Source organism: Vombatus ursinus, unplaced genomic scaffold, assembly GCF_900497805.2.
Source record: "Vombatus ursinus unplaced genomic scaffold, bare-nosed wombat genome assembly UNPS02014841.1, whole genome shotgun sequence".
NCBI lineage: Eukaryota > Metazoa > Chordata > Mammalia > Diprotodontia > Vombatidae > Vombatus > Vombatus ursinus.
The window spans coordinates 16,692,715-16,764,777 of record NW_020954619.1 but is presented as its reverse complement, the minus strand read 5'-3'; the positions used below and the strand labels follow the sequence as shown (position 1 = coordinate 16,764,777).

At 37.6% G+C, this 72,063-nt stretch overlaps 2 protein-coding genes and 1 pseudogene across 2 annotated transcripts in view; 2 read left to right on the top strand and 1 right to left on the bottom strand.

Moving 5' to 3' along the window:
* LAMP5 (lysosomal associated membrane protein family member 5) overlaps positions 1–4,585 on the top strand; it is a 23,357-nt gene extending 18,772 nt beyond the window's left edge. Inside the window, exon 7 of the mRNA XM_027840267.1 lies at positions 4,407–4,585. Within this exon, the coding sequence (XP_027696068.1) occupies positions 4,407–4,585 (179 nt within the window). The remainder of the gene's footprint in view (positions 1–4,406) is intronic.
* An 11,997-nt stretch (positions 4,586–16,582) lies between these two features.
* On the bottom strand, positions 16,583–42,743 carry LOC114026573 (serine/threonine-protein kinase PAK 5-like). The gene is given in 9 exon segments (XM_027840292.1): positions 16,583–17,863; positions 18,613–18,746; positions 22,478–22,601; positions 32,975–33,101; positions 37,512–37,584; positions 37,587–37,644; positions 39,541–39,555; positions 42,043–42,059; positions 42,218–42,743. Coding segments are annotated over 9 exon segments (1,227 nt in total). The 3' UTR covers positions 16,583–17,710.
* On the top strand, positions 20,868–21,818 carry LOC114026554 (annotated as a pseudogene).
* Positions 42,744–72,063: the final 29,320 nt, after the last annotated feature.

The following is a 72,063-nucleotide window of genomic DNA, read 5'->3' as shown; positions in this document are numbered from 1 at the left end:
GAGAGAGAGAGAGAGAGAGAGAGAGAGAGAATGAGAGAATGAGAGAATAATACATAATTGTATGGCTACAAGTATCCCAAGGGAGTTATCTATTGTTAAATTGTTTGGCTATTGCTAAGAGAGGCTTTGGGATGGCTTCTCAAGTGAGACCGCAAAGGACTTTTTATCAAGGGGCTTCTAGCTATCCCTTTAGATTCTAAATATGAACATTAGCTTAAATTCTAGAGAAAGCTGGGGAGAAAGATTTTTGTAAAGGAGAAAAAAATATCAAGGATCCTAATACTGAAGGAAAGTGAATTTAGGCATGCATTAATATATGAATGAATGTATACATTTTCTAGCAAGTAATGTCAATTAATTTACATTCACAAAGGAAGATTAGCATTAGTAGTTACAAAAATCCTATATAACAAACATTCCCTTATCTATAATAGGAGAAGAACCCCAGGAGCTGCAAACCAGGCCTTCTGTAATCAGTTGCAACAGAGATAGTTTAGCTGGCCCTGTCACAGTCCCCAACCCACCAGGATTTCTTCTACAGCACCAAATTCATGAAATGACTTGGTAGGCCACAAAAACAACTGTGAATTACGAATGATTTGAATCCAGCAGTCATTTTTTTAAGGTCTCCTCACCCTCACTGCTGCCAATTTTTTTCCATTAACTCCCTAGCACTCTATATATCCATAGATGACTGAGAAGAAATGAAAAGGAGATTTTTAAAAAGAAAAGCTATACCAGCATCTGGATTTAATGGTATATTACAAAAGCACATTTTACACCTTTTGTATCATTTGCCATATTTTTTTTAATATAGAAAATAGGTTGAATATCATGTGACCATGCCATTTTCTACTTAGCAAACTACACTTTTTGTACTGATGTCTAAAGACTTTTCAGACCTGAAAAATCCAATATGATAGGGAAGCTTTTTGCTTCTAGATTCCTACTTCAATAGGCAGCATCACTGGTCTAAGATCATATAATTGTCCTATATTCTATCTTACTTTGATAGTATCTGCTCTACCATTCTGGGACATTGAAGATTTTGTTTACAATTTTTCTAAGGTTTCTATCTGAATTTTAAAAAGAAAAACAAAACAAATATGATGGAAGTGACAGAAAATGTGATGTTTTCAAATTGTTTAATGTCAACAGACCTCTAAATTTTCAGTGACCAGCTCAAGTCTGACCTCCCGCAGGAAGACATTCCCCAACTTCCTTAATATCTCTCTGCCAGGATTGTTGTGAGGCAAAAATGGATTAATATTTCTAAGAGGCTTTGCAAACCTTAAAGCACTATATAAATGCTAGCTGTATGATTATTATTACCCCATATTGTTGCTTGTCTGTTTTCTAACTCTCGTAAAACTTAGAGTTGCCACCATATTTTGATTAATTTGGGCAAATCATCCTTTGTTGACCTTAGTCTCCACATCTGTAAAACAAAGGGACCATTTTGGGACAGCTAGGTGGAGCAGTGGATAGAGCACTGGCCCTGGAGTCAGGAGAACCTGAGTTCAAATCTGGTCTCAGACACTGGACACTTACTAGTTGTGTGACCCTGGGCATGTCACTTAACCCCATTGCCCAGCAAAAACAAAACAAATGACCAAAAAAAGGGGGGGGGGGTGGACTCTATGGTCAAAGGGTTCCTTCCAGTTCTAAATCTATGATCCTATGTTTTATTGCTGGTATTACTGTCTAGGGTTTGTTTTTCACGTAAATTTTGTCTTTCCAGGAAGATTGCTCATGTTCAGCCATCTTAGTGTGTGCACTACATAGAAGTGCACTCTCAGGTCCTATGATCTACAATTTGGAATGAAGCAATGTTCTGGTCAGGCTAGAGTGTACCAAGGAACAGAGCAAGAATTGAGGCTGCTTATAAATCTGAGGGGCAGCTAGCGGCTCAGTGGATCAAATGATGCTCCTGGAGATAGGAAGACTCCTCTTCATGAGTTCACTTACTAGCTGTGTGACCCTGGGCAAGTCATTTATACTTGTTTGTCTCATTCTGCTCATCTGTAAAATGAGCTGGAGAAGGAAATGGCAAACCCCTCCAGTATCCTTGCCAAGAAAACATCAATGGGGTCACGAATGGTCAGACATGACTGAAAACACAACAACAATAAGTCTGAGAGTCAAAAGTAGAGCCTGCCTGGGAATTTTTCATTCTAGTCAATAGATATTTTGAGCGCCTGCTATGTCCCAGGCACTGTGCTAAGCACTGGGGATATAAAAAAGAAAAAGATAGTCCTTGCCTTTAAAGGAGCTTACATTACAATCTAATGACAGATGACACATAAAAGGAATATGAAAAGCTGGAAGCTAGTAGGGCACACCAGGGAGCATGAGGCATGATTTTCCGAGGAATACAAACCAATGAGAGCAGTTGTTGGAAAAAAGGATAGTTAGTTACTTGAAAAGTTCAGATTCCTGCGCTTTATAAAGGGAGGCTTTGGGAAGAATTTAGTGCTCTCCCTTCCAGCCCTTTAATCAGTGGGGAGAGGAGGCTAAGCAAAGTGAAGTATTAAGTATCTAAAACAGCATGGTGTTGAGATTTTAGGTGATGGGGTAAGATGGGAAGTCTCAAGGCAAGCAGAGCAGTTGGTGGAAAATCAGGGCCTAGTAGGCACTTAATAAGTGCTTGTTGACTTGAACAGTTCTATTCTTTATGGTGGCCACAAAAGCTGTGATTAAATAATTAATCCTTTTAATTTCTCTGAAACCTGAACCAACAAGAGCAAAGAGGGGTCTATCTCAGCTATTATTATAACAAGAATCTTGGTCTTTCTGTAGGCTTTCATAATCTTTTGTAATCTGTTGGATCTCAGCTAGCAGGGCCAGGCCAGTTTGATTAAAAGGATCATAGATAGGTTCATGCTCTTAGTAGTAGAAGAGGCCTTAAAGGTGATCTAATCCGACTTTCTTGTTTCAGTGGTTTGTTTTGGCTTGTTTGTTTTATTGATACCTTTTGATTTTACATCCCATTCATTTCTAATTCAGTTTCCCTCTACCACTCTACCTAGGGAAGTTTTTCTTCTGCAAAGATTGAAAAAGAAAAAGAGAAAAAGCAGGTCAGCCAAACCAAACAACACACTTGAAAAATCTAGGCAGCATACATAGTTGCTAACTATAGCCAGCACTTAGCATAATGCCTGGCACGTAGTAGGTGCTCTTTTTGTATCCCCAGCTCATAACATAGTGCCTGACACATAGTAGGCATTTAATATTTTGAATTGAATTAATAAATGCTTATAGACGACTCAAATATATTCTGCAATAAGGAAGGTACACTTCCTCAACTTTTTGGTTTATTATTCCTTCTATTTACATTCTTATAATTATTGTGTATATTTTCTTCATTCTGCTTATTTTGGTGTGCATCAGTTCATCTGCATAAGTCTTCCCATGCTTCTGTGCATTCTCCATCTTCATCATTTCTTCTGGCATGATAACTTTCCATTATATTCATGTGCTTGTTTAGTCATTCCCTGCTCAGTAGGCTGCTGTTTGTATTTTACTTCTCTTTCTTTGCCACCAGCAAAGATTATGCAATGAATACTTCAATCTTTTGTTTTACAGATGAGTCAGTGGAGGCCCAGAGAGGTTCAGGGACTTCCTCAAGGTACAGGCAGCAAAAGGCAGAGCTGAGATTTAAACCTAGATATCTCTGGACTGCTAAATGTGGAGTCTAGAGATACTTAGGTTTAAATTACAGCCCTCTATTGGCCTCCATTGACTAATCAGTTTCTCTCCACAGAGGCACACATTCCAGGCAAAAGTGTATCCTAAAGGCAAATCCAAGTCCTTTTAAATCTTTTAACTCAGTTCCTCTCCTTGGCTCTCCCACTTGGGGCAGAGGTTTTCAGGGCAAGGATCTAGATACACAATGAGTGCTCATAAGTAAATATTGAGTTGATTTGGAAAATTGACCTTTTGTGGTGACTTATCTAACATCATTGCTTTCTAATATCCATTGACTCTTAGAATGAACTTGTCTGAGTTCACCTCCACCCACAATTCTGTGAATGAAAATATTATCAAGCAATTGAGAAGGAATAAGAAAACCTCAGGACAAGGTGGAGCCAAGATGGTGGAGTAAAAGCAGTGACTTGCTTGAGCTCTCCCCCAAACTCCTCCAAATACCTGTAAAAAATAGCTCTAAACAAATTCTAGAGCACATGTGTGACCTTGGTCAAGTCACTCTCCCCCAGCCCCTTTGCTGTTTCAGGCCTTGGTTTTTTCATTGGTAAAATGAAAAATTTGGATTTGATGACCTATAAAATCTCTTCCAGCTCTACATTGATGATCCTTTGGCTTGACTTGTGCTTTGGAATTGTCATGCATTTCAGTACAGGCATTTGAAGTATGTCACTGATATTCTGTTATCTTTTCCTTTTCAGAACATAAATGTCCTGTTGATGAGAGGGAGCAACTGGAAGAAACTTTGCCTCTGATTTTGGGGCTGATCTTGGGCCTGGGCATTGTGATAACACTCACAATTTACCACATACATCACAAACTGACGGCCAATCAGGTGCAGATTCCAAGGGACAGATCTCAGTACAAACACATGGGATAGGGGGAGACAGCTAGCCACACTCTAGCCACTGCAAACCTTTATCAGGTAGTGAAAGCTCAAACACCTACAATGCTCTCCTCCTTCATTCCCCCTAGGACACACCAATAGAACTGCCACATATCAGCCAACACAATTGGGAGGCTCAGCACATGTTCATGCTTAATCCCTGTGGGTGAAGATTCTTCTCTCAGATTCTAAGGGTGCGTATCAGCCCTTTCATCTGCCCTCTCCCCATGCAGGAAATTTCCTGGGGAAGTCAGCCAATGTTCATGTTTTTCTGGCATTGCTTTGATCTGCCTAGGCTAGCACAGGCGAGTCAAGGAACAACATATCAAACTGAGAGGAGAGTTTAGCCTTACAGAGTAAAGACAGGAACTTTTTTTTAACCCTTCACGAAAAGAAACCCTTTTTAAGCATGGTTAAATGAGAGAATTCTTATTCTTTTGGACGTTTTTGGATTACCCTGCAAAGTTGTTGATAGGCAAAATATATAGCACCCCATGCTACTGCAAGTTAACTTGAAAGTGATACATGCTTTTGGCTGGGCATTCTGCATGTACAATGATTGTCATTGAAGTGTTACATTGCTACTTGCAACTGATGATTTCACAGCAAAAGGAAATGTTAAATTTACTATGCAGACTATTTCAGGCATTAAAAAAACATAACAGGTATAAATATCAGAACTTCATATAAATTCATGTAAGTTTGTTTTTAAAATATGGATTAAAATACACAGTATATAGCATTTGACTTCATTTCTTGGAGAAAAAATAAACAAACCTAGTAAACCTCTATGGCATAATGACATAATCATAGAGATGGAAAGGAATTGTTGCTATTTGTTAAATTCTTCAGGAGAGTTGATGGGATGAGGGAAAGGGGAAATAGTTTTCATTTTGGTAATGCAGAGGCAGGAAGGTGGAAAGACTAGGAAGGTGGTTGAGGCTGCAGATATTAAAAACCTTGATTAATTTTGGTAAAAATAGTTAATTTTAGTCATTGAACTCATGAGCCCATAATATAGCATTCCTTCCATTAGTATACATTAACATACGTAAATGACTGTAGGTCATAGGTTCAGCATATTTAGATTAAAACAAATTTTAAGGGAACTGATTATACCTTTGAACTAGTCTGAAACCCCAGGTGTTTTCTAGGCTTTCATTTTCATTGGATCCTGGAGATCAAAGAAAGAAACAGAATCACAGAATCTGAGTTAGAAGATATTGGCTCAACCCAATCCTTAACAAGAATTCCTTCTAACATCTATTTGATGCATGGTCATCCAACCTTCCCTGGAGACCCTGAGTGAAGGTGAACCCTTCTGGAAGCAGGCTGCTTCACTCTTAGATAAGGCTAATCGTTAGGAAATAATTTCCTTATATTAAGCCTATATTTTTATCTTTGCAGCTCTCATCCTTTGATCCTACTTATGCCTTCTAGGGATGAGTAAAATACAACTAATCCTTCTTCCACGTGACTGCCCTCCACCACTTGAAGAAAACTACCATATCTTTCCCAAATTATTCCTTTTCCAAGTGAAAATCCCTGGTTGCTTTAATGGATCCTCTAGGGTTCCTCAACATTTTGGTTTCCTTCTTCCTTGGAGACTCTGTAGGGGATGAAAAATTCCTAGAAATTTAAGCTTATGTCTCCCATTATTTTTTTTGCTCTTAAGATACATGACAAAGTCCTAAATCTGGTTTCTGATTCACAATTCCCAAGAAATGTTAGGCTTTGATTACTGTCTCTAATGTAAGCCTTCTGTCCCTTCTCTAATCCTTTCTTCCTGTATCTCAGGGAAGAGTCTCCTGCTTTGCTTTTAATCTTTGTCTTCCCAGAGCCCCACCAGTAAGGTTTAGCTGTCTCCAATTCTACTGATGCTCTACAGACAGGGGAAGAATTCAGCTAGAGCATAATCTCCTCTCACCTTTTAACACCTAGAAACATGAACATTAAGAAAGTAGAAATCCAAACACTTTCTCCTGTACTTGTTCCTTCTACTGTCACCAGGCTGTGGGCCTCTACTCTATGCTCTCAGAATATAAGCAAAAGTAGGAAAGTGGGCAGTTTGGAGGAAATACTTGTTCTCCCCACTCCAATATTTATAGATGAAATAGGAAAATATGAAAATGACAAGCAATGGAAAGTAAATTAACACGCACGCCAGAGATGGAAGATCAGACTTTGGATAGCTTTTGAGGTTGTCCTTTTAATGGAATTCACCAATGATAGGAGTTCATCCCCAAATGTTCATTATCTGGTCTAGCCTTAAAGGCGAGAAGTTACAGCAATTTCAAATTTTCTATTAGCTGCCAGTGTATTGCATTACTGATTCCCAGAAGATTTTCCTACATCTGTTTTTACTTTATTATCTGCTTTGTGCCAATAAGAAAAAAACTTTCCTATTTCTCTTCTAAAAGAAACATTTTAAATTTTAAAAAAGCTACAGCCAGTGTTTGAGTCATGATTACTCACTCCTTGTCGGCTCTATTGGTCAAGACCACCGTTCTGGGTCTTATCATCCTATTCTTCTGTTGTTTTTTTTTTTTCTCTTCCAAGTTCTACTTCCCCCTCTTCCTATTCTCTTCAGCAGGAATTCTTAACCTGAGGTATATGAACTTGATTTTTAAAAAATTTGATAACTGTATTTTATTTTCAGCATTTAAAAAATCAGTTGCCAAGGGGCCCGTAAGCTTCACTGGACTTCTGAAAAGGAGGTCCACAAAAGAAAAAAACAAACTTAAGAACCTCTACCTAGAGACAGACAAACATCCATCTCCAAGTCTGATCACTTTATTGCTGAATTCCCTTTCAGTGACAACACCATTTGAATCCACCCATTAGTTATGAACTTTTATCTTCCAAAACCTCAATACTTCTTGTCAAATTCCCCGTTGGAACAGACCTCAGAACCATCTAGTTCAACTCCTATGTAAAGGAATATCTGGTATATCATACCTGACAAGTGGTTACCAGCCTGTGCTTGAAGACCTCCAAGGATGGGGAATCCACAACCACTTGATTGAATCCGTTCCCCTTTTTGATCCTACAAATTGTTAGGAAGGTTTCCCCAATATCAAGCCCAAATTGGCCTATATGCACTTCCAGCCATTGCTTCTAGTTCTGCCCTCTGGGGTCAAAAACAATAATCTAATTATTTCTTCTACATGAAGTCCTTCCAACACTGTGTTTAAATTTGTGTGGAATCTTAACCCTCTCAAACCTCAAAGTCCTCATTTAAAAGGCTAACTCATGGTCTAGAGCAGAGCCATAAGATTTTCAGATATGGGTGGATCCTTAGAGACATTTTTATCAATTTCTGTATTTTATATCAGGGAGGCATATTTATTTTCCCAAGGACACCAAGGCAAATAATGGCAATCTGTGATAACAAACCAAGTCTCTCAATTTTGATTATAGGATTCTTTTTCACTCCTCCACTAGTCATAAGATCACAGATTTAAGAGCCATGAGGTCCTCGAAGACAATGGCAAAATAGCAAAACAAAACAACAATAACAACGAAAAAAAAACCTTTTGCCAGGTCTTACGAAATCTCATAAAGATTTTTAGCATGGGCAAAACGACAAACTATCTCTGTCACATATGTTGATGAGTCTGGTTAAGTTGGAGAGGTTCAACTTCAGGTTGTGTTCGGTGTGACCCACAGAAACTACAGAAGACTATCTATTAAGGCAGAGGGGGGTTTCCATCAGTAAGAGGGAACGCCATGCCCATAACAGTCAAATCACATATCTCTGAAGCATTGAAGTAAGTGCAGCCTCAAAAATATTCTGATGTCTCTGACCCTTTGGGAAAGAATTCTGCAAGGGAACTTATCAATGTGGGTTTAAGTCTTATAGCTATATGAGCCCATTTCTCCAAGTTATCAAAATGGGGGCCTATAAAACCTTTAAAGCCTATTATATATTTTATTCTATTATATATTTTACCATTCATCATCCACTTTGCAAAAAATATTTCTTACATGTAACTTGATATCTTTTAGTTCTAACCTTATTCTGCTTAGCCTCCTGTACTTTGACTTTATGTACAATACAGTAAGTTAAAAGATGTAGGATGAGAGCCTTCAGCTAAGAATTTTATTGATGATAAAGGTTAGTTATTTGAGTGGGCATGTATGGGAATCTGGAATTGGACTTGCCAGAATCTTCAGAAATAATATAGTTTCTCACCTATCTGAGTTGGCTTAGGTATGGGCTCTAACTTTTACATTTAGTCCAAGGATTCTAAAGTCCAAATTTATTCTCTTTCATGAAAAAGATTTTCCTTTTGACATGAATATATATAAATTAAATAAAGAATGATGAAGAAGTGAGGGGTAGCTGATGCTGAGAACAAATATAAGAATTGTGGTATAGTCATTCAGTCATGTGCAGCTGGATTTGAATTCAAGTCTTCCAGACTCCAGGCCTTATACTATCTAATCTTCTGCACCACCTAGCGTCTCCTAAATATAAGAATACTATGTGTCATTAGATGAATCCTAATAGGACTGGAAATTTTGGTTAATTTGGTTTGGGATCAGATTAAAGCTACCCAGGTGTGGCTCTAGTCTCAATTATTTTTGCTTACTACCTTTTTAAAATGAATGTTTCTTTTCTTTTTTGGAACTGACATGTGATTTTATCAGTGTAGGAAATTCTTAATGAGGAACTCTATGATATCATTTCACACCTTCTCTGCAACTTAGTCTTAGAAAGTTGCCCAGAGCACAGAGAGATTGACTGCCTTTCCTAGGGTCACCCAGCTGGTATGTTTCAAAGGAGGGAATTGAACTCATTTTTCTCACCTGTTGCCTTTTCACTCACTTCCTACGTATACCACATCAGAATTCAAAATCTGAAATCTCAAATGCTGGATCGTATCTTTGCAGACATATTAATGTTGAGAAAGTCACCAGGACTGACCCTATCCCCGATTTTCTGTATGTTCACTGAAGATCAGGTTACTTCTTTGTAGACGGCTTTGAGCATCACAAGCAGAACATAAAGGAAGGATGAACTTCCTAACAAGTAGAGATGACTAATAGTGGAATGAACTACTTGGTAAAGTAGTAAGCTTCCTGTCACTGGATGTGTTCAGTCAAAGGAAGTTCTAAGGGCTGTTGTGGATGGCATCTATAGATGAAACAAGAATTGGGACTCAAGATTCCAAGGGGTGGTTCTCCTGCCTTTTGAACTGAGATTGTCTGAAAGCTTCTGTTGTCCAAAGGAATGCAAAGCTTTCTTCCAGAATTCTTTCTTCCAGCAATTCTTCCAGAATTGTTTCATAATCAGTGCTATCCATGCTGCTGTCATTTTTAGACCTGCAGAGACCATCCTTATTTACCTGACTCCTGCTCCCATCCATGTAATATGTTTTGTTTTGTTTTTAGCTAGGGGTTAAGTGACTTGCCTAGGGTCACACAGCTAGTGAGTGTTATGTGTCTGAGGACAGATTTGAACTCAGGTCCTCCTGACTCCAGGGCTGTTGCTTTATCCATTGTGCCACCTAGCTGCCCCCCACCCATGTAATATGGCACCATTTATATGGTACTTTAAGGTTTGTAAAAAACACTTTACATATAATTATCTCATGTAACTAGATCCTTGCAACAATGCTATGAGGTAGGTGTTATATGTTTTACAGATGAGGAAACTCAGGCAGGGGAAGGTTAAGTGACTTGTTCAGGGTCACAAAGCTGGTGTCATTTTTCAGATAAAGAAACTGAGGCAGAAGGAATTTAAGTGACTTGTCCAGGGTGACACAGGTATTAAGAATCTGAGGTGGGATTGAACTCAGGTCTTCCTGAATTCTTCTACATCATGTAGTTGCTTAGACTTCCTCTTTGCATTTTTCTCTGCTTTAGATTCTTATGACTTAAGAGTCTCATATTAGGAGGGATGACAAGATGCTTTGAGAAAGACTACAATTTCTTTTGTTTATTTTACTTCGTTTCTTTTGCCATTTTGCCATTGCTCCTCCAATTAGAAACAACCAGGAGCATCTGTCCAGATGTTTCCATTCTCTAATTCAGAGGGGAAAAAGAAAATGAACAGAGAAACTGCAGATGCTCAATTACTCTTTAACTGTCATTTTTATTCTTTACTATATCCCTGAACACCAGCGCCTGCAAGCATGAAAATATCCTTATTGCCTGCTCTACTTAATGCATGGAGAACCCCTGGCAGATGACATAAACCAGGTTTGAGGGACAAGTTTGTTTTTTGAATTCTGACTATGTTCTTATGCAGAAGTTATCCACAAGTAAGTAGTTGCAGGACAAAAGGGACTCAGGAGGTGAGGAAAACTCATTTCCTTTCACAGTGTATCCCATGGAGTTTCACTGCCTGAGAATACTGTACTCTCCATACCACAACCTTTTTCCTGCTGCCTCTTTTGATTTTTCTTTGACCTCATTTGAAGTTATTCCACAAACATTTATTAAGCATTCCTTAATTCCTTAAGGACCTGCTATGTGCAAGGCACAATGCTAGGTGCTAAAGATAAAAAGACAAAATGAAATGCCCTTGAAGTACAAACATTCTGTTGGGGAAGGGGATCAAATGTGCCCATAAGTATAAAACACAGTGTCAATACAAAATAACCATAGTGGGTGGGCCTGGGGAGAGTATTACCAACTGGAAGAATCAAAACAGGCCTTGTATAGGTTCTTAGACTAGGTCTTGAGGGAAGCTGAGTGTTCCAAGAGGCTGAGGGGAGGAAGGAAAACATGCTAGGCAAAGTGACTGACAAGTGATTGACTGGAGGGTGAGGAAGAGTGCAAAGTCATAGATGCAAGTCATCAAGATCAAACATCTATTAGGGATTTAACTCTGTGCCAGGCCCAGTGCTAAATACTGAAAATACAAAGAAAGACCTGTGAAAAGCAGACATTCTAATGGATGATGGCGTGCCATTGGCAAGTAGGTCAGTTTGGAAGGCATAGAAACCAGCCTCCGAGGTGACTGGCAAAGAAACTTACCTGATAGGAGAGAAATGTCATTGTAATATTTTATCCCAGCAAGACCTTTGGCAAGATTTCTTATGATAGATATGATGGAGTGATACGGGATGAGTGCTAAAACACATATTCTGAACTATTTGAAGGATAGACCCAAACAACATCTTTAATATCAATCTATATGTTAATCCAGAGAGAAAGCCCCAGTCAAGTTACACAGGATGTGGTCCTTGGCCTTACTCTTTTTGATATTTTTATCAATGAAGATGAAAGTGTGTTTTATCAAATTTATAGATGACATGAAGCTGGCATTGATAATAGATGGTAGAACTTGGATCCAAATGAGATCTCTCTTGGCCAAAACATTGTTCCAAATCTAGTAGGATAGAACTTAATAGGCATAAATACAAGGCTTTCACTCGAGATTAAAAAAAACAACAACAAAAAACACCTGAAAAAACACAGAATGAAGGATGTGTGCATAAAATGTCACACTTACTCAAAGATCTACCTGTCCACTCTTGCACTCAGGAAAGCCTATTATAGCACCACTTACCCCACTGGCAAGACCCTAGGGGCCTCATAACAGCAGTTTGCAAACCCACCCACATGCTGCAGCAGAGCCCTCTTCAGCTACCCTCCAGGTCCTGTCTAAGTGTTACTTCTCCCATTAGAATATAAGATCCTTGAGGGCAGACACTGTTGTGCTCATAGTTGTGGCTCCAGCACTTAGGACAGTGCCTGGCACATAGTAAGCACTTAAAAATTATCTATCTGTCTGTCTATCTATCTATCTATCTATCTCTCTATCTCTCTATCTATACATGTGAAAGGCATTCTATAAGCTGAAGCTAAAGCAAATGATTCTTCACTATTACTTTTTATTCTATGTCACAAAAACTGTTCTAGAACAAACAAAAGCAACCCAAAGTTTTCCATGAAAGCATTGGGTAAAATTATAGTACAGTGGGCCACAACGAAGATGATTTCTTTTCATATAGACTGACCCAACAAATGTGAATGGTTGGCATGTCAGCTCTTTGAGGATAAATCAAGGTATTTTACTTCTGCCATTTTATCCTTAGAACTTAGCATTATTTCTTGGCACGTAAGAAGCATTTTGCTTGATTATTTTGAGTGACTCCCATCAGTCAAAGTAGTCTGTCTGGGAAGACCCAGCCTGAATAGGAAGAACTGAACCCCAAGGAATTCTAGCTTTTCTAGTTTCTTCTCCCAATCACCACTGGCTCTAGGAAGCAGCACTTTACTCTGTCAAGGTGGGTTCTGTGAGAGGCTGAGATTTAGCACCATTTGAGATATCAGTCAAATGACCATCTCTAGTTAGCTTTTGTCACATCATTCCTCTGCATTAATCACTACTTGCCCACCATGTAAGGAAGACCTCTTAGGACCTTGACCCCACCCCCTTAAATCTATCACCTTTCACTGTCTTGTAGATTTTTTTTTCAATTCAACAAGTATTTGTTGAGTGGTTGTTATATGTAAGGCATTATTATTCCTCCTGCTAGGTATACAAAGACAAAAAATCCTCATAGGGCTTACATTCTACTGAAACGATATGACCTTATTATTTTTTTTTTTTTGCTTTTTTTGGTGAAGCAATCAGGATTAAGTGACTTGCCCAGGGTCACACAGCTAGTAAGTGTCAAGTGTCTGGGGCCGGATTTGAACTCAGGTTCTCCTGACTCCAAGGCAACAGCTCTATCCACTGTACCACCTCGCTACCCCTATGACCTTATTATATGTAGCACACATGCTTTCTGGCATCCAATATGGCTTCTGTTCTTTATTTCAACTTCTTTTTTTGGGAGGGATCACTGACTCAGAAATAATGTATTCAATTATCAAAATAGCAGTCTCTCATTCACTTTTAGATTTCCTTCCCTTTTTATGTTACATATTTAAGTCAATGATTTGTACCCAACATTATAAAGAGTTTTGAGTATCCCTTCTAGCCTCCCTAACTTCTAACAGAACTCCCCAAATCCATGTGGTTTATGATTATTTTAACTTCAAAATGAAGTAAAATTGATTCTATTCCAATTATGTTGTGATAGTATTTAAGATAAAGGAACACACCAAAGCAACAAGAATTGATATTCCTCTTAGGTTATTGAACATCCTTGTCCTACTTCCTGCTCCCATCATTTTCCATCAGTCATAGGCATGGACAGGGTGTGTGCCTAATGTGCTAGCACACCCTGGAGAGGCATTCCCTTTAGTTCTTCAGTGAAGGAAAGGAGATGGAGCAATAGGAATATTTCTCTAGGGAGAACTAGCTCACCTAATCCACATTTTATGGAGCCTGGAGTCATAACATATTCTGGTATTTATGGGAATTTAGCTTACATATCACTGGAATTAAGATAACTTATTAGTACATGGGCCATTATTCTAGGACCTTTGACCCATTTGAGAATTAATAACATGGAATCAAATCTTTTTTTTTTTTGACACCTACTGGATGAAAGGCACTGACCTGAGTGCTATTCTAGTTTGAAGACAAATTCAGAATCCTCAAAATGTTTTCTTCTTATTCACACACAATCATCAGGCTGTGTCTATAGGACACACTCAAATAAACACATTGCATCACACTTCCTTTGTGAAGAAAACATCCTAGTAAGCTTTCTGGGTACTCAAATTGATCAGTTAGATGAGGTTGAGCTAACTATCTGAACTAATTCAGTTGGAACATTTACTCAAGTTAACTTGGGAGTCCAATTCATCAGAGAAATGTTCACAGGTATTTTTGGCGTAGCTTAGTGGAAAGAAAATTTCAGTAAGGCGAAAAAGTTCTAGTCCTCACTTTCTAGCTCTGTACCTTTGTGAGTTTACCTCCTTCAAATTAAATTTTCTTGCCTGCAAAATGAAGATACCATAATAACATCAGTAATAGTTGACATGTGTATCTATATACATTGCTGAAGCTTGCACATTGTCTTATATACATTATCTTATTTGATTTTTTACAAAAAAAATCCATGAGGTATGTAATAACAACAATAATAATGCCAGCTAATGTTTATATATCATCTTAAGGTTTACAAAATGTTTTACATACATTATCTCATTTAGTCTTCATAACAAGTATGTCCTTGAGAACAGGAAGTGCTTGTTGTCTTTCTTTATATCTTCAGTGCTTGATACAGTGCCTGGCACACAGTAGGCACTTAATCAATATTTATGGACTGAAGGAGGTAGATGCTATTATTGTCCCAATTTTATCTATTAGGAAACTGAGGCAGAGAAGGCTAAGTGACTTGTCCAATGTTGCACATCTGATAATTTGAATTTAGGTTTTCCTGAGTCTAAGTCCAGGGCTTTAACCACCACACCAAGCTGTTTCTCATTATGGGCAGGTTTATGCCCATATTTCAGGAAACTTACAAAGATTAGGTGACTTGCCCATGGTCACAGTTAGTAAATATAAATGTTGGAATTCTATCCTAGGTCTCATCTACAAGTTTGGAATTCTTTTGGCTACATCATAATGCATACTTTACCTGTCAAAAGGGAAGGGGATGGGCCAGATGATCTCTAGACTTCAAACTTTAAGAACTGATTCTTAAGATACGGTCACAATGTAACATAGTTTTTTACCATATAAACCTTAAATATGGAGCAGCATAACACTATGTTCTATAACTTTAGAGAATGGTTTTGTGACTCTTGCCAGTGAGGTGTGTATGCGTGGGTTTGTATAAATACACCCCTACAGGTAAGAGGGGTTGGTACCTCTATCTTTGAACCAGGCTGTACAAAGTGCCTGTGTTTTGGTCCTCTTCCAGAATAATAAATCATTTTGTCTTTGAATCATGGGATCATAGATTTTGAGCTAGAAGGGATCTTAGAGCTCCTTCATTTTACAGAGGAGGAAACTGAGCCTCAGAGAGGTTAATTTACTTGTCCATGGTCAGACAGTGAGTAAATATGAGAGGCAACATTAAAACCCACATCTTCTTAAATCTCACACTTTAACACATATATATCATATATTTGATCCAAAAAAGAACCAACCCATAGTTTCTAGAGAGCTTTATCTTTTGTAATTGATTAGGTTTATAGAATTCTTTTCACAAAAGAAACATGACGAAGTAGATATGTAATAGCTCAAACCATTTAATTTACTTGTCTATGATGATTTTTCTAATGTGTTCCCTTGAGAAAATTCTCCTTACTCATGAGTCCATAGTAGTTTGAATAAGATAGAGACCATCTGAATCTCTGTTTTAGACCAAAATATCACACATTCCTTTTTCTAGCTGACGTGGTAGCTGGTGGTAACATGTATTCTTTCATTAGTTACACATTAATGTTCACTTCCCTTCTGCAAGATCGTGAAGGGATATTACCTCTCCATTCAAGAAATCCTCTAATTTAGGAAATTAGTGTAGGCTCCCAAAACCATAATGGGGAAAATGCAAACATTTATTTTTATTTGCAAATGCAGTTTTCTGCCAATAGTAGGTGCTCATAAAACCTCTTAAGCTTCAACAATGTTCTGTAAACTCAATGAATAGTTTTTTAAAAAATCTAGTGATAAGAAAATTACAGAAAAACTATTACACTGTTGAAAATGTTTTGAATTCAAAATTTACTATCTTATGCAAAGTTTATTAGCTGTTATTCTGGTTATTAAAAAGATTTTTTTAAACATCTATATATTCCTGTTTCAATTAAAATAATTTTTCACTTGAAACTCAAGGCCTGTAATTTTCTAGTATTTATGCTTTGGATTTTAAAATCTCACATACTTATTACATAAATATGTGTTTATGTGCATAAACTCATGCTTTTTGCTGATTTTTATAAAATGAGATTTTAATCCTATATACCACAGAGAACCTTCTTCTGCTTGCAAAAACAAAAATACCTCAGGGAAATCCAAACAAGAACAGGAAATCTTATACTTAATTCTTTTTTCTTTAAATCTAACTATATAATTATATAATATGAATATGAATATAATTAGAAATCTATTAATACAAAAACTCCTTAATGATACCTACAGAAACCAGAGATAGTTTGTTTTTGGTTTTTTTTGGAAATCTAAATTCATATTTGCAGTGGTACTTGAAGTAATTAAGAAAGCTTCTGGTTGTTCTATTTGGAAAAGAATGGCTTCTGTCTGATATATAATTCAAAGGAACTAATAATGATGATACAAAACTTCCAAAGTTTAAAGGCACACCCTACAAAGGCCTACAGTTAACACGCAATGTATCCAGCAGGCAACACAAAATTTACTGTAGCAGTCATTCAATTATCAACATTCAAGAAGATCTAGACAGCAACACAACTCTTCTATGTCAGAAACACATTATAACTTGAAAACAGGAAAAGTCAGATTGTAATTGGGAAAATGCCCCCTGTGGTAAGTTGACACTTAAGAGTCATTTTGGACTTCTATCATGTGAAGAATCATTTCAGACTTCCATCCATATAAACAACAGAGATATAGAGATTAATACTGTGGTACAAGGTCGACACAGACTGAACGGAGGGATCTGCCTTATTGCTGGGGCAGGGTGTGTAGAGGAGAGTCACTCCTCATATCCTGGAAGAATGAACATGATGTCCTCAAATAAAGGACTGGCTCCCAAGAAGTAGCTTTTACTGGGATGATAGGTTTCCATTTTTTCCCATTGGAAAAACATAAAATGTGTGCTATTATACTCACTTCCACCCACCTTTCTCTTTGACATACAACACTTACAAAAATAAGGATACTCTACTAAAGCAGAAGGTGATATTTTTCCCCTCAGAATTCTAAGATTCTAAAGAACTCTCTATTCTCTGAGAGGGATAAAAACATAGGAAAGACTGTGTTCAAACTCCTGCTAAGTTACACATAATACTTCACTTAATACAATGGCTACTTGACATCAAATCAATTATCCAAAATGTAATACAGACAATTATAAATTCATGGCAAAATATGTTACACTGCTGCAATTCAGAAAAAAACCAGTGTTTTTTATCTTTTTGTTCCAAAAATAGCAATGAAGGGTAGTCTTCCTCTTGGAGCAAACTCCTGTGGCTGTGTGTACTTCCGCATGGTTTTCATGCTCTCTCCCAAATCACTTGGGAGAAATCCTCCTTCGGATCTCTAACCATGGGGCCCAAAATTTAGCAGTGGGTATGGCTACTCTCATGAGTAGCACTGGCAGGTGCACCTGCCAGTTTCAAGAATGGATGTTCGATGGGTTTTTCTGCTGATGCTCTCTGGGAGGGTTCTCTTACCAACATCAAATGTAGGAAATCCTGAAGCACTGACAAAACCTGTAATGTCACACAGACATCATGAATAAAAAAAATGTAAATCATCACTCAACAACAACTCACTTTTACAAAATCCTTCTTAGTTAAAAACAAAAAATCCATTGCCTACTTTATCTAAAGTGATTCAGACAACTACCTTGTGAGGAAGGTAATCAATTGATTACTATCTCCATTTTATGAATAAAGACACTAAGGCTGAGAGGGGATAAGTCACCAGACTACATCACTAGTAATTTCCAGAGCCAGGATTCTAACCTAGTACTTTCTACTATCTCTAAGATTAGTTTTTCTTTCCCTTATACTATACTGGTTTTTCATTGATACTTATCAGAGTTCTGGGAATTGGTTTTTCAAATATGTCACCAGAAAGCTAACAACCTAAACAGTTAATTCTAAGAAATAACCCTAATGGGAACATGGAAGCCAAAAGGGCATTGCTTTCCATTACTAGAAATAATTTATCCGGGTACCATCAGTTTAGAAAAAAAAATAGAATATGTGATAATAGTAACACACACACAAAAAGGAATTTAAAGGAATATTCATACTTCAGGTAGAGACTGAACTACAAAATCTCTAAGGCCCCATATAAGATTCTAGGATACTCTACTAATCAATAGATTAATTACAAGTTAAAATAAGTAAAGTAGTTGCTAATTGCTTACATGCAATATGCCTGGGCTCAGAATACCAAGGTGGCATATTAATCATCAATTTTTTGATCTTTAATAAAACAGACAAACCCTCACCTTGTGTAGGTCCTTCACTCTCAGAGGTAAGTTATCAGGTATCCTGTGCATTGCCTGGCGTGGAGGTTCATTGAAATAAGAAAGTTCTCCATCTGTCATTTCTATGACCATAATTCCAAGTGACCAGATATCTACTTTTTTTATAGAATTCATAGGTCAACAGTGAGGGACAAATGGTCATTCTGAAGTACATATTTTGCCTAAGGAAATCAAGTAATTCACAAATGATTCATAAATGATTTTACTTAATAATAACCTAAGAGGGAGATTTTTGAAAGTATATATCCCTAGATAAAGGTTTCATTTAAGTTATCAGTTTATTGAAAAGAAAAAATCTAATTTTTCATGAGTGTTTCTGATTGGCCTTACAAGGAAGTAGAGCTCATCAATAATATTTTATAAAAACAATTATATATATTACCATTCTAAAGTCTGTTGCTTTCATTAGAACCTTTTTTACACCCTGCAGCTACCTGATTGGTCCAGGCAGTTAAGTCTTCAAAAAATAAAAAGAGAATTGTCAAAATGACAACATACTTAAAACTCTCTACTTAAAAAAAAAACTATTTAAAATATTTTATGTAAATATGAAATAATAGGATACTTATACTTCCATTAATGCTGAAAGTAAATTTAAAATAGTGTCACATTTAAAAGAAGACATTTCTGACATTTAATCATTTGTTTAGACATCAGGTTTAGATGGATAATGGTCAAAGGATATAAAAAGATAATTTTCAAAAGGGGACATATAAAAGTGTGAATTATTTCTTGGGAAATCTTAGTCTTACCATCAAAGAGACATACATTAAAAACAACTTTGAGGTATCACCTCATAATCACAAATCTAGCAAAAATAATTAAGAGCAACAAAACTCAATGCCAGGAGGGTTGTGGAGTACTAGGTGCACTCAATCATTATGGATGGAATTACAAAGTTGCAGAATCATTCTGGAGAGCAATACAGCAGTACACATTACCCATTTAAAAAGTAGGCATAGCCTTTGAACTCCTAATTCCATTGTTGGGAATAGAACCTGAAAATATCATCAAAAAACAAAATTAAGAAGACCTGTCCATTGGAGGATTTTCACATCAGCATTCTGTGTAATTATTAAGATTGAGGAACAACTAAAATGCTGAGCAACAGGGGAAATTGTAGCCCATTAATGTAATAGGAGAGGCAACATGGCATGTTATACTGGATAGAGAACTTCCTTCAGAGTAAGGAAATCCTGGGATCATCTCTTACATGCTAGCTTTGTGACTCTGGGCAATTCACTTAATGTCCCAGTACCTCAGAGAACTGTCCAAAAGTACACAGCACTAACAGATCTATATTAGGAGGGAGGGTTTCTTCTTTGGAAGTCTCCTATACCAATCAAACCAAAGGAATACACCATTCCCCCCGCTGCTCCCTGCCAAGTTATAAAGAAAATCTGCTTGGTCATATTGTTAAAAATTAAGTGTTCAAGACCACTCATTAATAATAAAAAAAGGAAGTTAAAAAAAAAAACAACAGAAGTCCAGCTGTTTTGGCAAAACTTTCTCTTTTGGGTTCTATGTTGTCTTTTTTATAAAGCAGATGGCTTTATAAACCCAGTGTCAGGGTACAGGGAGAAGAATAGGCAGATGACCCCCAATGATTTCTGGTTAAAGAACAGGAATTCTGAACAATGGGAATGAAATAACCACACGATCAGTTTCCAGTTACTGCCACATCTTATCTGCTGGATATATTCCTATCATCATAACCCATACAATGACCTGCATTTACTGTTTATCACTCAGGGCCAAGATTAAAAAAAAAACAAACAAACCGGAACTGAATAAAAATCACCCAAGGTTACATACACAAGCTAGGATGTGCACACACATTCTCGGGTTTCATTCCGTCAGTTTGCCCAGCTCGGTGATTCTTGCCACCACATCTACATTCAGTCTATCGCTGCACAATGAGGCTGATTGCCCCCTACTCCCCAACACACACAACGGTCGATAATTCATTCGGAGTAGACTCCTTGGGAAATTGGACTTCTCTTCAAACAAACCTTAATAACTGTGATAGAACATTTTTATCCTTTGAGAGTAGACTCGAGTTTTAAAAGAGAGCTGAACAAATGCGGTGGCGGGTGTTGGAGGCCCGGTGGCGCGTGGGAGCCCCGTGGCCGCCGGCGGCCACCATACTGGCCGACCCAACGCCGCTTCCGCCTCCGCTTCCACTTCCGCCTCCTCCGCAGAGAGAGCCGCGTGCCATGAAGCCAAGATTCAGCCCGCAAAGGGGGGGTCGGGGTGGGTTCGGAGGGCGTGGAAGAGGTGGCGACCGAGGGGGCCGAGGAGGTGGACGAGGAGGGTTCCAGTCACCTGGTGGTCTGGGCAGAGGCCCCCAGCCCCGAGGACGAGGCCGGGGTGGTAGAGGAGGTTTCCAAGGAGGAAGGAAGGTCACTGTAGAGCCTCATCGACATGAGAGAGTTTTTATTTGTAGAGGAAAGGAAGATGCGCTGGTCACAAAAAGCATGGTGTCCGGAGAGTCAGTCCAGGGTGAGAGGAGAATCACTGGGGAGCGCGGTGAGGCGAGGTTGGAACCTTTCGGATCACAGCTGGCCGCGGCCGCCCTGGGCGGAGGAGAGCAGATCCACATCCGACCCGGGGCCAAAGGCTCCGCTTGGGAGAGGTGTCAGGCACCGCCGCCTCGCGTGCCTCGGACACGGTGGGCCCTGAAGGCCTGGCCCGTGCTGGCGAGTTTTCTCATTAGTGTGGCCCAGAAGAGGGCGAACGGCATTCCCGTCGTGGATGCCCGACAGCCCCACAAACACCGCATGCTCATTGGGATGGTGGATGTGATTTTTGCGGATGTGGCCCAGCCAGACGGGTCCCCAAGTCTTGGCGCTCAATGCACACAACTGCCCGCGCAATGGTGGACACTTTGTGATCTCCATTAAGGCCAGCGGCATAGACTCCACAGCCTCCCTGAAGCAGTGTTTGCTTCGAAAGTCAAGAAAAGGCAGCAGGAAAACACGAAGCCGCACGAACAGCTCACCTTGGAGCCCGATGAGCGAGACCATGCAGTGGTGGTGGGCGTGTACAGGCCGCCCCCCAAGCAGAAGGAAGTGGCTGCCAAGGAGTGTGGCCTCTGCTGGCCCCGCCCCAGCCCCCTCCTTTTCTACTCTAGCCGTTTTGTGTCAGATCTTTGTATTTTCTATTAAAAGTTGTGACACCCCCCCCAAAAAATAAAATAGCTAAACATGATTCAGATTTAATTATGACACTGGGATCACACATTTAAACATGTTAGGGATTTTAGAGGCTGATGCTCGTACCTCCTTCCCCTCCATTTTGAAGATGAGGAAATTGAAGTAAGGAGGAGTTAAAAGTGAAATCAATTACCCGGGTCATAAAGCAGATAAGTAAATGTTTGAGGAAGGATTTTAATTCAGTTTCCCTTGATACAATTCTAGTTTTCTGTCAATTATGCTATGTTGTCTTTCTAAATAAAATAAGTGATATGACTGGGCAGTAATGCCATTTTTTAATTATTTAGAAGGAAAAAAAAAAAGAGATGTGATTGTAATGAAACCAGTGAGAATGTTTTCTTTTGTGACTCTGAAGACACCATCATACATGTATGTGTCTATAGATAGATATAGATAAAGTTATATTGATATACACATATATTTATATATATAATGCACACAAACATATACATGTAAGTATACATACATTTTTATATATGCGTTGTGCATACCTATGTGTGTATATGTATAAATTTATGGAGCTCTTATGATCTTCTTGGCCTTACTACATGTACAAATGCTTTCATATATTTCATGGTTGCAGAAAGGATGGATTTTTTTTCCTTACCTACATTTTCCATAAGGTAGTCTAGATATGACCTCTGGTGCCATCCAGTAGGGAGTGCTAATCAGTGATGTCCTCTTTGGGACTTCTTTGGAAACTTGGGCACAGAAACCAAAGTCAGATAACTTTAGCTGGAAAAAGAATAGATGCAACAACATGACCCCAAAGACCATGTTTTCTGCCATTCCATATTGATATCAATGGAGCAAGATACAAAATTAAAAATTAAATGACTTGTCACTTTCTGTACTTTCGCAGATAATATTGTCATCTGGCCTGTAATGCCTAGCACAGTGCTAAGTGTTCAATATATAATCTGATTTTCTTTTAAAATGGTGTCTTCAAGGCATATACATATATATATATGTATATATGCTGATTTTCTTTTAAAATGATGTCAACTATACAATTATGTACATAATGGGAAAATAAAAAGATTATTGGATGCTCTAAATACAATTAGGTACTCATCATCTAATAATATCTTTACATATAAGTCAGTTAATAAGTATTTATTAAGTTCCTACTGTGTGCCTGGCCCTGTGCTAAGGGCTGGGAATACAAAGAAAGGCCAAAGATAGTCCTTGCTCTCAATGCCCCCCAGTTACAAGTGAAAACAATTTTAACATTTGTTTTTAAAACTTTGAGTTCCAAATCTCCCTTCTTTCCTCCCCACCCTACCCACTTTGAGAAGGCAGGCAGTTTGATACAGGTTACATATGTGTAGTCATGCAAAACTTACCCATAATAGTCACATTGTGAAAAAAAAAAAACTGACCAAAAAAACCTCAAAAAAAGAGACAGGTTGTTTTTTTTTTTTTAAAGTATGCTTCAGTTTGCATTCAGACACTATCAGTTCTTTCTCTGGGGATGGATAGCATTTTGCATCCTAAATCTTTCAGAGTTGTCTTGGACATTTGTATTTTAAGAAGAGTTATCACAACTGATCATCTTATAATATTAACATTGTTTTGTACACAGTATATTTCACTTTGCATCAGCCCATGCAAGTCTTTCCAAGTTTTTTCTGAGAGTATCCTGCTTAGCATTTCTTATAGTACAATAGTATTCCATCATCACATAATACAACTTGTTCAACCATTCCCCAATTGATGGGTATGCCCTCAATTTCTAATTCTTTACCTCCAAAAAAGAGCTGCTATATATTTTTTTGTACCTATAGTCCTTTTTCTTATATCTTTTGGGATACAGACCTAGTAGTACTATTACTTTGTCAAACGTTATGCATAGTTTTATAGCCCTTTAGGCATAGTTCCAAATTGCTCTACAGAATGGTTGAATCAGTTCACAACTCTATCAACAATGCATTAATGTCTCATTTTTCCCACATTCTCTCCAAAATTTGTCGTTTACCTTTCCTGTCCTATTAGCCAATCTAATAGGTAGGAGGTAGTTCCTCAGAATTGTTTTAATTTGCACGGTGAGTTAGAATATTTTTTCATATGGCTATAGATAGCTTTGATTACTTCATCTGAAAACTGGTTATATCTTTTCATCATTTATCAATTGGGGAATGGCTCTTTTTTTTTTTTAATAAATTTGACTCAGTTCTCTATATGTCTGATAAATGAGGACTTTATCAGAGAAACTTCTTTTGAATTATTTTTTTCCAGAGTTACTATTGCTAACTCTATTTCCCTCTGTCCTATTCCTCCCATCTACGTTTATTCTATTCTCTCTCTCCTTTCATCCTGTCCTTCCTCAAAAGTGTTTTGCTTCTAACTACCTCACCCAAACTACCTTCACTTCTATCACCCCCCTTTCTCTTATCCCCTTCCCCTCCTACTTACCTGTAGGGTAAGATAGATTTCTATACACAATTGCATGTGCATATTATTCCCTTTTTGAGCCAATTCTGATGAGAGTAAGGTTCACTCACTCTCCCTCACCTCCCCCCCTTTCCCCTGCACTTTAAAAGCTTTTTCTTGACTCAATTACATGAGACAATTTACCCCATTCTACCTCTTCCTTCCTATTTCTCCCAGTATATTCCTCTCATCCCTAAATTTTATTTTTTATGTATCATTCATATTCAACTCACACCTGTGCCCTCTGTCAATATACTCCTTCTAACTACACTAATGATAAGAAAGATCTTATGAGTTACAAATATCATCTTCCCATGTAGGAAGGTAAACAGTTTAATTTTATTAAGTCCTTTATTATTTCCCTTTCTTGTTTACATTTTTTATGCTTCTCTAGAGTCTTGTATTTGAAAGTCAAATTTCCTATTCAGCTCTGGTCTTTTCATCAAGAATGATTGAAAGTGCTCTATCTCATAGTAGGCACTTCTTTAAATGCTTTCAGATTAACTTATTCCTTGATCGCTTGTTAGATAAATACCTTCTTCCTTCTCTGACCTTGCATAGCATTTTGTTTTACACATCTCTTTGCACTTCTATTAAGTTTCCTGGTACAGTTATCTGTATCTGTGAGTTTTCCCCCCCCACTTCATAGACTGTAAGATCTAAGAAGACAAAAGCTGTGTTTTAGCTCAATATTTTAATTTCTACCAGTGCTTATTACAGTGATCAGCAAGCACACTGTAACTCCTAAGAAGTGTTGATTGGTTAAAATTTAATTTTAAGGAATATACTTGCAGAATGGAAAGAAGGGAAGCAGATCCATAAGGGAAAAATTAATCCCTATCATTTCTCTTTCCTGATTGTAAACTTGAGGATTGATGAAATATCTGAACAAAGGGGATGCCAAAAATTCGCTGTTATCAGGAGTGATTTATTGTCTATTTAATGTAGATTTCCCTTTCTAGGCTTCAAGATGTCTGGAAACCTAATAATGTTCTCCATGACAAATAGAAGGGAGATGAGTAGAATCATTACAAATTTTGAAAGCCCAGATCATTTTTCTATCTTAGGAGGGTTAGAGTTTTTCAATACATATTGCTCATCTGAGTACATAAAAGAGACAATTTTCTAAAAAAAGATAATTACACACAACATATCCCTGAATAAATCTGCAATGCAGACAACAAGTAGCCAAGTAATGAGTATAATGAAGCATTGTATGTAGGTCTTAAAAACAAGTTGTATTGCCTCTGAGATGTTTCTTTTTCTAATCTTCACAGAACTGTACAACTTTTCCATTTAGTAAAGCACCCTTTACTCAAGAATCCCAATTAGCATGGCAGCTAGGTGGCGCAATGGCTAAAGCTCCCGTCTTGGAGTCAGGAGGACCTGAGTTTAAATCTGGTCTCAGACAGTTGATACTTACTAGCTGTGTGGTCTTGGGCAAGGCACTTAACCCCATTGCCAACCCCTGGCTCCCCCCCCCCCAAAGAATTCCGATTAGCTTAAGAAAACTTGGGCTAAAGGGAATGCCTGCTAAAATGAAAAGGGGCAGCTTGTTAGGCAAAGACCATCTTGAGAACCAGCCATTTAGGAATTGCCTTTCCTTGTGTTTATAGATTTAAGTAGTGAAGTGGAAAGAGAAGTGGGCTTAGAATCAGGAAGATGAATCTTCCTGAGTGCAAATCAGGCCTCAGAAACTTATACTAGCTGTGTCACCCTGGGCAAGTCACTTAACCCTGTTTGCTTCAGTTCCCCATCTGTAAAATGAGCTGAATAAAGAAATGGCAAACCATTCCAGTTTCTTGGCCAAGAAAAGCGCAAAAGTGATCATGAAGAGTCAGAGAGGAATGAAATGACTGAGCACCACCAACAACAATGAACTAACTACATTAAATTTCTACTTGAACTTAGTTCCAAAGTGAGAGTATGCTGTGTTCAAGTAGGAACTGAGAAGCCATAAAAACAAGTTTAGGTGAGTAGAAATGTGGGGGAAGAGGTGAAGATAGAGGGAAGAAGCTACAATCACATGAAAAAATCTAGAACACGTCATTAAAGAGAATTTTAAAAATCAACACTGAACATCTTGTTTTGGAAATTCCTACACAAGATCATGGATCCAGAGGAGGAAGAGATCTTAGAGGTCACCTAATTCAAATATCTCACTTTATAGATGAGGAAACCGAGGGCCAAAGACGTTTCTACTTGATCATGAGGTAGCTAGATGGTCCCAAAGCATAGAGAGCTAGACTTGCCTGCCTCATATACTTGCTGGCTATGTCACTTGCTGAGCAAGTCATTTAATAAACACCTTTTAGCTTCAGTTCCCTCATTGGTCAAGTCAACAATCATTGATTAAGCATGTGTCAAGCACTGGGATAAGCTCTGGAGACACAAAGAAAGGCAAAACATAGTTCCTGTTCTCAAGGAGCTCATAGTCTAATTGGGGAGAGGACTTGCAAACAATTATGTCCAAATAAGATCTGTAGAGGCTTCACTTGGGGGAAGTCTTGGAAGAAGGGCACTCAGAAAGTGTAACGAGGATTAAGAAAGGTTTCTTGTACAAGTTAGGACTTGAGTTGAGACTTGAAGGGAGTCAAGGATGCCAGGAGGTGCAGATAAGAAATGGGAGCATTCCAGGCTTAGAGGACAGCCAGTGAAAATAGTCAGAGTCAGGAAGAGATGGAGTGTTTTATGTGAGGAACAGAAAAGAGGCCTGAGTATATAGGGGGGGATTGCAGAGTATGTAGGGGGGGGAGTAAGGTTCAAGAATGCTGAAAAACATGTAACAGAATTGCATCTACCTCATAGGGTTGTTGGAGGGCATCTTATGAGTTAGTGAAAAGTGCTTATGAATTATGAAAAGTGCTTTGCAAACAAAATGCTATATAAACTCTATTAGTATGGTTATTGTTTTTGTCCTTAATGTCGCCCAGGTAGTGAATGGCTAAGAACTGATTGAACTGAGTACTTCAGACTCCACACCTAGCATTTTTTTTCTACTGATTAAATCTGAGCTTCTTGAGAACAGAGACTATTAAATTTTTGTCTTTATCTCCTACACGCAGCACTGTGCTTGACACATAGTAGGTGCTCAATAGATGCTTGTTGATTAATCGTACCATGATGGCTTCTTCCCCAATAAGTGACTGTTGTGTTTGTTCTGGATTTCTCAGAGCAGAGCCATAAATAAGTAAGGTGTTAGAGAAGAAAAAAAGAAGTTTCAGTGAAAAGGTATAATAAAATTTAGAGCTAGAAGGCACCTTAGAGATCATCTAAGACAAGTCTATTATCTTATGGATGAGGAAACTAAGATATGATGATATGAAATGGGCTACCTAAGGTTGCAAAGTGAGTAAGAGCTAGGATTGAAATTGAAGCCATTTGACTACAAATGCAATGATTTCTCCTACCCCAGGATGGAAGAAAAGAGAGCTCAGGAAATGAAATAACAAGCTGGCCATAAAACCAGCTTTTTTGGTTACCAAATCTGGAAGCCAAAAAATAGGTAGGAATGGTGAGGAATCATCTAGGTATGAGAGCACTCAATGTTTTTCAGTACTGCATGATTTTGGCAAGTTACTTTAACACGAGGAATTTGATTTCTAATATGTAAAATGGACAGGATGTATAAAGAAGGAAAGGATGAGGCTGGGCTAGAGTATCTTTTGAGTTTCTCCTAGCTCTTTTATGATTCTATGAGACTAATTCTTTGTCCTCTTCTCACTGCAGAGATTCATGAAAGAGTGAGGATAGTCAATTGTTGTATGGCCTCTTATTCATGTATGGGTTGGACTAGATGGTATATGAGATGACTTCCAACCTTGAGAGCCTGTGATTCTAAAACCTTTCCTGATACAGTCACTAAGGATATCTGTCCTGGGATTCAGACCTCCTTACACTAATCTAGATTTAAAATAGGTATGTACAAATGAAAGCAATGATCTCAAAGGGTCAACATAGCTTCATGTTGATCATTGTAAGCTCACAATGATGATAGATTAACATCATTTTTAATCCTGATATGCTTAGTAGACTGTAGACTAAGGGAATCCTATTGGCTTCAATTTTAGCAAAACTTTTGACAAAGCCTTTTGATAACCTTAAACACAAGATGAACTGATATGGGCTAGATGAAAGTACATTTAGTTGGATTTGCAATTTCTTGAATGATTAGTTGTATTTAGAATTTATTGAATTTGGTACTTCAAGGAATAAAAAAAGAAATGTAAAAAAGAAAAAAAGATACTCAGTCCCCACGTACCTCAGAAGCTAATGAATTTGAAAATCTTTGGCAAAACTGGAATGGTGGCAACTATTATGGAAACAGCTTAAATAAAATCATACTAGTCCCAATCACCCTATTCTATTTCTTTGCTTCCATAATTTCTTTAGAGCTGTAGTCTATCATTTTATTATATGGACAAGTAACCAGACAGTCAATAAGCAGTGATAAAGCATCTATTATGGGCCAGGGACTATGATCAGAGCTAGGGATACAAAGAAAGACAAAAGACAGTCTATTCTTTCAAGCAGCTCACCGTCTAATGGGAAGACAGCTATGTACAAACAAGATTTTATATATATACACATACATATACATACACACACGTATACATATAAATATATACACACACATAAATACATATATGGTAACACATTTTTCATATATATATAATACATTGGAGAAAATGACAGAGGGAAGGCAGTACCATTGAGAAGGATTGGTAAATACTTCTTTTTTAATTAATTAATTCGTTTATTTTTAGTTTTCAACATTTACTTCCACAAGATTTTGAGTTCCAGATTTTCTCCCCATCTCTCCCCTCTCCCATCCCAAGACGGCGTGCATTCTAAATATGCCTTCCCCAATCTGCTCTCCCTTCTATCACCCCCTCCCCATTCTCTTATCCCCTTCCCCTTCTATTTTCCTGTAGGGCAGGATAGATTTCTATACCCCTTTGCCTGTTTATCTTATTTCCCAGTTGCATAAAAAACAATTTTTAACATTCATTTTTAAACTTTTGAGTTTCAAAATCTCTCCCTTCCTCCCTCCCCACCACCCTCATTGAGAAGGCAAGCAATTGATATGGGTTATGTATGTATAGTCATGCAAAACACATCCATAATACTCATTTTGTGAAAGACTATTTATATTTCCCTCCATCCTATCCCGTCCCCCTTTTATTCTGTTCTCTCCTTTTACAATGTCCTTCCTCAAAAGTGTTTGCATCTGATTATCTCCTCCCTCAATCTATCCTCCTTTCTATCATCCCCCCTCTCTTATCTCTTTCCCCCCTATTTTCTTGTAGGGTAAGGTAGATTTCCATAACCAATTGAGTGTATATGTTATTCCCTCCTTAAGCCAAATCTGATGACAGTAAGGTTCACTCATTCCCTCTCACCATCCCCCTCTTTCCTTCCAATGTAAAATCTTTTTCTTGCTTCTTTTATGTGAGATAATTTACTCCATTCTACCTCTCTCTTTCTCCTTCTCCCAGTATAATCCTCTTTCACCCCTTAAACTTATTTTTTAGATATCATCCCTTCATATTCAACTCACCCTGTGCCTTGTGTCTATATAGATATTCCCTCCAACTACCCTAGTAGTCAGAGAGGTAAACAGTTCAACTTTAATAAGTTCCTTATGATTTATCTTTTTCGTTTGCCTTTTCATGCTTCTCTTAAACTTGCTTATCTCTCCTGGATCTATTTTCTAGGTCAGTTGTTCTTCCAATAAAGTATTTCACATTGTCTTCTATTTTTTTCATTCTTTTGGTTTTGTTTTAAAATTTCTTGATTTCTCATAGAGTCATTAGCTTCCATTCGCTTCATTCTAATTTTTAAGGAAGTATTTTCTTCAGTGAGCTTTTGGACTACTTCCTTTTCCATTTTGCCAATTCTGCTTTTTAATGCATTCTTCTCCTCATTGACTTTTTGGATCTCTTTTGCCATTTGGGTTAGTCTATTTTTTAAGGTGTTATTTTCTTCAGTATTTTTTTGGGTCTCCTTTACCAAGCTGTTGACTCATTTTTCATGATTTTCTTGCATCACTCTCCTTTCTCTTCCCCATTTTTCCTCTACTTCTCTTACTTGCTTTTCAAATCCTTTTTGAGCTCTTCCATGGCCTGAGACCAATTCATGTTTTTCTTGGAGGCTTTGGATGTAGGAGCTTTGGCTTTGTTGTCTTCTGGTTGTATGTTTTCATATTTTTTTTCACCAAAGTAAGATTCTATAATCTTGAGTTTTTTTGCCTCTGTTTGCTCATGTTTCCAGCCAATTAACTTTTTAACTCTTTGCTAAGGTAGGGCTCTGCTTCCAGTGTGGAGGGTGTACTGTCCCAAGCTTCAGGGGTTTTGTGCAACTGTTTTCAGAGATACTTCTAGGGACTTGTAAAAATTCTTCCAAGGTGGTATGATCTAAGGAGAGATGTTTACTCCTTTTCTGGACTGAGCTCTGGTCTAGGAGTGGCCACAAGTACTCTTTTCTGCCTTGGAACTGTGAGAAGGATTCCCTCTCCACCACCACACAGCCAGCACTCCCCCTTGCCCCCAGGCCTGCCACCCAGGACTGGGACCCAGATCTAAGCACAGGCAAAGCAAGAGAATGCTTAGTACAGAGATTCCTGCAATCCCCCTCTGATCAGCCACTCAATCACCCCACCATCTGTGGGCTGAGAGCTCCAGAAGCAGCCACTGCCTCTGTGGCCACTGCCCTGGGGCTGCATTAGGGCCAGGATTAGCCCTCACTCCTCTCTCACCCAGGTCTGACAGACCTTTCCCACTGACCTTCTAAGTTGTCTGTGGCATTTGTGGGTTGAGAAGTCTGGAAATCACCATAGCTTTCCATGATTCAGTCCCCTGAGGCTTGTTCTGGGTTTCCTCTGGCCATATCTTTGCCTGTGCTGCCCACGTTGAACTGTGCTCCTTGCCCTGACCTGGGCTTCTCTCCCAGCCTGGCGCAATAGACTTTTCCAATTAACCATCCACTTTGTCTGGCTGAAAATTTGTTTCATTCTGTCTTTTTGTGGGTTCTACTACCCTAGAATTAGTTTAGAGGCATTTTTTACAGGTATTTGGAGGGGTTTGGGGGAGGATTCAAGCAAGTCACTGCTTTTACTCTGCCATCTTGGCTCTGCCCCTGATAAATACTTCTTATAGGAGGTGGAGTTTTAGCTGGCACTTAATTTAAGCCATGGAAGCCAGGAGGAAGGGTGAGGAGAGAGAGAATTCCAGACAATAAAAAAACCCAGAGTCACAAGATAGAGTGTCTTGTACCAGGAACAGCAAGGAGGCCACTGTTACTGAATGGCACAGAACATAGGTAAGTAAGATGAAAGAAGACTGGAGTGGGCCAAGACATTTAATTTCCTTATATATGAAATGAGGATAATAAAAGTAGGGCCCACTCCATCTATTTCACAGGACTTTGAAAAGTATAAAGCGTGGCATTAATAAAAAATATAAAACATTAACAACTCATTTTTTTTAGTTAATTTATACACACAGCAGGGATCTACGAGAAAATGGTAAAAAAAAAAAAATTGGTAAAAAAATGCTAAAAAATATGACTGCAGATAAGTCTTTTTTTTTTTTTCCTTTCTGACTAAGCAAGACCTGACTTGAAGGTCTTCCGAAAGCCACTCAATGAACACAGTGTTCCCAGGTTTCTAGATTCACCTCCACTCTCTGAATCATTTCTGAAAGAAGTCTGATCCAATGCCAAGATATCCAGACATTTATGACTATGCTACCTTTGCAAAAAAGAAGTAACATCTAAGAGAGGTTTTGTTCCATGTATCATCAGTGCCATGACCTTCAATGGCAGGAAGAGTGTTTAAGTAGACTACTTTGGTCAAATTACATTTTACATCCATTCTGCTAATCCAAATTTCCTTTGAGGGTTCAGCTTTTCTTTTCTTCCTTCACTTCTCTGTAGTACTCTTCTAAAGTGTAAAGCAGATGATGCAATGAAGGAATATATGAAATGGCTGCCTTGACTACTTGTCCAAGCAGGTAGCCTCTACGGAAATGCCAACAATAGCTGGGTTTCAATCTCTTGGAGAGCCCAGACAGATGATGACTCAAATAGGTGATATCTTCAATTAAATTTGGAATAAAATCACAAGAGATTTTAATTCATAAGAGTAGAGGTTGGCTCATTTTCATTAGGGTTGAAGCAGTAAGGGGAAAATGAAGTTTCTACACTCTGTAAGTTTCTGTAGTCACTGTTCAAGCAAAGAAATGCACTTTAAATTTGGGCTCTAGCTTAAGGTGATGGATGGGATGACATTTTCAGATATCATGATCACAGTATTTGATATCCCTCTTCATAAAGCATGTGTAGATGAGAGGCAGAGACACCAAGTTGGGAAGTTCAGAAGTTAGAGGAACAGGGGCAGCTAGGTGGTGCAGTGGATAGAGCACTGGCCCAGGGGTCAGGAGGACCTGAGTTCAAATCCGGCCTCTGACCAGACACTTGACACTTACTAGCTGTGTGACCCTGGGCAAGTCACTTAACCCCAATTGCCTAAACAACAAAACAAAACAAAAAACAAACAATTTAGAGGAACAAGTATCTCTGGGAAAGCTGCTGTCTTCAGAGGCTGATGTCCGTAGCTGATGATCAGATTTTATTGTGTGCTTTTACCAAAGTCAAGGAAAATCTTAATATCTTACTTGGTCATCACTGGTCAGAAGGATGGAATCACTCTTGATGTCTTTGTGAATAATGCCTTGATTGTGTAGATAAGAAAGGGCCCTCAGGACTGATAAACACACTATGGCTGTTTGTTCTTCATTCATTTTAAAAAAGAAATCATGTTTAAAAAGCCACTTTAAAGGATTAAGGATACATTTCAAGTAAAATCAAATGGACAGGTTTAGAGTGTGTTCAGGTTCATTAGTTCCAGCTAATGTGGCTTCAACTGGCATATAGCAGATGCTTAATAAATGCTTGTGAACTGACATTTGATTTGACTCACACAACAGTCTTTAAGTCAGTACAAAGTTGATGGCAAGGGGCCTCAAAGACTTACCTATTAAGTCTATCCTAAGTAAAAATTATTCCTATCTCTCGACTATCTGGTCATTGGGGCAGCTAGGTGGTACAGTGGATAGAGCATCAGGCCTGGAGTCAGGAGGACCTGAGCTCAAATCTGGCTTCAGACCCTCACTAGCTGTGAGACCCTGGGCTAGTCACTTAACCCTCTTTGCCTTAGTTCCTTGTCTGCCAAATGAACTGGAGAAGGAAAGGGCAAACCCTTCTAACACCTTTGCTAAGAAAACCCAAAATGCGATCACAGAGAGGTGGACACAACTGAAAGGACTCAGTAACAAAACATCATTTGGTATTAATGCAAATCCATTTTGTTTAAGGCCTTGTAAGTAATCCCCTCTCACTTAGAATAAGGAATAGCTTCTAGGAAACATCTTGGTAGAGTGGAAACTTAACTGAGCTAAGTTAAAAGACATAGGATCTAGGAAGTTATTTGCAAAGCAGATTTATGTCTGTGTCCTTGAGTTAATCAGTTCTTGGTATATCAGTATTCTAATCTATAAAATGGGAATAATAATAACTTTCCATCAGTGTTGGCCTTAATCAAAATTGGGAAGTTTGTAATTGGTGCCAATCCCTCTCCACACCATCCTAGTTTTTAATGTCCTTTCCTCTTCCTCTTTTTAGTTCTCTTCTGTTTGTTCAGGTCTTTATCATCAATGAAAGAGCTTGTAAATTACTAATAGTCAGTCAAATACATTTATTATGCAGTTATCATGTACTAGGCATTGTGCTCATTGCTGACGGATAAAAAGAAAGGCAAAAGACAATTCCTGCTTCCAAGGAGTTCAAGAGGAAGAGAACATAAAAACAATTATTTACAAATAAAAAACAGCCAGGATAATCTGGAGACAATCAGTAGGGTCAAGGCACTAGCAAGAAGGCACTAACATCTTAGTATGAAATAATTGTGCTACCTCAATATTGTTTTAAAGGACTATAAAGAGAATTACTCAAAGAAATTAATGTCTAATGTTGGAATTTCAGACACAGTAGACTTCCACGCACCTATTTGTGGAAACATTTCTGTCTACTGGAAACTGCTAAGAACCTCTTAAATTATATGAAGCAGGTCACCACATACTTGACCAATGCCATCTCTCCTGCCCATCTGATATATAGCTATTGGGAGAATCTGAGCAGAACTGAAGTTTTTGAGAGTTGGGAAAGATCTTAGAGTCTATTTGGTGCAACTCCCTTAATTTTTGGATGAGAACACTCATTTTACCAAGAGAAGTTAAACGATTTACCTAAGGTCCCATAGCAACTTAGTGGCAGAACAGACACCAGAATTCGGGTTTACTGATTCTCACTCCAATGCTCCTTCTGCTGCTCCCACGTTGTCTCTCTGATGTGTAGATGGGACTTTCAAAACTCTGCAGAATACTATTCCATTTAACATTCATTCATTCCAAATTAAGCAATTGTTTATATGTAGTCTCTGACTACTGTTATGACAACTATGATGAAAGACACCATGATCTCACTGGGGTAGGCATTCTCTCCAATGGTGAATCTTCACCAAGGTTTAAAACCTTTACAGGAGAAGCCAATGGAAAATAGTTTTGATTTAGTGGTATTAATCAAAGTCCATACTAATACTGTAGTAGTTCTAAACATTTTCTGAATATTTTTAACAAGGTTATTGCCATCATCCACTGAAGCTATATGAGTAACAGGTAGGGTAAACTGAGAGAAAAAAATCCTCTATATTTATGGGAACATATATCCTTTTGCATAAGATAATATAGGCACTTAATTAGGCTGGATAAAGCAAATTATATAAACAGGAATTAGGGAAGGGAAAGGAAGGGATGAGGAATGGACCAAAAGTTTTCATCTCATTTAGTTGCTTGTGAACATGTTGGTCATTTTGTCTGACCTCGCAATGTTGAACTGCCAGTGTTGACATCTAATAAAGGCACACAAAGCTGTAATTTCTTTCCATAGTTATGGTAATTATCCAGATGGGAAAGCCAATATTTATTTTGGAATTCGTTTATGTTGACATCAGCCAAATGTGTCTTAAATTATTTTGTACAAAGTGTCCCAATCTTTCTTCTGATGCATTTTTCTCCAACATATGGGATTTTTAATTTGTTCCAAGTAGACAATCAAACTTGCAGGTGGTCTATAATAATAACTGACATTACATAGTTATTCACCCTTTGGGAAGTCATCTCTCAGAAGTTCAGGCTTGATCTACTAAGACATTCTAAGATTGATCTCTAACTCAATGAATTTGAACTATTCAGGGATAGCTGAAGTTCCCAGTGTTTTTTTTTTGTTTTGTTTTGTTTTTGCATTGTTTGTTTCTAGAAACCTCTTCATGCTAAGCAGAATTTAATTCAGAGGAATGAGAATATTCATTTCATCTAATCAATCAATTTATCATCATTTATCAAAATTCTTAAGGTAGGAACAAGTTCGCACAATGATGGTTTAAAATTTTGTATATTCCAGACATACCCTGACAATTTTTCAACTGCTTCCTCTTCAATCCTGGTGCCCCCATCCCAGTTCTCCATACTGTTAAAAGGAAAATCAGGAGAAGACAAAAAGATAGGTCCATTATGTTATATCACAGGAAGAGAGAAAGATTAATAGCCAATCGGGAACCTTTCCCTGATTTAATCCTAGAAATTGAAATTTTTTTTAAGGTAGGAAATGGTTTCTTTTGGAAAGAAATTTGGAGAGCTTTTTCCCATGTGTTGCCACATGAACAAATTCCCCTCTGGACTATCATCTTTATGATCTGGAAAAGTCTAGGATTTGCAGGTCTCTCTGTTCTCAGGAACCTGCAGAGTGCATTGTTTCAGGAATGAGGAGAGTTGCCTGAATGTATCTAGCCCTGTGCTAGGGCTCCCATGAAGGCAATAACCTGCCAGCTGAAACTGCAGTGACAATTGGTGGAGATTCTCATTCTCCCTTCTCTTTTGTGACTAGAAGCCACAAATTGGAAAACAAAAGAGGACCAACATGGGGCCAGTCCAGTCTTTGGTGCTTCATCAGTGATCTACCAAAATAATTCTATTTGCACAAAGTCTGCCTATTTTCTTCTCACTGAGGCTTACTCTCCTGGATCCACTTTCATTTATGGAACTAGTAAGGAAGCAAGAAGCAGAGGCCACAGTATGAAAAGTACTGCTTTATCTTTCAAGACTGTTTTGTTTATTTATTCATTCATTCATTCATTTGCTTTTTGGTGAGGCAATTGGGGTTAAGTAACTTGCCCTGGGTCACACAACTAGGAAGTGTCAAGTGACTGAGGGTGGATTTGAACTTAGGTCCTCCTGACTCCAAGGCTGGAGCTCTATCCACTGCGCCACCTAGCTGTTCCCTCAAGATTGTTTTAAAACAAAACAGAAGTACTTCTTTCTTCTTCTTTTTTGATTTCATTCTTCTAATATGTAACGCAATGGTATTCTATCCTTACTCCTATATATCCTATATTCTAGCCTCATAACTGCTATTTTTTATTCAAAATAAATTTGAAAATATCTCGTCTTGCCGCTTTCTTCAATTTCCTGTAGCATACAGTATTAGTACACTTCCACCATGCTTGGAATACTTCTCCTTCTGACTTCTGCCTCTTAGTTCGCCTGGCTTCTTGAAAGAAGGTGGTCCAAATACTACTTTAGATAGAAGCCATTCTTGGTCACCAAGCTTCTAGAGCCTTTCCCTCCAAGTATCTACCAGCTACTCTGTATGGATCTTTCAAGTAGCTATTTATTTATATGTCATTTCCCTCATTGAAGTGTAATCTCCTTGAGGACAGGGATTGTTTTTGCCTTTTTTGATGTCCCTACCGCTTAGTAAAGTTCATAGCACAAAGAAAGCACATAATAAATGAATATATATTGATTGATTTAAAAAACCAAGAGTATAATTCAATCTTATACTATTTATCACAGAACATTAATCATTTGCAAGAGCATGTTAACTTCAATTCAATAAATATGTAAGTGAGGGTTTATTCCCTGTATATTGTATGGGGATTGTAGCATGATGGTAAGGTGCAATGCCTACCTATGTATTTCTCAGAATTAAATTAAGGTATTAAAAAGGATTATCTAATAATCACATTGGTCACTGAGATACCACCTATGAAGGAAAGATATGTGTATGAAAGGAACTGTAGGTACTAAATAAAGATACCTCATGTGAGCTACTCTCTCAGTCACAGCCCTACCTTCTAGGAACTCCATGACAACCCAGAGTTCATCACCAAAAGGTAACTATTGTACATGTCAGTTACATTGTCACTATGATAATCCTTCATTGTCACAGCCTGTACAAAAGAAAAGGAAATGATCTGGTTGTTAGTTTACCATAAAGAGGTGGCCTGGAATGACAAACATGGCTTTGGACTCAGGGCCAGGAAGACCTCAGTGAAAATTTTACCTCTCACATCTACTAGCTGTGGTACCCTGGGTAAGTTACAAAACCTCTTTGTGTATCAAGGGATTCTCTAGGACTTATGCATTAAGTCATAAATGGGAGCCCCTGGAGTCACAAAATCACAAATCCTTCACACATTTGTTTGCATGAGAAGTTGAAATCCTATTTTTTTTTCCCCCTTGGGAGAGTTTTTTGCACTATTAGACTCACCATCCAACTTTTAAAACTTATAAATGTGCAAGGGTGGGACTCTATTCTCCTCACCCTACTCAATCAACCAACACAATAAACTGGGTATTAAGTAATGTTCTTTTTTTAAAAAAAAATCCTTATAATAGGTAGACAAGTCTTTAATCAATTTGAAAGGACCTTGGGATTTGGGGCCATTGGATGAAAGGTGGAGGATGTCACACAAATATCTAGTGATTGATTCATAAGATAACTTCATGCCATCACACTTCTTGGGATATTTATAAAAATATATTTGGACTATTTATAAAAATACCAATTCAGTTGAACAGTATGTCAGGCAAGTGGTGAACCTAATTCTTCCCCAGAGAAACTGTAGGTGGTAATGAGTACATCAATGTTACACAGACAGAATTCTTGGAAAATCAAATCAGTTTCCATAGATTTTTTTAAAGATAAGACTTATGTATTTAGCTTTATGGCTATCTATAATTTCATAGCTTCTAATTCTTGATCAATTAATCTCCAAGAATTTTTTGAGAAAGTCCTTAAAAGAAAATGGTAAAGAGGTCAATAGCTTCTGGGAGTTGGGTAATGTAGGTTTTAGAATTATAACTATTGTTATTAATACTTCACCTAATACTTTCAATGATAATAATATGCCTTTAGATGGAGTATTGATAAGCATGATCTAATGGTAACATATTAATTGTCCAGACTCTGTATCTGATGGGAAAAAATAAGTTAATTAACCAAGGTCTGTGAGTGACCTCTAAACACTAAACAAATTTACTTAGCAGGAGTTTATCTGTCAAAGAACTACCTCCTAGAAACTCCATGAAAACCCAGAGTTCATCATCAACAATTTCCCATTAGAATGGACAAGTGACTTTACTACTAAGGAATCTCATTGGTAAAGAAGAGTATTCTTTCATAGAATTATAAGGTTTAGAGGTACAAGGGATCTTAGAGCATATCTAGTCTGACCCCTTGATTTTGTTGATAAGAAAATGAATGCTGAGAAAGGAAAAAGTAAACCACTCACAATCACCCAGGTATTAAAAGCAAAGATGGTATTTGGTGTAGTGGATAGATAGCTGTATTTGGAATCAGAAAATCTTAGTTTGAATCCTGACCCTGCTTCTTTACTACCTGTGTGATCTGGGACAAAACCCTTAACCTCTCTGGGCTTCAGTTTCCTCCTGTGTAAAACAAGGGAGCTGGATTAGATGGTCTGAGGGCTCTCCTAATTCAAAATCTATGACCCTATGAGCCCATGTCCTCTGTGCCCCAATCCAGTGCTCCCAATGCTAATACACAACTCCTTCCCTGAGACGTCACCATTAGATATTATGAGATTTAGAGAATGTGCCTACATTCTTTGTGTTTCCCAGGCATTGGCGACTAAAAAAGATTAATAATATTGATTCCCCCTTCCTTTTTTCTAGCTATATTTAACACAGCTTCAAATTTTTTTCAACCAGAACATCCAAATGATCACAGGGCTCTTACCAGTATACAAATCTCGAGATACATGTTCCAGGGCCAATCACCATTTCATCAAATAACAGAAAAGTGCTTGAGGCACATGATTTACCTCATTAAAAAGCATCTCATACCCATGTTGTTTCCTGAGGTCCATTTTTTCTCACTTAATAGTATTTTATTTTTTCCTGTTACATATAAAAGTCGTTTTCAACATTCACTTTTACAAGATTTTGAGTTCCAATTTTTTTTCTCCCTCCTTCCTCTCTCCTCTCCCCAAGCAGCAAGAAATCTGATATAGGCTATACACGTACAATCGTATTAGGTATATTTCCACATTAGTCATCTTGTAAAGGAAGAATCAAAACAAAAGGGAAAAATCACAAGAACTGTATTTCCCTCCATTATATATCCCCCCCATTTATTCTATTCTTTCTCTCTTTTCACCCTATCCCTTCTCAAAAGTGTTTTGCTTCTGACTACCCTCTCCTGCAATCTGCCTTCTCTTTCATCACACCCCACCTTCTCCTCCTACTTTCCTGTAAAGTAAGACAGATTTCTATATCCAATTCCATGTGTATGTTATTCCCTCTTTGAGCCAATTCTGATGAGAATAAGGTTCACTCACTTCCCCTCACCTCTTTTCTGTTATCCTCCACTGTAAAAGCTTTTTCTTACCTCTTTTATGTGAGATAATTTACCTCATTATACCTCTCCTTTTCTCTTTCTTCCAGTACATTTCTTTCTCAACCACTAATTTTTTTGAGGGTATCATCTCTTTGTATTCAACTCACACCCTTGCCCTCTAAATATATTCCTTCAAACTATCCTAATACTCTGATCTTTTCCTCAAGAATAATTGATAGTACTCTATCTCATTGAGTGACCATTTTCTCCTCAAGGATTATACTCTGTTTTGCTGGGTAGGTGATTCTTGGTTGTAATCCTAGCTCCTTTGCACTCCAGAATATCATATTCCAAGCCCTCCGATTCTTTAACGTAGAATCTGCTAAATCTTGTGTTATCCTGACTGTGGCTCCACCATACTTGAATTTTTTTCTTTTTGGTTGCTTGCAATATTTTCTCCTTGACCTGGGAACTATGGAATTTGGCTGTAATATTCCTGGCAGTTTTCATTTTGGGATCTCTTTCAGGAGGTGATTGGCGAAGTCTTTCAATTTCTATTTTACCCTCTGATCCTAGTGTATCAGGGCAGCTTTCTTTGATAATTTATTAAAAGATGATTTCTAGGCTCTTTTTTTTTAATCATGGCTTTCAGGTAGTTCAATAATTTTTGAATTCTCTCTTCTGGATCTATTTTCCAGGTCAGTTGTTTTCCCAATGAGATATTTCACATTCATTGTCTTCTATTTTTTCATTCTTTTGATTTTATTTTATTGCTTCTTGATTTCATTAGCTTCCATTTCTCCATTCTAATTTTTTTGGGGGGGCTAGGCAATGGGGTTAAGTGACTTGCCCAGGGTCACACAGCTAGTAAGTGTTATGTGGCTGAGGCTGGATTTGAACTCAGGTCCTCCTGACTTCAAGGCCAGTGCTCTATCCACTGTGCCACCTAGCTGCCCCTCTCCATTCTAATTTTTAAGGAATTATTTTCTTTAGTAAACTTTTGGAGCTCCTTTCCATTTGGCCAATTGTGCTTTTTAAGGCATTCTTCTCCTCATTGGTTTTTTTGGACCCCTTTTACCATTTGGCCTAGTTTGTTTTCTAAGGTATTATTTTCTTCAGTATTTTTTGTGTTTTTTTTTTTTTTTATCAAACTGTTGACTCATTTTTCATTATTTTCTTGCATCACTCTCTTTTCTCTTCCCAATTTTTCTTCTACCTCTCTTTATTTGTTCAAAATCCTTTTTGAGCTCTTCCATGACCTGGGACCAATTCATATTTTTCTTGGAGGCTTTGGATGTAGGGGCTTTGACTTTGTTATCTTCTTCTGAGTGTGTGTTGTGATCTTCCTTGTCACTGTAATAACTTTCTGTAGTCAGAGGGTTTTTTTTTTTTCTATTGTTTGCTCATTTTTCCAACTTATTACTTGACTTTTAACTTGTTGTTAACATAGGGTTCTGCTTCCAGGGTGGAGGGCACACTGTCCCAAGCTTCTGAGGTTTTGTGACCTATCAGTTTTCAATTCTTCCAAGTAATATGATCTAAGGAGAGGTGTTTGCTACTCTCCTGGCCTGTGCTCTGGTCTGTGAGTGACCATAAGCACTCTTTCACAACCACACTGTGAGAAGAGTCCTCCCTTTCACCATGGTTGTAAGCTCTGCTGTGCTAATGTTCCTCCTCACCCTGGGACTGCCACCTAGAGCTGTGACCCAGATCTGAGAGTGGGCAAAGCAACAGAGCCCTGCCTCAGTGCTAGAAAGAAAAAAAAAAAAAGCAAACAAACAAGCAAACTAAAAAACCAAAACCCTGTAATCTCCTTCTGACCAGTTGATTGACCCCCTTTCCAACTGAGGGCTGAGAACTCCGGGAAGCAGCCTCTGCTGCTGCTGCTACTGCTGTTTCAGCCAAGGCCTGCTCCTGGTTTGCTGTGGCTGAGGCTGTGCTGGTGCAGCCTGCACTGGACTGTGCTTTTCTCTCACCCTTGTACAACAAACCTTTGCTGCTGGCCTTCTAAGTTGTCTTGGGCTCAAAATTTGTTTCACTACATCTTTTTGTAGGTTCTGCTGCTCTGAAATATGATTGGAGTGATTTTTAAAAAGTATTTGGAGGGGTTTGTGGGAGAGCTCTGGCAAGTCCCTACCTTTACTCCATCATGTTGGCTCCACTTCTGAGGTCCATTTTCTTTATCGTGATTTGTTTTCCTGTGGGTGTCTCAATAGAATGGTAAACTATTTCAGTTGACCTTTCTCCTATTTTCATAAAATTATTCAAGTATTCACGAGGGTCACCAGGGCTAACCACAAATTTCAGAGCAGCCCTGAGCTGTTCGTGGAATACCCTAGAGGGCTGTTGGTCTGAGGCTGAACCCCAACTAGGTGGGGAATAGGTTCTTGTAGAGATGCTTGGGGAACTTAGATAAGAAGCTGTGGAGACATATTGAGAGTTGGTCTGGGGACCAGGATGGTGGTAGTGAGCAGCTTTGTGATACCCAAAAGGATACTTGTAGCCACTAGAGGAATTGTTAACATTGTTCTGACTTTGAGGTAGTTTGACTGGGTCCTTGGGGTAAGTGTCAGATTCAGACTGAGTTGGGCTAACAGCCATCTGTGCTTGATCATAATCTACCCAGGGAAGGAAATAACGATAATTACTATTGCTAGTCTTCATATCAATACCAGCTAGTCGGTTCATAACGTTGGTTGAATGATGATTATGTGCAAAATGTCACTGTACTGGGCCTAAATTGGGCAAAAAATAAATTAAGGGAAGTCTGTCTTTGGTGTCCCCAAGTCTGGAATTTTAGTCCCCTTACCGTTCATACACTTACCCAGCACCTTTAGGTTGTCTTCCTTTCTGCCTTTCAAAATTTAATCTTAGGATTAGTTATTTACACATTATCATTATACCTTATGTATTGGTCATTTATACCTGAGTATAAATTTCACTAAATATATTCCCTCTCCTTTGATATTGACATTTTAGGTCTTGTCTCTTTGAAATAAAAGGCTTTGTACTGCTAGAGGAATTGAAAGCCTCAAGGGGCAGGTGGGGGAGTACTATAGAGGAGATGGTCCTTCTCAGTGCCATAGAAATCATACTATATAGGTAACATCTACACTGCCTTCCCACAAGATTGGCTGTGGAGTTTCTGACTTCTGCTGCCTGACTTCTTTCAGAGATGCTCTTTGGGTGGGCATATTCAGATAGACCTAGAACCTTCAGGCTACCCCTGGCTGTTCAGAATCCTCTACATTGTGTCTAACCTACCCATTCTTAAAAAGGCCCTATGCTTCACATCTCTGTCTCCTCTGTCCTCCATCAAAATGTATTTGTCTGGACTTTACTATGTGATTTCTAGAAAATTCTATAAACCTAAAAATTTAAGTGACTAATAGTAGCTAAATGTTGACTTTCCCCAAAAATAATCATTTATAATTAGACATGGGAGATACCATGCCTTATCTATAAGTGGGACTTCATAATGGCTGTAGTCCATGGAAGTTTTGTTCGGGATTTCTCTTACAATTAAATTCCATTAAAATAAAACAAAACAAAACATTTACTTTCTATTTACTATGCATAAAGCAAGAAATAATGTTTCATAATGTATATCAAGCTGGCCTGTCTGTCAGAATGACCTGGATTGAATTTCTGTCTGACACATATTGGATATGTGACCCTGGTGAAATCATTCAATCTCTCACTGACCTGAGCAACACTAAAAGGTTTTTCTTAACTTTTGTGTGTCATGGATGTCTTTGGTACTCTGGTGAAGCCTATGGACTCCTTCACAGAATGATTTTAAATGAAAAGATAAAATACATAGGATTACAAAGGAAGACAACTGCCTGGGGAAATTAAAAAAACAAGTTCATAGATTGTAGGTCATCTCTGTTCTAAGATGTAAATGATATGTAAATTGAAGATCCATACTGATAGAGAGAGTTTTCTCATCGGAAGTTCCTTCTATCAATGAAATTACAGGTCCATACCACACATATAATTTTTGCAGAGAATTAAACAGTTCTGCTTTGTCTCTCTTCTGTTACCATCTGAGCAGTGGTCTTATTCCCTTTTTTTTTCCCCCATTTCCCCCTGAAATGTAAGTGGCACAGTAGACAAAGCATTAGATCACTAGTCAGAAAGACTTGAGTTCAAATGTGATCTCAGACACCTACTAGCTATGTAATCCTGGCTCTCTGTCTGCCTCAATTTCCTCATCTGTAACATAAGATAATAATAGTATCTGCCTTCTAGGATTGTTGTGAAGATCAAATGAGATAATATTTATTAAGTGTTTTGCAAATTTTAAGCCCTACATATATGCTCACTAAAATGATAATAAGCAGCACTCTTATTTCCATCCCTTATGCATGTCTTTTTAAAAATTTAGTTGATTAGAGTTCCTGTAAATCGTTATTTTTCTCTGTAGATAACTCTTTATTTTTTGACCTATCGTCGGAATTTTTCCTGAGTATACAAACACACACAAACACACAAGTGTGCACACATACACTCAGGTGCTGGGGATACAAATACCAAAACAAAACATGCCCTACCCTCAAGGATATCACATTCTTCTTTTTATGCTACATAAGGAACATTATATAATTACATACTTTATTTTGGATGAATTGGGTATGATATGCCCATAGTGGATGTTTAACAAATGCTACTGTTATTATTAATACTAAATTGGTGATTGAGATTTAATGCTTAATATTTAAAGCCACTGATTGGATTGTCCTCTATAAGGTTCCTATTGTGATGCCTCATAATAGAGAGGTCACCCTGGATTCTTGAAGACTATGTTAGTATATTTCAGCCCCCAGCAGGACCCACAAAGCTACAGGACAGCTTTGAGGGCAGACCTGGCAAGAGACTGTGTCTACAGCTTGACTAGCTAAGTACACAGGGACTTACCAACCAGAAGGTTGCCCAGTAGGTGATGAATTCTTTGGCCATGGCAAACCACGAAGGATAAAAATTCTTTCAATAAAGACCCTTAGTCCTGTGTGGCCCTCTTCTACTTTTGCAGTGACAATGGTGGAAAATATCAGAAGATACTAAGAAACCCAGGGTTTAGAACATTTAAATTAGTCATTTAACTGCTAGTGCTTGAAATGTGAGCTATTTGTTTAATAACCTGGAGGAGATAAGCTACTACTAGAATGGTGCTAGTGTCCTAGAGAATAGCTGTGGTATAAAAAGAATACCAAGTCACTCAGAAGTTCGCAGGAAACAATCCAAGCCAAGAGCCACTAATAAAGCTCATGCCTTCAGATGTCTAAACACAAATAAACAAAATATGGATAACAATCAAAATGAACTAGAGAGAGTAATAGAAAGAAAAAAATTTGATCTCATGGGAATGATTGAGACTTGGTACGATAAGTCTCAAGACAGGAACATAGCTTTGCAAGGTCTTTCTTTAAAAGAAACATGATAGATAAAGAGGGAAGGACAAAACAAATACTACTGTATATGAAGAATATATATCAGGGTCAGGATATCTGTAAATGGAGTGAGAAACATGAGAAGCATGATGGAGAACAGTTAGGAGAGTTTCCTGGAGTGAGAAACAGATGTGATATTGTCATTGGAAAACTCTCCAGACCACTTGGACAGAAAGAAGATATAGATGAGTGGTTTGGAAAATAAACCTGACACCAAAGTATCATATACTGTAGTCTTGATGGTGGGCTTTAATTATACATTGAAGCTCCCCACAGCAATGAAATCACTGATCTGGATAAAATAATCAACTCCTTCTTAGACATTTTTCGTTTTGTCAATCAGTCAGTCAACAAGAATTTCTTACACTGTACTACTTACTATGTGCTAGGCATATGTTCCTCAGCACTGAAGGTACAATGAGAAAGAAAAATACCAAAACAAGACACATGATGGAGCTCTTTCTCTCTCCCCAAAGCAGAAAAAAATTAATAATTTCTTCATTGCTTTAATGATAAATTCGTACTACAAAAGACAGAGGAAGCAAAAAGACTGTTATTCTATATATGATTTGCACCAGTACAGAAGAATTGGTTGGTGGAGTCACGTGATGAGGAACTTGTGAGGAAGGAACCACTTCATCTTAGAATCTACGATAAAAGAGAGGAAAGCTGGGGAAATCCAATGTGACTTAGGTTTTTGGAAGACCAGATTTTAGAGCACTCAGAGAAAGACAGGTATGATCTCCTGTCCCAAATTTCTACAGATGTCAGCCCATAAAAGATGGGAAACTCTTAAGAATGAATTTTGGAGAATAAAAAGGAAAAAAAAAGAAAAAATAAACAAAAACAAAAAGAACGAATTTTGGAAAACAAAAAGAAAAATAATTCTGAGAAGAAGAAAAAAAAAGAGCGCATGAGATTTACAGGAACTTATTAACCAACTTAGATTTTAAAGACATGTTCAGAAGGTATAAAGAAGAGTGTTGTTTGCTACGTTTGGGAGAAAATGAGAAAAAATGGAGGGAATAAGAACACTATTCAGAAAAACAGAGGAGAGAAGAGAAAAAGTTGTTTAATTGATATTTTACTTTTATGCTCCTGTCAAAAGAATTATAGTCAATAGTCAATAGCTATTTCATAAACATCTACTAGTTTCGCACTGTGCTAAATGCTGGGCATAGAAATACAAAAATAAAGACAGTACCTGTCCTCAGGGAGATTACAATCTAATGAGAGAAGACAATAATCAAAAGGAAGCTAAAAGAGAGGATGGGAAGTCAAAGAAGTCCAAAACGAGTGCAGCTAGGTGGGAGATTAGGAGATTTCTGAGATGTCTCTCAAGTTTCCTTTCCTTAAATGGAGGTTATCCCCCATGTCTGGAATACTATCTCTCCTCTTTGCCTGTCGACATCCTTGGTAAGACTAGCTCAGATAACACTTTATGAAGAGTCCTTTCCTAAACCCCCTCCCCAACTTGGTTTTGGATGCTAGCCTACACAGGACGCTAGCCTGGAGGTGACAAATGCTATGTTGAGTTCAGGGAATAGCAAGTCCTCAAGTTGGCTGGAACAGTAAGTTCATGAAAGCTCATAGAAAATAAGGCTGGAGAGCATAGACTGGGGGCAAGATTGTGAAGGACCTTAAATGACAGGCCAAGGAGTTTCTATTTTATACTAAAGACAACTGAATGTTTTTTTGTTTTTGTTTTTGTTTTTGTTTTTTAAGCAGGAAAGTGTTATAATTAGTACTGTACCTTAGGAAGATGATTTTGGCAGGTGGGTGAAAGATGAGCTGAAGACAGAAGACACTGGAAACAGGAATTTCAATTAGGAGGAGATTTACAACAGTCTGGACAAGATGTAATTGACTGATAAAAGCCTGAACTTGGGTGGTAGAATTATGTTTGGGGCAAAGATTTTGGATATGAGAGATACTGGAGAGGTAGAACTGACAACACCTGATTACGACATACCTTCACCTGTGCTAACATAACCAAAATTTCCCATGACCAACATGGAGGAGAGTAGCTATGGATAGTGCCACTTGAGGAAGTCACTTGTGTGCAAGGCAGAAGAAAATCTCTTACCCAAGGAAACCCATGGAAGCCATTCCTCCATGAATCTATTTTTTTTTTTCAGTTTAAGTCTACTTACATACGAAAGGTAGATGTACAGTTTCTTGATGTGATTTTAAAAAGATACCAAAGGGGACTAATTTTCCCCAAAGCATTTCCCCTAACGGGCTCTCATGGTGCTTCCTTTCTCTCTTACTTGGATTGAAATTCCTGCCACCAGAATGATTTTTCATGGGGTTGAATAATAATGGCTTTGTTTTAGAAGACCTGGGTTCAAATCCCAGTTCTGTTGCTTATGACTTTTGTGACCTTGGGCAAATCACTTGATTTCTCCAAACCTCACTTTTTAAATCTATACAATGAAGAAATTGGATAATATGTTCTATAATGAGAACTATTTTAGCTCTAAGTTTTCTGATCCTAGTATTTTACCTTGTCAATCCTTCCTTCTCTTTATCTTTAGCTGTCTCCCCCTCTTCCTAATCCCTTAATATAGATTTTCTCCATGGTCCTCTCTTTCACCCACCTCTCTTATTTCTATACTCTCTTCCTTGGCAATCTTATTTATTTCCATGGCCATGCCACTATTACACAAATAATTTCCCTACCTGTATGCTCTAACCTTTATTCTGAGTGTTAGACCTATGTCTCCTGCTGGATATTCCACCAGCACTCCAAAAAACATGTCTAAAAGTAAGCTCAGTTTGGCATTTACAACCCTTCATAACCTAGCTCCTTTTTAATCTTTCCAATCCCCCTGACATCTATTCTTCCATCCAGTGACGTTGGCCTCCTGAATGTTCCATGAAAAAGACACTCTATTTCTTGGCTCTGGGCATTTTCTCTGCTTGTTCCCCATGCTTGAAATGCTATCCCTCTTCCACTCCAACTACTGACTTCTCTGGCTTCCTTTGTAAGTCCCAATTAAAATGACATCTTTTAATGAATCCCTTCTCCAATCTGTCTTGATTCTAGTGCCTTCACTCTCTTAACTATTTCCTATTTATCTTTTATATAGCTTGCTTTGTATGTATTTGTTTACATGCTGTCTCCCCCATTAGATTGTAATCCCCCCCTTTTTGGCCTCTTTTTGTATCCCCAGCACATAGCACAGTGTCCGGCACAAAGTAGGTGTTTTTTATTATTTTTTTCTTTCAAATTTGTTTTTTTTCTTTTCTCTTCATTAATTATATCTGTGACAATGATGGCATAGAGGACCTGGAAACCCCCCCCCCCAACTTTCTTGAACTTTCTCATGTGACCAAGTCTCTGGTTTTCCCCAGAGGCTATAATCCTTTCAACTGGTCTTTCATTGTGGCCCTCATTGTCTGTTCTGGCCCCACCCTAGATCCCCCACTCTTCAATTCCATCTAGACCCCTTCTGAGTTTGCCTTGGGTACCTGGCCCTTCCTGGTCATTCTCTGTTACTTCCCAGTCACCCCGGCCTACTGGCCACTCCTAGATCCTTCCCATAGTCTGTCTGTATATAAGGTTTATCTTGCCCCCCCCCCCCCATTAAATTGCTCAGATTCTTAAAATCTGACCAATAGCATGAATTCTTAAAATCTTGCCCACTGGTGTTTTAATAAGCCTTGTCTTATTAGAAGAAGGCATGAGTTGAATTCATTAGAGGCAGGACCTGTGTCATTATTCCAGGGTCCCAGCACCCCTAAACCTCAACAATAAAACCAATCATTTAGTATATATTCATGACCTTGGGGGTTTCTCTGACATTTCCATCTTCTTTACCTTTCATTTATAATCAATTTTCAAGTCCTTTCAATTCCATTCATTTCTACAATCTCTCACATCCATCTTCCCTCTGTTACCACTACTACCACCCTACTATTGTCTCTCTATTGCCACCTAACTTGTCTATTGCAATAGCCTTTCATGTTCCTCTGAGAGTCCAGAGAGGAGAGAAATCCTCTATGAGGTGATGAATATGGCAAAGGAATCTACTCAGAGAGCTCATCTCAATGTTCCTTAGAGGATCCACATGGGAGAGAAAACATGCCAATTTGATCATTATGGGAAAGGATTCATTCAGAGAATGAAAGTCAATGCTTAACTGAGAATCTAGCAAGGAGAGATCTGTATATGTGAAAAGTGAGAGAGAGGATTCACTTTTATAGACAGAATGGTTCACATCAGGGAGAGACATATCAATGTATCTAATACAGCAAATGGTTCATTTAGAGAGCATGCCTTAGTGATTATCACACCACCTTCTTCAGGAAGCCTTTCCCTATCTTTTCCAGCTGCTAGGTACTAAGGTTACCTTTGAGGTAAGACACATACTACTAAAGTATGTATCTATATACTACTAAGTAGGTATCTTGTATGTACCTATTTATTTATGTTTTTCTCCCCTATTAGAATATAAGCTTCTTGAGAACAGGGGCCATTTCCCTTTTTTCTTTGTATTCCCAATGCTTAGGACAATGCCTGCCATAATAACAATCACAATAAATATTTGTTGGTTGGTTAATTGACTGATTGATGATCTAAAGCATTGATAAATTTCAATGTAGTGGAAGAGGTTGTATCAATGATAAACCCTAGGTGGTCGAAAGCAGCATGGTACAGTAATTAAATTAATAAAAAGTATATTAAATATACCATGGCAAGTAAGTCTGGGTAGGCATTTTGGGATCTGTACAGTCAGGGATTGACATGAAAAAGATACAGCACTGAGCCAGTAATTAAAGTCCTAGATGATAAGATCCCAAGAATGGGCAGGAATCTAATAGAGGTATGAGAGATGGGATTAAGGGTGTGGAGCTAAAGAGACAGGTTGTAAAGGCAGATTTTAGGAAGATTTTCCTAGTGTTCTCCTCTACATCCAAAGATCTGGAGACTAAACCTCAGTGAGGGTAGAAACTGTCTTTGTATCTCCATTTAGTTTCTACCTCATTACATTGCACATTGTGGGAGTTCATTAAAATATTTTTGTTAAAGATTGAATGACTATGCATATTACAACAATAACTAAAGACAAATGAAGGGAATTTATTGTGTAGAAAATACATCACCTTTTTTAAAATGGTAGATTTAATGTATATGAAAGTCAGTCCTTTTATAATTTATTTTAGAAAGCCAATCAGAGAAGCTAGATAAAATGGGGGCTTATATGAGGAGACTTGTGGGGCTGCTAGGCGGTACAGTAGATAGAATGCTAGACCTGGAATCAGGAGGACCTGAGTTCAAATCCAGCCTCAGATCACTCCAGCATCTTTGCTAAGAAAATCCCAAATGGAGTCACAGAGTCAGACACAACTGAAACAATCGAAACTACATAATTCTCAAGTCTCCTCATTTTTTGTAGAGATGTATGTAAGCATGTAGGGACATAGGGATATGTATCATTGAGTGACAGCAGAAGGCAAGGGAAGATTGGCCTGCAAAAAAGATATTGAAATTTGATAAATAAAACTTACATTTTATTTCCTTTTGGGAATGATTCACATAGTTTTAAGATGGTCATCATCTACTCTAAACCCCTAAAGCTAACTCTTTTGAAGGGGAACAATAGTCATATATGAGAGAAATACAGATTGGATTAGGACTAGATCTATGATTTCATTGGAATAAGTAGCTCCTGAGTGAGGAAATTTTACAATGCCAATTGGCATCTTTGCAACTTCTAGTCTCAGATATTTACCTAAAGAACTGAGAGCTTAAGCCACTTTTAGAGGGTTACCTAGGCAGTATTTCTCAGGAATTTGACTTAAACTCAGGTCTTCCTGCCTTTCAGGTAGGTTCTCTATCCACTATGCCCACATGATATCATAAGAATCATTCCAACCACAATAATTACTGATATTTATATGGTGCTTTAGGGCAGCTAGGTGGTGCAGGGGATAGAGCACCGGGCTTGGAATCAGGAAGACTCTTTCTCACGAGTTCAAATCTGGCCTCAGACGCTTATTAGCAGTGCAACCCTGAACAAATCACTTAATCATGTTTGCCTCAGTTTCATCATCTGTAAAATGGGCTCAAGAAGGAAATGGCAAACCACTCCAGTATCTTCAGCAAAAGAACCTCAAATGGGGACAGAAAGAGTCAGACATGACTGAAACAACTCAACAACAACAAAAAGAATGGTGCCTTAAAGTTTGCAAATCATTTTAACTGCATTATGTTTCTTAAGCTGAGGAAACTGAGGTTGGATCAGATTTTTTAAGTGAATTATTCCTGGTCACAAAGCTAGTAAGTGGTGGAAGCAGAATTCAAACCCAGGTCTTTCTGATTCCAAGTCCAATACTATGCCCACTATGCCACTCTCCCTTTCCATAAATTTTGAGGTAAAGAGATTTTAAAGATTATTTGGTTCAAACTCCTCATTTTACAGATTAGGAAACAGAGGTCTAGAATGTTTCCTTCCTCCCTCCTCCTGCCACAAATCCTCCTTGTTATTTGATGATCATGTAGCTTCTTAGAAATAAAATTTTGATTTTGGGTAATCTTTTCAAGGGAACAAACTTGTGGCAAGGCATTAAAAGAAGACTAATCTAATTTATAAATTTTCAGGTCATTATCTGCCACCAGTGTTTTCTAAACTCATTTGGTCATATAAGGATTGAAATTCAAAGAGAAAGCTCCAAAATGCAACTCTCCAGGTTTGATATAAAAAAAGAGGGAAATTTTAGAAAAAAAAATGGAGGAAGTCAAGCCTCTATTCATATAAAAATGATGATATGTAATAAATATTTTTCATATATCCCTTTTATTTCATATTTAATATATTAAAAGGGGAAAAAGTTGCTAGCCTTGAAATGTTCTTCTGTAGTACTTAGTCACAAGGCACAGAACATCAGGACTCTCAATGCAGCAGCTCCTAAGAGTGGTTTGAGAAAACTAACCTAGAGTGAAAAAAAGAACTCAATTACTATAGCACAAAAGCTATTATTTCCATCTAAAAATTGGTACAATCTGGGAAGAAATGATCTCCACAGGAGGTTGGAAAAAATTAGATAGTATGTGCAAGCATGATTTCATTTCCTGTTTGAAACAGTTAACAGTATATGCCTATTTCCATATATAATGGACTCCTTTTTAGCTTTTCCAGGCATCTTTCTTGTATTCCAAATAAATGAATTCTTGGTGTTAGGAAGCAAGAGGCTTACTCTTTCATGTCTCTATTGAAATCCTTTCACCATGTAAGAATGAGGTGCACACAAAAACCTTTGCATGAGCTGGAAATGAATAATCCCCAGTTAACAACACAACAGAAATACTCCCTGACAATGGCTGCGACATCTCCAAGGAGAGGGTTAGACACAGGCCCATGATGTATCACAATTACAAATAATTACAGCAATGAATTCATTTAATCAATCAATTTCACCATTGGTGAGCTGGGGTGGACAGGGCATAAAATTCTACACAGCCATCAATTGCTACTATTACGACTGGCTGTTGGCCAGGAGTCCCCTGATCCATGTTAGTTAAATGCACATTAATCTGAATTTGGCAGTGTAATCAAGGACCTAACTGAACTGTGAAATTGAATTCTGCAGTGGAACATCATTTGACCATTTTATGCTAAAGCTGCAAAATAAAGGGGGGGGAGGGGGAACAGGCAAGAACAAAGTAGAGGAAAAAATCTGCTGCAGCATCAATTTGTCACTATGGGCTTTTGCACAGTGACAAGGAATTTCTGGCAAAACTCTGCTCAGCCAAGGATGGGGTTCAAGGGAGAATGCACTCTCAAGGGAAAAAAACTGAAGCTCTTGGTTTTCTAGAATAACGGGCAGAGGGCAAACTGCAGTTCATCTCATTTACAGCAATACTATAAAAAAGGGTTGTGGCTTTCCAATTCTTAAATGAGATGCTTGGAAATTCCTTTGGGGTCAGGTTATAATAGCATTAATGTTTACTATAGACAAAGAAAAAAAAAAGCTATGATGGCACCTACTTACAGTACGTAAAGTCTGAATCAAACCTCAGATCAGAGTTTGCAATGACCTCTGACATGGGTTCCTGGTAGTATCAAACCATCATTATGTCACACAAAAGGAAAAGGTGCAGTGTTGGGAAATCCAATCTTTGCAAATGAAAATAACATATTTTGAGAATACCAATGGGAACTACTGGCCTCGCTTCTCCAGAGTCAGTTATTTTCTGCTACGTTGAGGAAACAGATGAATTGTAATTCAGTGATATACAAGGTTTGTATCTACTCTATGTAGTGAGCATTGGCTGGTCTAAGCTGCTAGGATAACATCTGACAATGGTGTCTTCCTTATGTGGGTATAGATCAAAAGGCTAACATGACCAGTAATGCTTTCCACATAGTGTCCTTGAGTGTGTAGATATAGAACTATAGCCATTGTCTGGAAAATTTGCCACTGTATGCCACTTTCCCTGTTTGCTGCTTGGGTTATGCATGCTGTCTCTGATGGAAAAAAATCTGCTCCATCTCTGATTCTATTCTCAATTAGTACAATGGCTGATATCCCTTCCTCGGCCCCAAACTCATTGTCAGAAAATTAGGCAGTGGGAGCAAAGGTTAGAGTCCAATGATTATCAATTGTTCTCTCAAAACTACTTACATTCATTTCCATGCCTGGAGGTCCTGATTTTGCATCCTTACTCCATTTGCTTCTGCACATTATTCACCAATTTCAGAAACTTTGATGGGCAGATGATAAAAGGACTCCACACACTTTGGGCTGACATTTAATTTTAGTAGTCTGGGTCATTATGCATTATTCCTGCCACAATGGAGTTTCTGAGGGTGGGATGAAAGAATAAAAGTGTCTCCATGAACTCTTGATTTACTACTAGGAAAGTAAGGTAAGCCTGGGGAGAAGTGAATTAAGCTCTGCTTTTAAAATTAAATATATGCAGTGAATATTTTGATTGTAACTATCCTATTTGTGGATTACATATAATAGAACATATTATAATTTATAACAGAATAGGTTAAAGAAGTCTTTATTTTCCTGCCTCATAAAATAAATGTCAAATACACACACAAAAATATGTAGGGTATGAGATGAATGAAGAAATGAATGATTGGAGGAGTAATTGCTGGGTTAAGAAGAGTGTGTGTTTGGGTCATTTTTCCTTTTGTATTGTTATATCCAATTATGTCCCAAAGGGGATGCTTCAAACCTATAAAATCCAGACTCTATTTAAGAGCAGGTCAACAGAGCCTAAGAAGACCTGACATGAAATCCATGTCGGCACCGGGATGAACTAGGATATGTTTTGCCTGCTTAGTGGGTTGGTTCACCAACTCAAATTATTATCCAAACATGCCTGTGGCCATTTCAACATGAAAGCCTTTCATTACAGGTGCAAGAATAGTGCCACTTTAGATTCATTTTATTTTTAATATGGATGACATGAAAAAAATATACACTTAACAGCAGAAATAAAATTTTGTTTAAAAAGAACAATGGCATTTAGGGGTAGATGTGTCAATTCATATGCAAATAAAATCCCTGAAGTATATCAGAAGAGACAACTGAAGATAATAAAGCTAAATAATCTATTAAGAATTTTTATGGGTCTTAATGAACCTAAATTTAACGAAACATGCAAAAGCTAGGCACACCTCAAAATGTTAAATGGTTTTCCTTGTTTGTATTTATGGTTGTCATGCAGCCCACAGTTGTAGCACATCAGATGCATGACTGGATTTTTATTTGAATCAACAATCACATAGCTAATGTACCTATAAAAGCAAGGTTCTCCTGAGATTGTGTAGACAAGAAGTTGCTGTGGGTTCTTAGGGTTGCTAATGAATCTGGGAATTGTGACTGATGCATAGAATCATGGGACATCACTACTATCAGTGCATAAAAGTTGTGCAAGGTTCTTCCTAGTGATTTCCCTTCAAGGAGAAGGAGGGTAAAAGGAGATTACACTGGGGAACACAGCCAGGAAAAGTTTGTGAAGGACACTATGTCTCTCCTAGTGTCTGGCTAGTTAATCCCAGACAGAATTTATTATATTGTTTATAACAGTCATGAGTATATTTGGTGTTCTAAATAACTAAACCTGTGGATGAAGGCTGAAAGAGAAGACAGCTTGGTGGTGATTTCCACTGTTGTCTTGCACATAGAAAATAGTGAGGAATAAGATGGTAGTGATGTATTCAGGTAATCTTTAATATGGTTTAATCATCTATATTCTCCTTAGTGCTAAATACCCTTGAGGGGTAGGGAAAAGCAAGAAGGGTACTAGAGTTGAATTTCTCTCATAGCAGAACTAGCACTGAGTTGGGAGTTTTGACAGTAAAATAACATAAAAACATGCTTTGAAGAAATGAAAAATGTACAGTACAGAGGCCCCATTCCTAATTGTGAAGTGGCGCCATGAAGTCTGGATACTACCTTGGATCTGAAGTCAGGAAGACAATTGTTCAATCCTACTTCTGACACTTACTAACTGCATGACCGTGGACATGTCACTCTGTAAGCCTCAATTTACCTATCTATAAAATGAAGGCCTTAATCTAAAAAGTCCTTTCCAGTTCTATACCTATGCTTGTATAATCCTTTGGAAGATCCATTCTGAGTGGTAATGTGGTGTAAGTATTTTTTTTAATTTAACCTATAAAAGAATAATAACAAGATAGCAATTTGTCTCAGGACTGCTTCTATCTGAATTCCATTCAAAAAGATGAGAGTGAGATAATAAAAGCACTAAGAATAATAACTGACATTCCCATCCCATTTGATATAGATACTCTGAGTTCAGTCTTGGGTCACTTATTATTACCTTTGTAGTGAAGAAAAAAATGAGGCCCATAGAAATTAGGTGACTTGTCAAGGCTCATCCTGATAGTAAGAGTTAGAGGACCATTTAAACCCTGGTCCTCCTAATTCTATGTCCAGTGGTAGATTCCCAGAGGTGTCAAAGGAATCAGATAAAAATGTTACCAAGAAATGTTTAACAAAATAAATAAAAATACGTCATAGATAATGGTAATTTGTGGTTTTCCAAGTCAATCTGGGACCCCTTTCTACTTGAGTTTGATACCACTGCCAAAGACACACAGTTGCTATAGGTGAAGTATAAAAGTTAAGGGGTCAGAATTTTCTTCTTGATGAACAACTTCTATTATTCTATTCTTTTAAGGTTTACAAAGCACTTTCTTCAGAAGAGTTGCTGGGATAGAGTGTATATTATCTTTATTTTATAAAAGAGAAAATTGAGGCTCAGATAAGTCACCCATTACCTTTAATATCCTTTACTTGTTCCTGAGTAATCTGACTGTAATTATTTATTGTTTCATTAACTCTTCTTGCCTAGAACAAAAGAAAGACAGAATTCCCTGCTCACCCCAAAATCCATTTGTATAAGTAATGACCCATTCTACATATGAACACTCCCACCAGCAGAGTTTCATTGGCTTCCCACTGTGTGCAGAGCACTCCGAAAGGTCTTCCAGTGGCCTCTCTCCCGAACTACCTTGTTTTTTCAGCAAGGGAGTTGTATTTATTCTCTGTCTGTGGTTATAGATACGTTTATCTTCCTGTAGATATGAGCTCTTAGAATGTGAGCTCTTCACATAGGGATTATTTCATTCATTGTATTTGTAACCCCTATGCCTTGCCCAGTTTCTTACACTTAATAAATGTTTGTTGATTGATTAGGGGGAATTTATTTTTAGACATGACAGTCCTTGCCCTCATGGGGCTTACAGTTTAAGACTACCAGTTCTGAAAGTGTGGTCTGAGGACCTCTGTGGTTCCCTGCCATCCTTACATGCAGTGCATAAGGTTGAACCTATTTTCACGAAAAGACTTTTTAATTTCCAATATGGCAAATATCTATATCCATATAACCAATGTAAACAAAAAGTCTTTGGAAGGGTCAATGAACAAGCTCAATAATTTTTAAAAGTGTAAAAGGAATCCTGAGGGGGCAGTTAGGTGGTGTAGTGGACAGAGCACCGGCCCTGAAGTCAGGAGGACCCGAGTTCAAATATGGCCTCAGACCAAACACTTGACACTTACTAGCTGTGTGACCCCACTGGGCAAGTCACTTAACCCCAATTGCCTAAAAAAAAACAAAAGGAATCCTGAGACCAGAAAGTTTGAGAACTCCTGGTTTAGATGAACTTAGACAATATAAGACACAAAGAATAGACACGGTATACACGATCCTGCATGATGAGAGTTCATACCTAGCACAGCATCTTGAACCACAGTGGGTGCTGAATAAATGTTCATAGGTCTGAACTAGATAAATTACTAAGTGGTGAAACATGGTACACCGTTGGGGAGGAAGCAGAGGGCATATTATTAGCTGCCAAACAAGAAAGTCTTTCTAGAGAAGGTTATAAAAGATAAACAGGAAGTCAGTGGGGGAAAGGAAAGGAAAACATTTCAGGTACATGAAACTGGAGGTGTGATGACATGAAGGTGGAAAAGCCTATGGTATGTTTAAGAGAGCTGAATCATATAATTTGGCTGGGACACAGAACATGTGGAAGGAAGTGATGAGAACTAAGGTTGGAAGATGAAGGTGGTGCCAGATTGGGGAGCACCTTGAATGCTGGCAAAAAGGAGTTTGAACTTTTTTGAGTAGATAATGGGGAATTTGTGAAGATTTTTTAAAAGAGAAATAATGTGAGCAGCAGGGCCACTAGGTGGTACTCCCAGCTGAGCTGGGAGTCAGGAAGACTAATCTTCCTGAGATCAAATCTCGCCTCAGACACTTCCTAGTTTTGTGAGTCTGGGCAAGTCATTTAACCCTGTTGCCTCAGTTTCCTCATCTGTAAAATGAACTGAAGAAGGAAATGGCAAACTACTTCAGTATCTTTGTCAAGAAAACCCCAAATTGAGTCATGAAGAGTCAGACATGACTGAACAATATAACTATAGCTATGCATAAGAAAATTAGTCTGGCAGTGATATGAAAATATAAAGGATGAAAAGGGGGATGAGAATAGAGGCAAAAAATAAAGCCTTGATAAGAGGCTATTTTAGTAGTTCTAGCTAGGTGGTAATGAGGGTCAGTACCCTCATTTACAGAAGTAAAATCATGAGGTGTTAGGAACAGATCTGCTTAGGTAGAACTGACAAGAATTAACACTGTTGTGATAAAAGATAGAAAAGGAAAAATCAACAGTGATTTACAAGCCTTTGAACATTAGACATCTTACAAATAGTACTATAGTAATTACTGGCAGAAATACTGAGTGCAGAAGGAAAAGCAGGTTTAGGAAGAAAAGGTAATAACCTCATTTTTTGCTGTGTTGAATTTGAGGTGCTGGGCAAAGATGTGTCTTAAAGGCAATTGGAGATTCAGATCTGGGGTTCATAGGAGAAGCCAGATCTGGATAGGTAGATTTGGGAGTAATTGCTATAGAGAGAGATATAGTAGGAGGTGAGGTAGGGTTGATATGTCTTATTTTTACATATTTGTATTTATATATTATATATTTATATTTATATGTATTTATTTATAGACCCATATTTGTCTAGACACATCTGGACAAAGAGATGTGTCTGCAATTCAGGAAACTGGTTTTCCAGACCTGGGATGTGAAATTTCCATCACAAGGGGAACAGGAAGGAAGGAAAAAAAGGAAGGAAGGCAGGAAGGAAGGAAAGAAAAAAGAAGGAAGAGAGGAAGGAAGGGAGGAAGGAAGGAAGGAAGGAAGGAAGGAAGGAAGGAAGGAAGGAAGGAAGGAAGGAAGGGAGAAGGAAGGATAATGGATAGAGTACTTAGCCTGAAGTTGAGACACCAGAGATCAAATTCAATCTCAGACACTTACTATCTGTGGGACCCTGGGCAAGTCACTTAATGTCTGTCTGTCTTAGTTTATTCAACTTGAAGAAATGGAATGTCAATATTGAACTATTTGCAGTAGATCAAAATCAAGTGGAATGAGGGTAGATCCATTCTGACTGTTGTTGTTGAGTCATTTCAGTCATGTCTGACTCTTTGTGACCCCATTTGGAGTTTTCTTGACAAAGATACTTTAGTAGGAAACAGCTAGGTGGTGCAGTGGGTAGTGCTCCAGCCTTGGAGTCTCAAGGACCTCAGTTCAAATCCAGCCTCAGACACTTGACGTTTACTAGCTGTGTGACCGTGGGCAAGTCACTTAACCTTGATTACCTCACCAAAAAAAAAGTTTAAAAAAAAAGATACTGGAGTGGTTTGCCAATTCCTTCTTCAGGTCATTTTATAGATGAAACTGAGGCAAACAGGGTGGACTGACTTGTCCAGACTCACACAGCTAGTAAGTAGCTGAGGTCAGATTTGAGCTCAAGAAGATAAGCCTTCCTGACTCTAGGCGCAGTGCTCTATTCATTAGCTACCCCTCCATTCTGCTAAGTTTTAACAATGAAAACACCCAGAAGGCCTCATTATATGACAGGAGGAAAAGCCAAGATCTGAGGAATAACTAGGGTGGAACAACAAGGTTTTTTACTGCCTACATGGGTAGAACACAGTGACTAGCATATCATAAGGACTAAATCCATGCTTGTTGACTGATTGATGGAGACAGAACATCTGGCTCACTGTCCTTGAACTGCCCACGACATGTGGGTGGAACTTCCTCACTCCCTCAACAAACTCAAAATCACCAGTATCCCATTGCAATGGTGCCCCTCTATTGTGGCCTGCTCTCCCTCACTGCCATGTCTCTGTACCTCATACTGGTAAGGTTTGGGGACCATTCGCCATTCAATGGTGGCTCAGGAAGGACTCTTTTGTGGATAACTTGCCTTTTTTCTGAGTGTGTCATTACCAGTGGACTCTCCTGTTTTCCCTTCTCCACCCACTGAGTTTTCTTTGAGCATAAGAATTTCTAACTATGGTTCTGTTAGGATGTGGACAAAAATGTATTACTTTAGCCCTTCCATATTACAAGTGTAGAGAATGTTAAACTGGGCTTTCAGAGGACTTTGAGAAAACTGTAAATGAAAGGTGCTGCCTAGCACCCAGTTATGGAATCTGACCATCCAGAGTAATAGTCACATGGCCACATGAGATCATTAGGAAGCCCCCTTTGGAAATGTCAATTTTCAACAAAATTTAATGTTAGTTATAATTCTACTTAGTCTTCCATTAAATTCAACAAACATTTATTAAGCACCTACTATGTGCCAGATACTGTACTAGTCACTGGGATACAAACACAAAAATGAAACAGTCTCTGCTCTTAAAGAGCTAGTATTCTATCAGCGGAAAATCATATGATCCCACATGTACAGACAAAATTAAATACCAAATATATATATGAAATAAATAACATAAAATATTATAATACATAACAATTAATAATAAAATAATCACTATGGAGGATACTAAAAACTGAAGGATTTAATACTGGCTTCCTATAAGATACAATACTGGAGGTGAGGAAGGAATGTATTCTAGGCATGAGGAGCAGCTTGTACAAAAGCATTGGAGGTAGAAGATGGAAGGTTCTGTACAGGAAATAGCAAGTGGACCAGTTTGGGTGGAAATATACAGTGCACAGAGGAGAAGAATGCAATGAACTTGGAAAGGGAGGTTGAAACCAGATTGTAAAAGGGGCTTTAAATGGCAAAGTATTTGAGCCTAGTACAGGAGTAATCCACTTGTGTTTCTTGAGTAGGAAAGTGACAGAGGCAGGGACTTTGTTTTAGGAATATCAATTTGGCATTTAGGTAGAGGATAAATTAGAGAGGATGGAGACCAGAGGCAGGGAGACAAATTAGGAGTCCACTGCAAAAGTCCAGGTGAGATGAGGGCAGTGGCTTGGTGAGCTGAGAGATGTGAGTTAGTTGTGGAACTACAATTAATAAGAGTTGGCAACTGATTGTATATGAGAGGTGAGGGAATGGGATGGATGGATGATGACCCCAAAGTTGTAAACCAAGGTGACTAGAAGGAGAAATAATGACATTAAGAAGAAACGAAAGTTTTATGAGAAAGATAATGAATTCTGAATTGTACATGTTGAGATTAAGCTGTATAGACGAGTTGGCGATGTCCAAATACCTTGATAGAATATATAGTTAAACATTATTCTGGGGCAGGTATGCTGCATTGGGGGGTTGGGGATGGAGCACTTCTTTTTATCTACTGGAATATGAAGTATTCAAGTAAGAGAGTTGCTTCCAAGGTATTGTTGTAGACACACATCTAGACTAGTTGCATCACATACTAAGACAAAATGAGACTTTTAAAAATGCAAACTGATATTTAAAAAATGATGCCACTTTTACTCATTTGAGTTCGTAGAGATGTGGAAAAGTCAAAATCAATTTGTTATTCATCTCATTACTGGCAGGAGAACCACCCACACTTCTTAGCATTTTCAGGGAAGCAGAGCCAAACAAGTGTGACCTCTATTCATACAGCAGGAAATTCTGTCCTATTGACAGGGTTATTAATGTTTTTAGGACTACACAGAGTTCTAAACACATATGTATTATTCTGTGTTTCTTTGAATGTCTATTTTTTTAATTGGTTAAACATTTTAACAGCAGACATCCCACCCTTTCTCCTTCCTTCCTACAGAACTCTTAAATAAAGACACGTAGCTCTTGGCTCCCAGACTTTACTGTTCTCAAATTAGAAGTGCAGCATTTATTTTAAATGAGAGGATTTTGTCATTTTAAGGCTACACAGAGCTTAAAAAAATAACTTGAAGATTGCTCCTATAGGTTCAGCCTTCTGCTTGCCTGTAATGGTACAATATATAATGGGCAAGATCTCTGCATTTAAGAAGGCCAGGGGAGCTCAATGCTGCTTTACTGATGTAGAAAAAGGAATATAGAGGATATAACAGATATAACAAAGGATGATCCTATCGTTAGGATCTTTCAAACTCTCCCCCCCTTAAAAGGTGGAATCTTGGGCTCTTGGATAACTAACATAATGAAAAGCAATAGAATCCCTTTAGTGAAAAGAACATAGGATTAAGGGTGATGTTGCTTATGTTGGCTGTTAGACCATGGCAATTGTATGATAAAGTCAAACTTCAGTAACGTTTCTTATTTAAAAGGCTAACTGCTATTATGAAGCTATCCTTTTTTCATTTTTTATTATTATTGTTGTTGTTACAGTTATTTAGGGAGGAAAAGGTTCATATTACATATGAATGCAATGTGCTATAATTATGCTATAAGAAATGATGAGCAGGCAGACCAGAAAAACCTGGGAAGACTTATATGAACTGATACTGAGTGAAATGAACAGAACCAAGAGAAAACTGTACACTTTAACAGACACATTGTGTGATGACCAACTTTGATAGTCATAGCTCTTCTCAGCAATGAAAGGCTCTAAGACAACTTCAAAAGATTCAAGATGGAAAATGCTAGCCACATCCAGAGAGAAAACTTTGAAGACTGAATGCAGATGGAAGCATGCTATCTGCTCTCTTTTTCTTTGGTTGTTTGGTTTTGTTTCTTCTTTCTCGTGGTTCCTCCCATTAGTTCTAATTCTTCTTTACATCATGACTAATGTGAAAATATGTTTAATATGAATGTATTAAGTAGAGCTTATATCAGATTGCACACCATCTTGGGGAGGGAAAAGGAGAGGGAAGGGGAGAAAATTTAAAACTCAAAATCTTATGGAAGTGAATGTCGAAAACTAAAAATTAATTAATTAATTATTAAATATGTTCATTTTGTTACCATATTTTTAAGTTCAACTTAATTAACTAATATTCAACTTGACAAACACTTTCAGTACAAACTGTGTGCAAAAGATGAAGAAGGAGAGTAATCAGACTGATAGCTGCCAACTTAACCTTTGGAATGCATGTGGTGGTTTCTGAGAGGCCAAAGTAGGTATAAGAGCTGTACCTTGTGGGTGTGACTTAAATGTTATGAAACCGTTTTGTCCAATTCTGCTAACAAGTCATTGATTGAAGTTTCTTGGAAGAGTTTCTTTCCTCTAACAACTGTCTGGAAAGAAGAAAAGGAATAATTTTTGAAGAATGCCTTAACATTGGTGAAGCCAAAGTAAAACAAAAACAAAACCAAGCAAAAATCCCTCCTTATTCTCCAAAAAACAACACCTCACACTTGGTTGAGAAATGAAACCACTGAAGAAATATGTTTCTGGGCACATAAGAGGTAGGATTTAGGACCATTGGATTTAGAGTTGGAAGGGAGTTTAGTGTTTACCTAGTTTAACCCCCTCATTTTATAGATGAGAAAATTTAAAACCAGATGGACTTACCCAATGTCACATGGGTAATAACAAGCATAGTTGAGATTCAAACTCAACAAACATTTATGTATTAACTGATTTCAATGACTCAATGGGGAAAAAAGCAGCAAAAATGACAAGTTTCAAATTGCTCGATTATCTTTCTTATTTATCTAAAGAACAAGATTGATTTCATCACATACCTAATACTATTTTTAAAAAATTACAAGGTTTAATTATTATTTTATGTTAAATGATTATTGATAATGGTCATTTACCTTAATAAGGCACAAATTAGCTCTCTACTTTCTCTCTTACCCCACCAAACGAGCAAAAACAATCTAGAAATAGAGATAATTATCATTATCTACAACTATTGTTATACAAGTGGTACTGCTGGGGGATTGTTAAAAAAGACCAAAAAAATGCTCACCTAATACTGTTACTTAACACATATGCATTTTTCAAGAAAGCATCTTCAAACTAGAACACTAAATGCTTTAGCAGAGTACAGATCTTTTGGAAATTGAAATGGGATAACAGTATGAAGATTTCCTAGTCTGATTAGTTTATGATTCATAGTCATGGACCAACTTTCATGTTTGAATAGTGCTGACTAGGAATGAGGTAGATGTGGCTGGAACCAAGGAACAACCCCTCAACTGCATGCATGTTGTTTGATGAGCATAAATCATATAGAAATAGCCTTGACAGAAAGAGAAATAGCAAAGCCATTTAGAAAGGCAGTCAGCAGCAATTTGACAATGATAAGGTTTGCAGCAAACTACTATGGGGGGCAGTGAAAGAACAGAAGTACAAAGGAGAAATTCAGCTGAGAATAAGCTATAGACTTTCATGGCTAGAGGAGAAAAATATGAGGAAATATCAATGGTTTAAAACTATGTGATACAAATCTAGTGAAAACTTGAAACTAATGTCAAGTTGGTAATTATGGTTTGAATTCTTTTTTCCCCTTTTAATCACTTGTTTCCAAGATTAACCGATAGGGAGAAGAGAACAGAAGTTTTCATATCTGGCTGAATTCCAATCACACATTAGGAAAGTGTCTCCTCTGAATGAGGGTCAAGTGAAGGAATAAAAGGAAAACCAGTCAGTCAATTAGAAGTTATTAGGCTCCTACTAAGTGCCAAGTCCTATTCTAAGTGCGGGAAAGGGAATGGAAAAGCCAAGATTAGGAAATAAAAGACAGCACAAAGAGTCAAAAGAAGGAGCCAAGTATAGGAAGTGTTTGGACATGGAGAAGATTCTGCAATCCTATGTGTAAGGTAGAATTTGAGGGTGAGAAACCCACAAGGGTACTTCATGTTGGGGTGCTTGTGATTATTTTATATGAGAGAAAGGTACCGGGGTCAAACCAGGGAAGGAAGGCAGTGCTGGGAGGCAGACAGTAACTAAGAGTCCCAAGGGATCCCCAGGGCAGGATAAAGTGAGAGAGTAAGGAACATAGTTAACAATACGGATGACAGACATAAGGATTAGCATGGACACTTTGATAACTTAAGGCAGTATCTGGTCCAACCATGGTTTTCTTCTACCTCTAAGCAACAGGAAATATACCAGGCTAGGAGTGGTTCTGAGGCTGAAGGTTAGAATTGGCAAGTGTCCACATTGGACTGGATAAGAGGGCCATTCAGGAAAGATTTTAACACTCATAAAAGCAATTTTGCTTCTCTTTCATATTTTTCTACAAAAATATTCTATTCAAAGAAAATATTCCACAACTCACATTCCATAAGGGAATCTGAGAAACTAAATGACTAGTTCCTCTTTATCTATAATGATAACTTTTGTTTTCACGATAAACACAATTACAGGTCTCTTTAAAGACTGAGGTCATTTTTAATATTAGCTAACTCAATCAAGGCATCTAGCAATTTGCATATGCTAATCAATAATCAAACTACACACCTTTAATTCCTATCAATTCATGTTCATTATTCCCTTTAGGAGATGGCTCAAAACTCACCTCTCCCCAGGAAACATTTGCCCCTGTACATTATGTTGCTCTGCATCCTCAAAGGATTTAATCTTTGATTTGTCTCCATGGATATGTTGCATATAATTGTTCTTAGGTCACTTATTTTACCAAAAACAGTCCTACCACAATGCGTCATTGTATTGTGAAAATGACCCTCTGGCCTTGAGAGCTGTGCCTGGTTAATGGATTAGATGCACAATACAAAGAATTACAACCCAATGAAATATATTTAGCTGAAACTCTATGAAACATCATGTCAACTTTCCTTGATGATTCAGAAGAATCCGAAGGGACCTCAGGATCATCACAGACATCCATCATTATTATTTATATTAACAATAAGAGTGTGCTAGCATTGTTACAGCATTTTAAGATTTGCAAAGCACTTTATATGTATTATGCCATTTAATCTTCACAACAATGCTGTGAAATAGGTGCTATTAATAGACCTATTTTTACAGATGAGGAAACTAAAACTGAGAGATTAAGTAAATTGTCCAGAGTCACATAAATGGGATGTATCTGAGGCAGGATTTGAACTCAGATGTTTCAAATTCCAAGTACAGCACCTTGCCTACTACACCACTTAGTTCCCATCATTACTATACTCCACATAGAGACGTAACAGGCTATTAGGCTGCATTTTTTCAAGTACAGCATACCATGGACTCTACTCACAAAATTCCTGATAGATTTATTTACTCAAAATATCTATTTTATATAAAAATAAAATTCAGTTTGCGCATAACATACCTGGAGTAGCAGTTAATAACAGCTAGGATATCAAATATACCAACCAGCTTTTCCCCCTTTTTTATGAGATAGCCAATTTAGGAATGGGGGAGGGAAAAATGTTCATTCTCCACAAGATTTTTAACTATGTGAACATCTGGGATGGGTAGATACTGTCCTAAAGAATGCAATTAGGAGGAAAAAGGGGAACTTTCCTGGCTAAAGAGTACTTAGACCAAGAGTAGGAACATGCACAGTGTCTTTTTGAAAAGTCAGAAACTTATTAAAGATTCTTGTAAAGTAGCTTTTGTCAAACATACCAATTCACTCGTTGGCTTCCAATCAAAATAGCAGATACAGGAAAGGAATACTTCAAACCAGACACTTGGACAGGACAAAGAGAAGAGGCCATAAGAAGCATTACCCTATCTCCCAAACCTTTAAGCAACTATAAAGGGCTAGTCAGGAGTTGCATGTATAAACTAATACGACATAACATAGTATAATAATATAGTTACACAATTGTACAGGTATATGACATGAACACATAATATACATTTATGGTTACATGTATTTATACATGTATGATTACACACATGCATATATACACACGTATTCATTTCCTACTGGTTGCAGAATACTGTCAGTACAAAGTTTAGATAAGACAAGGAACTTACAGTCTAGTATCAAAATAAGAACCCATCATGCATGCTAATGTGGTCAAGTACTTCTTTGTAAGTCTGATTTCATATATTTCAAGTGTCAAAAACAGGTTAGGCACGGTGAATATATCCCATTGATTCCCACACAGAGTGAGTCCTTCCCTTGCCCCCTGCTTTGAAGGCAGTGTCCTCTTCATACATATGTAAGAAGTCAAAGATGGTTATTTCTGGATGTTAGTCCAAGTGTGCTTTAGCATGATGTGATGAAATGGGCAAGGACACAGCTGTGTTCCAACCCACTGCTAAAAGTCTGATTCTTCTACATCTGATTTATTTCCTATATGCTCAAAAAGCAGATCTACAAAGCACATTGGTACATTGTGGTATACATCTTTAGCCAAATATTTTCATTCTTTTTGCAGCTTTTCTATGACACAAGCTTATCTCTGATGATTTCTTTTTCTTCTTTTTTGTTTCAGTCCTTCCCTGGGGAAATCAGCTGAGCAAAGTGACCCATTTATTTATTTTTAGGAGGCAAGTGGGTAAGGCAAAGGCTAAATGTTGGAGATCTCACAAAAAGCCTTGCTTGACTTGTCTTTCTGCAAATTGCCCATTGAATGAAAGCCACAAAATAGAAAACAGATAGATAGATAGATAGATATCCTTGGCTTCCCTATGAATCCAAATTCAACTACATATTTCCTGTATGATCTTGGGACAAATCCTCATACGGAAGATGAATAGTTGGACTAAACGATTAAGCAGGGGTGGGGAATCTGTGGCCTTATAGGTTCTTCAGTGCAGCCTTTTGACTGAATCCAAATTTTAGAGAACAAATAGTTCTATAAAATCCTTCTCTTGGGTAAAATTTAGATTCAGTCAAAAGGCCGTCCCGAAGGACCTAGAAGGCCACCTGCGGCCTTAAGGCTGTAGGTTCCCGATCCCTGGATTAGAGAATCCAATTTTCATTCTATATGTGGTTTTATTTTTCCGAAGTGTTTTTGTGTGTAGCAACTTATTGGCTGGGTTTTCTTTTCTTACCTATTCTGTTTTCTTTTGGGCGGGAATTTAATCCATTCACATTTAAACTTATAGTATTCATAAATTGTGTTTTCTTCCACTTATTTCTTTTGCATTGATTCCTCCCCTTCTTTTAAATCAGCATTTTGTCCCTATGAATCCAAATTCTGCCACATATTTCCTGTGTGATCTCGGGACAAATCCTCATACAGAAGATGAATAGTTGGACTAAATGATGACAGAGTCCAATTTTCATTCTATATGTGGTTTTAATTTTTTCAAAATATTATTGCATATAACAATTTAGTGGTTGGTTTTTGTTTTCTTATCTATTCTATTTTCTTTTACTGGGGAATTTAATCCATTCACATTTAAACATATAGTAGTTAGGTTTGTGTTATCTCCACTTATTTCTTTTGCATTGATTTCCCCCTTCTTTTAAATCAGCATTTTGTCCCTGTTATTAGTTTTGTTTACAATAACTGCATCCTAGTCTTTAAAAACTTTTCACCTCTATTTTGAATTTAATTAACATGAACATGTTAATAGGTATAGAGGAGACTGTATATGAAACTGAACTTCTATCACATACATTTTTTTAAATTTGGGTGTCAAATATTAACAAAATGGTCCTGCCTTTCTGTGTCCACTTATAGACTATTCTATAATTTCTTCTGTATATTTTTAAATATTTCATTCACTCATTATTTTTTCTTTTTTCTTCTTCATAATACTAGTCTTTTCCAAAGTTTCACCTCTCTTCTTCAACTTGCTCTATCCCAGTTTCCTTGAGTATACTTAAGTTGTTAGTTTCTCTTTTTATTTGTCACCACCACACTATCCTTTTTTGCTCAAAATCCCTTTGGAATGCTTTGCTCATCTTTTTTTTTTTTTTACAAATATAATAATGATATCCTTTCTTCTGTGGAAGGTCAGTTTTTTTGGTTGATAATTAGGCTCCCCTTGGCAAGATATATTATTCTAGAGGGCTACTTATTTTCCTTGGTTTCTTCAAATATTATATTCCAATCTTTTATCTGATGGAGAGTAGTCCTAGGTTATTATGTGTTTTTTTTCTGCCACAGCTAAATGTTTTTCTCTTGAGTGATTGTAAAACTTTGTAATTTTGCATTGAAATTCTGAAATTCAATTGCTCTATGACTTCAAGTATCAAACTTAGTTTTTCCTCTTTTGGTGATGTGAGGATTCTATCATTCCGTACTTTGCCATTTGTTTTCGAGATTTATGGGCAATTTCCTTTTGTTTTCCCCACAGCATGATATTTAGGCTCTTTAACTCATCATGTTTTATGGAAGTCCTATGATACTTAAAATTATCTTTATCTTTTTCACTCTTGAGGATCCTTTCCTATTTTCCATAGTCATTGAAAGATCAAGGCCTGTGACTTAGCAATGGCACTTGCCATTTTATATCCTAGAATAAAGGTCAGCTAAAGCAGGTAATGAAATCTCTTCCATTTTTCTTTTGTTTTTTCCAATCTGAAGTTCACAGTTTTAGAATTGGAAGTGACCTCAGAAATCTCTTAGTCCAACTTAGCAGGTTAGGTTAAACAGTGAGTTGGAGTACTGGACTTGGAGCCAGGAAAATCTGAGTTCAAATCCTGTCTCAGACACTTACTAGCTCTGTTACTCTGTGCAAGTCACTTAACCACCCTCAGCCTCACTTTCCTCATATATAAAAAGAGAACAGTAATATTAACTCTCTCACAGAATTGTGGCGGGGATCAAATAAGATAATATATGTATAGCCCTTTGTAAACCTTAAAGTGCTATATAAATTGTAGCTATTATTATTATTAATAACAGTAGGAGTAACTCTTTGTTTAAATTATTTGCCTCTGAGTAGTCCAAGGTATGAGATGTAAAATAGTGACCCTGACAGAGGATAATACCACTGTTTGTATTTATTCTCTGTAATTTATCATGTTCTTGCTTAACCATTAGATGCACTTCTGTTAAATAACCAAACTGGTTGGTGAGTTCCTTGCATATCTACATAGATCCCTTTGGTCCATATCCATTTTTTGAATGATTCCTCTGTGTTTCAAGAATTTTATTCTTCCTAATTTCTCATTTCTCTTCAGCTGACTTCCTCAATAGAATTTTAAGGCAGAGTTGAGAAGAACAATACAAACAGTAACAACAATATTATAATGATAGAGTTTTCAAAGATGTTAAGAACTCTAATAAATGTAATGATTTACTATGACTACTGATGGTTCATGCTACCCATCCCCTGACAGGTACATGAGAGACACATTTCTCTGTCTCTACGTCTGTCTCTCTCTCTGTCTCTCTCTCTCCATATATATGCTATGCAGTAAATAAATTTTATCTATCAAAATATGAAAAAAACCAATGGAGAGAACTATTACTCTGCATCTGATTCTCACTATCAAGGAGAAGCAAATTTCTAGAGTGCAAAAGATGAAATATTTGGGGAGGAGGAGGAAGTTAGCTCACTTTGCCTGGAATTTGTTATATAGAATCTTTCAATAATCTAACATTCACTCCAGATTTTAGGGGAGCAAATTTCAGAGTGTTCAGAGGAAGGACAGGTTGAATGTGATGACATAGAACACTATTTTAATTTCTTTTACTTTTTTTAACTAGCAGAAGTCTGTTTTCTTTACCTTATACCTCATTTATAACACTGGGGGGAAGAAAGAGAAAAACAAAACCTTGTAACAAACACGCATAGTTAAGCAAAACAAATCCCCACATTGACCATGTCCATGTATCTGTTTGTGTGACAACATGTATGTGTGTGGGTATATGGCTATGCACATATGTGGACACATATGCACATACACAACCATATACATACATGCATAAATATGTGTGCACATACCTATGTGTGCATCCTGATAACAATAAAACATGTTTTTCTTTTTCCATTGACCTTCATTGAAATGCTATCCAGCATGCTTCCTTTCTCTGGTTCTTAGATTTTCCTCAGGTGAGTCACATTTTATTCATGGCTCTGTTCCTACCAAGACAATACCTATATGAAGTCAAAATTATCTCCTTGCATTAATATTTCCAGTTCATACTGGATGTTCTTCATACTTTGTGTGAAACATTTAAAATCTTTTTAAGGAAAGAGTGGCTGGGGAAACTTTCTTTATGATTGTTTGTGGCTTCTCAATAACTTTGTTCTTTTGCATATATATGAGAAAGTTAATTGATTTGCCTTGGTGGTACCAATAAATGGCTGTGATAAGGCCAGAATACCTCAAATGGTCTTCCAAGTTTATAACTACATTGGTGAACACAGACAAACTCTCTAAAAATGATTCCTAGGGATATTTAAGATTAGAGTATTATAGTTGCCATTTATATGAATGTCTTTTTTCTCCATTTGCTCTTTCTCCTTCTAACTTAAAGTGTTAATTAGGCTCCTTTGAAAATTCATTCTTTAATTCTTAGGAAAACTTAAAGGAAATATATACCAGTTACTTGGCACTATTGTTACAACAATGGTAATAAGACAATAGCACTTTGTACTGGTAAAATACCTTTTCTCTCACTAATTGTGCTGAAAAAGCTCTAAGCCAATGAAATGAAAAGCATGTACTTCCCAGTTATTTTCCCACTGTCCACAATTATATTCAGGTAGGTTCATGCTGAAGGTCAGAGGTTGATCATTTCAAAGTATAAATGAATATTTTGCTTTATAATTCTGGAATCTGTTTCTATATGCTTGGTAGTTTGTACATTGCATCAGGCAAATGATTTTCAATGAACACCCTAAAAATGCATGAGATCAACCTCAAAACTAAAAAAAAATCCTTTGTTTTAGTGGAGAAAAGAAGTTAAATTTTTTTATAATCTAAACATTTTGGTGTATAAAAAAATCTATTCTCTGTTATATGGATATAAGAACCTCTAGATGAAATTTGCCATTATAATGAAATGAT